The sequence below is a fragment of the Perna viridis genome, chromosome 3 (genome assembly GCF_037379345.1).
Source record: "Perna viridis isolate PV_CMFRI_1.1 ecotype Kerala chromosome 3, ASM3737934v1, whole genome shotgun sequence".
Lineage (NCBI taxonomy): Eukaryota > Metazoa > Mollusca > Bivalvia > Mytilida > Mytilidae > Perna > Perna viridis.
Genome location: NC_142447.1, coordinates 11,000,224 through 11,070,781, shown reverse-complemented (window position 1 = coordinate 11,070,781; position 70,558 = coordinate 11,000,224). Strand labels below are relative to the sequence as shown.

At 33.4% G+C, this 70,558-nt stretch overlaps 2 protein-coding genes and 1 long non-coding RNA gene across 7 annotated transcripts in view; 2 read left to right on the top strand and 1 right to left on the bottom strand.

The window, feature by feature from the left end:
- Nucleotides 1–11,523: 11,523 nt before the first annotated feature.
- On the bottom strand, nucleotides 11,524–27,645 carry LOC148620989 (uncharacterized protein C2orf42 homolog). Of its 3 annotated transcripts, none has more exons than XM_088574946.1 (9): nucleotides 27,555–27,645; nucleotides 25,069–25,780; nucleotides 23,688–23,817; nucleotides 22,238–22,399; nucleotides 17,321–17,449; nucleotides 15,197–15,295; nucleotides 13,391–13,599; nucleotides 12,666–12,822; nucleotides 11,524–11,805 (listed from the first exon to the last, which is right to left on the bottom strand). In XM_088574946.1, exons 2-9 carry the CDS (start codon nucleotides 25,777–25,779, stop codon nucleotides 11,612–11,614), a joined length of 1,791 nt encoding a protein of 596 aa, XP_088431072.1. In that variant the 5' UTR covers nucleotide 25,780; nucleotides 27,555–27,645; the 3' UTR covers nucleotides 11,524–11,611. The 3 variants fall into 3 exon arrangements, with proteins under 3 accessions (XP_088431072.1, XP_088431073.1, XP_088431071.1); XM_088574947.1 differs by having other exon boundaries at nucleotides 22,238–22,396; XM_088574945.1 differs by lacking the exon at nucleotides 27,555–27,645 and having other exon boundaries at nucleotides 25,069–25,803.
- A 3,597-nt stretch (nucleotides 27,646–31,242) lies between these two features.
- Nucleotides 31,243–40,979, top strand: LOC148620988 (uncharacterized). The gene is made up of 3 exons (XR_015920833.1): nucleotides 31,243–31,337; nucleotides 39,682–39,852; nucleotides 40,761–40,979. It is a non-coding gene; the product is annotated as an uncharacterized LOC148620988 (long non-coding RNA).
- A 10,553-nt stretch (nucleotides 40,980–51,532) lies between these two features.
- The window catches only part of LOC148620987 (chymotrypsinogen B-like), a 22,783-nt gene continuing 3,757 nt past the window's right edge, over nucleotides 51,533–70,558 (top strand). Inside the window, exons 1-6 of one of the 3 annotated variants that reach the window (XM_088574944.1) lie at nucleotides 51,533–51,612; nucleotides 56,096–56,155; nucleotides 60,112–60,313; nucleotides 65,646–65,703; nucleotides 69,405–69,522; nucleotides 69,975–70,127. In XM_088574944.1, coding sequence (XP_088431070.1) covers nucleotides 56,101–56,155; nucleotides 60,112–60,313; nucleotides 65,646–65,703; nucleotides 69,405–69,522; nucleotides 69,975–70,127 — 586 coding nt within the window. In that variant the 5' untranslated portion in view covers nucleotides 51,533–51,612; nucleotides 56,096–56,100. Of the gene's footprint in view, nucleotides 51,617–52,939; nucleotides 53,010–56,095; nucleotides 56,156–60,111; nucleotides 60,314–65,645; nucleotides 65,704–69,404; nucleotides 69,523–69,974; nucleotides 70,128–70,558 lie in introns of those variants that run through there. The other 2 variants (XM_088574942.1, XM_088574943.1) reach the window with 2 other exon arrangements.

Sequence of the window (70,558 nt, the reverse complement as noted above, 5' to 3'; positions counted from 1 at the left end):
TGTCCCTGGATTACATTCTTTTGATTACCGCTATAACCTTGGTTCCCTTGATTAATCTCTCATGCAGAAACGGTACAACAGTTTCAGATAAGCTGATATAAGTTTACTTAAGTCTCGTGGAAAGTATAAATTCAAATGATATTCTGCATATGATATAAAAACAATTTATAGACCACTTCTTTCAACATAACAAATCCAACCACTGGAAAGAGAGTAAGTTTTTAAAACATATGTAAATGGAATATGTAAAAGAGATTTTATGATGAAAACTTCATTCATGGCATTTACTATAATAAAATAGATGATTAAAGTGACCAATGCTACTTATAAAAAAATTCTTACCACCAATAAAATTAAAGGTACTTGTAAGAAAATCTGGCAAATTACCAGATCATTATAATCCTTTGCTTATGTATCTTTCAAAAAAGACAGGCTATATTATATATGGATTTTGTGATTATAAAGCCGGTGAAGCAAGGTTTCGTGCAAATTATTTGTACCCTTTTTGTATTCCTTTGAGAAAACAAAAGTGCATGTACCAGTGATACTTGTTAAAGGGGCCGTCCCAGACCTTTTGGGAGGGACCCCAGTCCAAAATCGGTCCAGGACATTACGTTTAAAAAAACGAGAGAGATTATTGTAAAGAAAAAACTAAACCTTATCCAGAAGCGTCTAGTGCTTGTGGAAATAATATAGGGATCAGCTGTTGTCTGAACTTTTGGATGTTAAAATATGTACTGGTACCCAAAATGAGCTGTGTATAAATTGTTAAGGAAACGTAGACTGGTCAGTAGAGAGTTTTAGCAACATATGATCCTCTTTTCTTATATCACGAGTGTTGACTTAAAATGAAACGTGTAAAAATGTGTTTACTGAATTCTTTGATGATATGTTGATTACAATTGAAACCTAAAAACATTTAGAATTGACAACAAGAGGACAACACTTTAACATTAACTTGAGAAATTCCAGGTCAAAATTGATAACAGCTTCACTATTCTAAGAGATTCTACCTGAATTGTTCCCATGTAGGATCAAACGAGAATAAGTTTCGTTCTCTTGTAATTAAAAATTGAAGTTCTGACAAATTTAAATGTTATGTTTTCTCTAAGTCTCAGTGGAAGTAGAAATAAGCAATAATATGATGTAGTATGCTTCTGTCAATCAATGAAAAACCTCCCTTTTGTTGTTGATTTTCACTTTTGTAGTTTAAAAGTTGTGGAACGTATATAAAAATTGAACAAATCATCACATTCCTTATAATAATAAAACCTTATCCAACTTAAACTTGTAACTTGCACACTCGTTAATGCAAATGACAGAGGCTCACTTTGTCACCCTGTGGTAATAGAACATTATCTTTATTCATAAAAAATGAAACTTAGTCATGTATTTTCTGTTGACTTTTTTACACTACGAGAATTTAACGGTTATATTAAAATGGACTGATACTGTTGATGTTAATTGCAATATTCGCATTTGATTTTGAGCAAATAAAAATTTACAATGTATATGGTGGATCTTTATAAAATTTTACAAGATACTAATTTGGTATTGATTTTGTGTTGTGATGGTTAATGTATGGTGGATCTTTATAAAACTTTACAAAATACTAATTTGGTATTGAGTTTGTATTGTGATGGTCATGGTCCCATCAACATCTCGAAGAAACAACTGACTAATAGATTCTTATCCTACAGTAAAAATATCTACTTAGTCAATTTTTTCATTAAACAAATTAATTTTGGGAGACGTAACAAAAATAAAAAAAAGGTATGATAATTTACATACTAACTTGACAGACCTACATGTATAAATAATGGAGATAAATTATTTGAGTATTAACATAAATATTTACTACAACAGCGGAGGCATCAAGTTTGTAAATGAAACACAAATTATAGCAAATTATAGCCATTTAAACGGAAAGACGAGCTTCTGATAGTTGAAAGACATAATTCAAAGTCTGAAAGTTCTTGACTTTTTCATTTCATTCCTTATTCGAGCTGATGCTATAGGAGTACATTTAATTATAATATGTTTAAATGAAACGCACGCAGAGATACTCAGTACTAGATATGAAGGCACATTTTGGCATTATTAAATGAATGAATTCAAGAGAGTAATGGATGACGTAAAAAAAACATCGGTTTTGTGTGAGATATTAACGGTAATTTACTTATGTAGCAACTGAAAGACACGACAAAATAGCATGTTCTAAATTTGAAAGTCTTCATCACACACATTTTCGCTGTAATAATTAAAAATTTATTTACATTCAATACAGTGAAGGATAATGTGAAAAAATAAAAACATCGATTTTCGAAAAAAAAAAAAAAAAGACGTCAATAAGCTTATATAGCAACTGAATCACATATAGAACTGTTTTGACCTGTGTTTGAAAGTATGTCCCACGAAAAATACAGCTAAACGACGCAAAGTATGGTGTACTTATTAAAGTCTATATTCCATTAAATAGTGAAAAAATAAAAACATCAGTTTCGTTCGGGAAACAGAGGGTAAATATCATATGAAGCAACTGAAATACACCAAGTGCTATTTTGTACATTAACTGAGTCTGCACCGGGAAAAATGCAGTTGCGCCACTCACTGTTTTGTGGTACTAAATGAAATCTATTCTACATACAACATCAAAAAAATAAACAAATAAAACTAGGTTTCATTTCAGAGTAAGACGTTAAGTAACATATGTCACAAAAGTAAAGCATTCAGATTTTGTACTATAGATGACAGTATGTTCCAGGATGACAGCTGCACCACACATATTTGTGCTGTATCAACTAATGACTATATTGCATTTAATAGAGAAAAGGATATTGTGAATAAATAAGTACATAGAGATAGACGTGAAATATCCTATGTAGTAACTTAAATACATAATGACCTACGCTGTATTAGAAACACTGCACCAAATGCACACATACATTTTGGCTGTACTAAGGTAGCATACATATGTAGCAACTGAAACATTCTTGTATTTTATTTGAAATTCCAGGTCTTGAATTTACCAGTCATATTTTGGATGTACTCAATGAAGTCTCTATTACATTTGTAATGAAATTGATTTATGGTCAGCTGTCAATTATACTGTTGTCAATTGTGTTCAGATTGACAAATTATATGACGCTATTATCATCAAAATACATCAGTTGAATCCCTTTCATCTGTTAAGTAGACAATTATGCTGACCATCGCGAGAGATTTAAATATAGTTCATTCTCTATACAGTCATTGAAAGGATTACTGCACAATTTTGAGAGAGTAATCAAGGGAACCAAGGTTATAACGGTAAACATAAGAATGTAATCCAAGGACAAAGACCAGACATGGAAAACAAACACACACAACAAAGAACACAAAGCGACCAAAATCACACATACAAAGTAACAAAATCAAATGAGCAACTCGGACTCCACTAAAAACTGGGAGCATGGACCAGGTGCACCGGTAGGGTAAGCGTCCTCTGCTTTTCTAGAAACACCCGCCGAGTTGCCCATAAAAAAGTCCGGGGTGGACAAACGAGGGAAGGAAAACTATGACCCGTTGAATAAATCAGTTTTCATGGTGCTGATGGATACACCAAAACGATCCACGAGTTCAAGATAACGACCATAAAACTTATGTAGTGACGACTTCAATCTTGTAGCAACATAACCCTGTTCCAGAAGCCTGTGATATGAACACTCCATACGCAGGAACCGAAGGGATGTTGCCACAGGTGAAAGGAAAGTTGACAATTCTGAATGAAAAGTCATCACGTTTGTCTTGAAGTTTGGTCAATAAGTTGAGATAAGTCCACTGATACATTATGATGAACATGGTTGATTCGATGTCATTGTTAAAGTGTGTACGTTTATATTTGGCAATTTCAAATTGGTATTAAGCTGTATTGTTTGCATACGATAATTTGGACTAGTTTATTTGACATGGGGTTAACATACCATTTTCAATACAGTTGACTCTCGTTATCTCGAAATTGGAGGGACCAGGAGAAAAGTTCGACTCAACCGAAGTTCGACTTAACGAAATCAATGAAGTTCGAGCAGCAGAAAGGGGAGATAACCATGGAGATAACCATGGACGAGAATGACAAAATAAGTACAACTGGATCCGGTTACATATTCTGTGTATACTGGGTTGTCGTAAATTATTTTTGTTATTGTTTGTACTTTGATGAATTCTTGTTTTTCTATGTTTCTATGTTGTTTGAATAATGTTGAATAAAATAGGTTTTTTTATTGTCATAGGTATTTTTTTCTAATGACGACTGAAAATTACGCTTTTTAAGTTCAAATTCAAAGCGTAATTTTAAGTTGTCAGAAGAATATAAACTTGTTTCAAATGTGTTAAAGACTAAGATACTGCATAAAATAAAGATAATAAACGATTACAAAATTTATTACAATTTTAAATGATCAAGCACTATATGAACAATAACATTTGTGGATGAGAAAACAATTTCACAATTTAAACAATCTTATTTTAAAGACCCATTGAGTTCGGATAACGGTAATTATTTTATACACACCCAAGCGTAGACATCTTGTCAAAAACACAAATGCCGACAATGGTCTTTGATCATTAAATAAAAGAAATCTAATTGCATTAATAAAATATTTCACAGTTTTATTAATTATAGAAATACAGGTAACAAGTCATCAAATCAAAATCATCATCGAAAGGTGTAATAAACTAATTAATGGTGACACAGGGCCTCGACAGGTAAAATGATTTGACACTTTGACATGTAATTTACCCTAATTAGTTCGAGATAACCATTGACTTTTACAAGGAAATTCATTGAAGGGACTTAATTTTTACTTCGAGAAAACCGAAATTTCGACTCATCCAGTTTCGACTAAAAAGAAGTAAAATAACATAGACAAATAGGCATTTTTTTTCCGGACTTCGACAAAATTTCGACTTAACCGAAATTTCGAGTCATCCGAGTTCGAGACAACGAGAGTCGACTGTATATTGGAATGGTAGATCATTTGTGAATACCCCTTTGGCGTTAATAGACTCATCCAGTCATATGGTTAAGTCATATGACCTGGGCATATAAAAGGCGTTGCAATCAATAGTTGTTCTTTTCTTTGTTAAAAATACAATTTAAATAAACAGCAAATTATTTAAAGCCCACCAAATTGGGCCGTCCGTGCGAGACCGACAGGGTAGTCAAGGACGTTTAAAACCCCCTTAGTTATTTCGTTCTTCTCACTGTTCATGTTGATGTACTCCCAAACAGTTAGTGGGGAAACGCTCTCGGACCCATGTGGGGTCTAGGAGTAGGCAAGAGCGTCAACAGAACAGCCCAGCCGCTAGTAGGACGTACTCTGACTGAGTTCTTCGGTCGGGTATCCCGAAGGATGGGCTCCGCTACCTCCAACTACTAACAGACATTTACTAACACAATCCCCGTAATGGGCGGTCGTACGAGATCCGTAAGGATAGTCAATACCGTAAAAAACCCCAATCATCGTATTTCGTTCTTACTCTACGCGTCGACGTACTCCCAAACAGAGTGGGGGAAACCTTCTCGGACCCACGTGGGGTCTTGGAGTAGGCCAGAGCGTCAACACAGCAGCCGCTAGTAGGACATAGTCTGATTGAGTTCTTCGGTCAGGTATCCCGAAGGCTGGGCTCCGCTAAAGTAAAATTAGAATTACATATGATAGTTTTCTCATTTTATTTCAATACATGTCCTTTTGAGTAACTCGTTGAGCATACCCAGTGAGAAGTTTCTATTAAGGGTTTAGATAAAAGCTATTGAGATGATTTTGATTTAGTTAGATTAAATTTGAATATAGAGAATAGATATATCATTGTGTTTATATAAATCAGTTTTACTGTTCTGACGTCGAGGACAGTTTAACTTAAGAGTAAATGAAGATCCCTAAAAGAACCCATTGAGAAATTTAGAAATGAGAAACAATATGTTTCAGTTTACACGGTCGGTACACGTGACACATTCAACACAGTAAAGGATAACTTGGAAAGAAATATATGTTACGTTTGAGAGATAGACGATCATTATTTATATATTAGAATCAACCGACGCATACGAAGAGTTTCTTTGAACCATATACATGTTTAAGTCTGCACCACGAACAATACAGCTGCAGCAAGGATATTTTGGCAGCACTAAATGAAGTCTACATTTCCTTCAATAGTGTACTGGATAACGTAAAAAAAAACAAGAACAATTGCTTTGTATATAATATATGCGATATTAACGTAAATTCACATGTAGCAACTGAAGCACAGGTAGAACTAAATGTAGCTTTTACTAAATTTGCAGTTCTGGACAACACAATTTTTGTCTATACTAATGAAGGTCTATGTTACATTCAATATATTAAGGGATAATGTAAAAAAAGAGCATCGGTTTCCTTTCAGTGAAAGACTGACAATAAACATTTGTAGAATCTTAATCATATATTATATTTAAAGATATTTTAACCTATATTTGAAAATCTGCACCACGAACAATACAGCTGCACAACTCATAATTCGGCTGTATTAAATAAAGTCTATATTTAATTCAATACAGTCAAGGAAAGAGAGAAAAAAACACATGTTAATTATCATATGTAGCAACTGAAACACATGAAGAGCAAGCGTGTACTATGAAAAAAAAAGCCTTCACCACGATAAATGCAGCTGCACCACTTTTGACATTACTGAATGAAGTATGCATTGCAATCAATAGAGTAAAGAATACGCGAATTAACACATTAAAACATCGGTTTTGTTTGTGAGATAGACGTTAAATAACATATGTAGACATTGAAACAATTATAGAACTAGTTTGTACAATATTTGAGAGTCTGCATCACAAATAATGTAATTGGAACACGTACAATTTGGCCGAACTAAATGGAGTATGTATTATAGTCAACACAGAAATGGATAATGTGATTTTCATTTGAGACTTATACGCTAATTTGTAGCAACTGAAACACATTTTATGATTTAGAACTATTTTGTACTATATTTGAATGTCTGCAGCTGCACCACACAAATTTTGCTGGGCTAAAATATTTTTGACAGAGCAAAAGGATAACATTATTGTGTCAGTCTCTGTAAGAATCGGGCAGTGGGTGAAACACAGTATGAAAAAAAAACACCATATTGAAAGTTTAATTTGACTATTTGCTTCATCAGAATCAAGGAAAAAAGACAAGATTTGTCATATCATTTTGGTTAGTTGAGTTATAATTATATTGAAATGCACTGAAAATGAATATTTCAAGGACAGATAACTCTGTCAAGGAACTAGTTTCATTTTTTCTAACATTCTATTGTAAATTGTCTGAGCAAATCCAGTGGTGCAGAGATGAAACAATGGTCCTTTCAAATAGAGAAAGCATCCTTGAGTAAAATCATACTGTCAGATCAATTGGGTTTTAACATGCATGTTTCTGATTTTTCCCATTTTGCCTGATTCTTGCAAGAACTTGCACTTAAAAATTATAGCAGTAATTTTTCACCAACTGTCGGCAAAAATGGTACCCACAATTGGCAAAAATAGGCGTTTCATATCTATGCGTGGCGATTTATAACATTAATTTCTCGTCATTTTTACCATGTCTCGTCATTTTTCGACAGAGAAATGGCTCCAAGAAGGAACAAAAATAGGCGCGTGATTTTTTATATTTTTGTTGTTTTTGACCGTTTTTCGTCATTTTGTAGCATGCAAAAATGATGGTCACAATGGGCAAAAAAAGCGTTTCACGTACATCTATGATAGATGATTTTTTTTTCATTTTGCAGCAGAAATGGCACTGACAGGTGGCAAACATTGGTGTGTCTCACCTGATAGACCTGATTTTAGACCATATTTCTTATTTTTCACCAATGTTTGTCAGTTTTCGGCAAATTTGGTGGTCATAAAAGACAAAAATGGGCGTTTCGCGCCTACAAGTGGTGATTTTTGACAACATTGTTTCAGTTTTTGGAAGATATGGAACTCACAATTTGCAAAAATGAGCGTCTCATCACTTTAAGTGGTCATTCTAGACCATATATCGTCATTTTCTACTGCTTTTCGTCATTTAGATTTGATGCTGATAAGGTGCAAAATGGGCGTGTCACGCAGATATAAGAGATTGTTGAGAATTTTCCGTAGGTTTTCGATAGAACTGGTACTCAGAAGGGCGTGTCATACCTACCTAGATTTCATATTTAATAGTCCGTAACTTGTATTTTATTAAACAAGTATTATGTGCACAATTTCAAAAGACATACGACAGAATAAAAGTGATGTGTGCCCTTACCAAAAATAAGGCTCTGGTGAACCTTTGCCGCAAATATACATCTACTTTACCGAAAACTTACTGGAAATATTTGCCGCGAGTTCGTTACAAAACAATTTACCATGCAAATAGCCTTAAGTGGAAAGCTACGATGTTTCGGCGAACATTATTACTACAAAATGCAGTGTTATGCGAATGAGGTTCGCTGCAAGTTCGCGGCAAACACTGATAGTCTTATTTGGATTGCAGGGAGGCTTATGCTTTAAGGTATGTGTACATATACAAACTAGATTTCCAGTAATCAATATCAAAACAATTCAAAATGTACCACTGCAATTGTGCCAAACTTTGGTTTTCATTGTGTTAAGAATGTTCTCCAAATTTCGAGACACAGATTAATCAAATGCCAATTTATCTCTAGATAATACTCAGCTACTTGATAAATGTAGCCTTAATTGATAAAATTTCTTCAGTCATTTGTTGCTGTAACACTTAATGAATATTTAATTGTTTAATATTCATTCTCGCAGATTTTAGATAAAAATGTGTTTCTAATAACAGTAACATACAATTACACTACCAGTATAATGCATGCAGACAAAATCTATAGCTCTGTAGCCAACAAATAAGACATAAATTTAATAAAAATAGTTAACTGCTTGTATTAATGAATCTGAATCTTACCAGAATTACTTCTAGAACAATGCAGACTACTTCAAACTAGTACTCGTACATGTAACAACAGTTTGATGGCATATTACATCGAAATTAAGGTATTGAATACTAGTACACAGAACGGTACATGCAATGCTCAGTTACTTTCCGCCCGTGATTCAAATTTATAATACACATGTAGCACCGAGTGTGCACAAAAGAACTTGAAAGTTCCGGCGATCTTTCGGCAAATATTCACCGAAACATTGCCAGAAGGTTAAGCAATTTAGCTAACAGATCATCAACGAAGTTTCTGGTGAAGTTAATGAATATGAAAATATGTAAATATGAATTCTAGCATACTCGTGGTTTATACACCGCTAAAATCTGCGATGTTTGCAGAATGCACACACTGCGAACGAACAGCAAACATTATGACAAACCAAATAATTTGCCGTATATTTGTGGCGTGTGTGCCGCAAGCTTACAGCGAACATTTTAGTTTGGTCAGGGTGAGTATAGGAGTGTATGCAAGCACTTATTTTAATAATTAATTAGCTCTGTCAGGAGTGATAACCGCTGTACATCCAGGTCATATGATGACGCAGTGGTCATGAATGTACGCGCAACACATCATCTCAATATGATACACCCATGAGCAAAATATGTGGTTATACAAATCCATGTTAAATAAAATGCTTCTCAAGGTGCAGGTTGATACGACAACAGCTTGAACCATGAATATATAGTTGGGGAAAGTTTAGACACACTATTCAAACTGGATACATCTTTGAATTTTGATTACTATTTGACACAGTATAAATATTTTACAAGAAACAAAGAGATCACTTTTTAGCCCTTATTCCTCAATAGTTCCGGTTAAAACCTTAATTCAATCCCAACCTTACTTTGGGGGTATGGCATCTTAGTTTCTGCATGGTCCCTTATTCTTACTTTGCTATACTCACAACCTAAAATATTATTGTTTACCTAAATTTATAGATTCTGAAATCTATTCACTTTTACTCAAGTTATTGACAGGACATAAGGAAAATGCTTGTTTTACATGTATGTCCCTTTTTGGCCACTAATTCCTTTAAGGTTTATATTCATAACCCAAAATCAATCCCAGTCCTCCTTTAGTGGTATGGCACCTTGTAATATAGTTTCAAAGAAACCAATTCACTAATAGTCAAATCATGGTCTGGATAATATAATGTGTTCATAAGATCAAATCAAAATTTCATAACAACTGATTAACCAGAATTAAATTCATCATAAAAATGAATTGTCCATCAACAACAACGACAGTGCCATGGGTTTCAGAGGAAAAGATTTTTGAAAGAAATAATAAAAATAGAGGAAAACACATAAAAATTGCAGTAGCTCCAACTTGGCCTAACAGATTAAAACAAAATTTTACCTGAAACAGATTTATCATGCTGAACACTTTTACCCATGTCAGAATTTGGCTAAATCTAATGGTTTTGGAGATATATGCAAAAAAATTTGGTATGACCCCTACGTTCTTTTTTTAGTAATGGCAGCCATGTTTTTCGACAGATCAAAATCCCCATATCAATTCTATACAGAACACCCTAATGATCATTCTTACCTAGTTTGGTTCTAACTAGTCAAGAAGTTTCAGAGGAGAAGATGTTTGAATAAATTATGAACAATGACTACAAAATGATGGCAATACTCACATTCCCCTTTTGGCCAGGTGATTTAAAAAGTCAAATTTTAGGAACACCAAAACTTTGAAAACGGTCATAAACACATCAATTCTGCTGATACATTTATTAAGCAGTATTAAATAAGGAGCACATTGAAAATGAGGTAGAAAAACAAACATTCTACATGGGTTTTAATATAAACACCTATTTTTACCCTTTTTGGTCCCTTATTCTAAAACAGAAGGGGCCACAAACTCCAAATTAAATAGGAACATTAATCAGATCAAATCAAAATTTCATAACAACTGATTAACCAGAATTAAATTTATCGCACAGAAATGAAGTGCCCATCAAAGACAATAATGACAGCGCCAAAACATTATACAAATTATTGCGGTTGTATAAAAACCTGTAATTTTGACCTTGAAGTCAAGGGTCAAGGTCATATAGAGGTCAGGAATGTATTCAACACATTGTCTTTGTTCCAAGGGGGTATAATGTGCTGATATGCCAGTATATCTCCCACAAATCAGAAAGCTGATATTGGACAGAAACCGAAGTCCCTTATATGGCATGTACACATTCCTCATTTAAAATTGATGCCTCCCACAAAGTTGATATTGGACAGTCATCAAAATTGCTAAATTGCTTACAATGATTTACCCACCTATATAAAGCAACACATCAGAAATCAATCTGTCCAGTGTTCACAAAGTATATCCAAACTACAGGTTTATGAAGACATACCAAATTTGAAAAAAGTTCATCCATAAGGGGTCTATAGAACAATGATAAAATTCTTACAGTCAGATGGAATGATGGACAAGGTGATTCTAACAAACCACCACCATCCTCTCATTGAGAAAATGAATCCCCCGTAACAAAAATGGACGACAGTAAATGACTAAAAACTATTGTTTCTGTAATATTTCTGCCTTATTTATTTAAGTTTTTTTGTCTAAAATATCTACATAATGTACATTTAAAACAATGTATAATAACTTAATTAAACTCTTGAACATGTATAGTTTGTAAAGGTATCTCCTGTGGTACCATCCTATGTTCTACCAGACCATTTCTCTGATGACCATATTCAAACTTTATACGCAACTCTCCTATTCTTGATCTTGGTAAAATGTCAGGAATCCATTCTATAATAAATGGGGTAGGTTCCTTTTGATCTGCAGTCTCTGAACCTATGAAAAAAGGAAATCAATATAATTGAAATTTTGTACACTGATAAAAAAAATCAAATTACCTTAAGTAGGCATTATATAGGAATTACTGTGAGCATCATCACAAAAAATGCCATGTTACCCTATGCAAAATTGAAGTTTATATATATTCTAAACTTTTAAATAATTCCATGAAATGAATTCATGTCCTGCATACTTTCGTTATGTGTTAAAACATCCTGCAAAATTTCACAGTTGTATCTCCTAAACCATGGAAGTAGAAAGCTGAACAAACCATATACCCTTATTGCAGTTATGAAATATTGAAATTGCCTACATCATCTTTCTCTAATTTCTGCTATATTTTATGTACATGTAATTAGTTGAAATTAGGGGAAAGTTTATCCAGAATTACTAATGGAGAACCAATCTATGTATAAATTCATTCATAACAATCTGTTAAGAATATAAAAGAACTAAATAATTTTGGGAAAACATTTGATGTTAGCTGAGAAATTACACCAATGATATAATACTTTCCATATTAATTTAATAAAAAGCTTCGTCATCACAACTAGTTGATTTCTGTTCACTTGGGGCAAAAGTAGAGTCCATTTAGTTTTTGACACTCTCAACATAGGGATTTTCTGTTCATTATGGACACAAGAACTAATTTCGATACAATACTGCAAAATATTTTGATATTCAATTCAAGTACTAAGTTCTGCTTCAAGGTGCAATCATGGATCACTTTGTACTTTATTATCTCAAAAACAGTAGACAATAGAGTGGGATTGGGGGGGAGGGGGGTTAATCTATTTACATCTATTTGCTATGCCCTTCTAACATGTACATGTAAATAATGAGTTACTTATACATACCAACTTTCAAGTATGTTTTCAACTCAAATGGACGAATAGGCATTTGTTTGTTAGCTTTCCCATCCTCAACATTCTCTACATCAACTTTTGGCACTTCATACAAATCATAGGTTCCATCTCTATTTTCAACAAAGTTTCTAGTGATATCCAAGGTCATCTAAAATAAAGAAACAACTTTACTAAACTAAAATTCTGACATTAGTTTTCTTGGAAAAAAAAAACTAGAAATAATGATGCTCCCTCATTCTGTGTTGATGCATGAGATTCACATAAAGAAGACTCACATCAAGACTAAAATAAGATGATTAAAAGTTTAGAATGTATATAAGATGACCCCTCACTTTATGTTGAACCATGTAATTAACATAAAGACTCATATTAAAACTGATATAAGAACTTGTTAGTGTCTTGGAGGCACAAAATATGCCCCCACAAATTGTATCTTGTAATTACTACATTTTATGTACTTAAAAAAATATATGACACCCGTCGCCTTTCAATAGTTTTTTTATTTTTTAAGAAGCAGCTGGCATCTAAAAATGTATATGCAATGGTGCAAAACACAATGGTTAGAAAGTGTGCATTTTAATGACAAACCAACAATAACAAAGAATGTACCTACCATTCTACATTTATTTTTTCGTTCTTATCAACCATCTTATTGATCTCAAACCAAAATAACCCTCTCTCAAACTCCCATGCTATTGGACTCAAAAATATCTTACCTCTGGAGTATCAAATATCATTTTGACTTGAAATAAGTTGGTAATATGCCAAGTGTACTTCGTGAACATTCCAAGAGGCAGGGCATCTTTTCTGACAAATCCTGTTGTAAAATTTGGAAGTCTTTTCTTTTTGCTCCCTGATGATATTCTTTGCTGAAGACAGTCAAAGAAAACCTGTGGTGCATGAAAGACAAGTGGATCTGGATTACCTGGAATAAAAATCAAAACTGAACAAGTCAAAATTTACTTTTTGAAAGAATAAGGAATGTTTTTGGAATTAGCCTGATTTTTCTTCTTGGAATTAAGTCATCAGAAGTGGTCAAAATTAAAATTTTGCCCCTGGTTAAACAGTTCAAAGGGTATAACTTCCACAAAATTCAGTGGATTATAAATTTCTGGTAATATGCATAACTACATAACATATCCTACTTACTTACCAAGTTTCATGAAATTTGGTCAAGCAGGTACATGTATCTGAGTAGTTGCCCCTTGTGAAGTAACATAAATAAACAACTTACAAAAGTGTGACAGACAGACTGATGGACATGGCAAAAAACAATATGTCTCCCCACCAAAGTAGGGGAAGAGACACAACTATGTGGTAAAGGAAGTTTTAAGATTATCTTTCAAATTCATGAACTTCGGATACAATTTTATATGTTCATCTAAAAGAGAAAAAATAAAACAGTTTTCAAGGTGCAGCTTGAAACGACCAAAGAAGTTGAACCCTGAACTGCTGGGGCAAGTATTGACACAGCATTCAAACTTGATACAGCTTTGAATTTCAATTACAATTTGATATTTGAAACAGGATACGAATTTGACCAGACTAAAAGACTAATTCCAAAAGGTTCATGCTTTAACCCCCAAAATCAATCCTAGCTTTCTTTTGGTGGTATGGCACCAATTGTCAAAGTCAATACACCACATCTTTTTTGTGGTATGGAACCTTGTTATAATATTTTACTAAGATCAACCAACTTATACTCAAATTATCACATGAATACCAAATGTCTATGGACAAAGTTGACAGCGCACTGACTGGCAAAAAAGAAACAAAAAGCTCCCTTTCAAAAGCAATAACTCTAACAAAGAGTTTTTTGACAATTTTGACTCAAAGAAGACTATGGTAGGACTTATCAAAACAATTGTTTCATCAATTGAAAGTTTCATTCTATTATAATTTTCAGATATTGGCTGAAAACTGCTATAAACATAGTTTTTTTGTCATTCAAGGACAATAATTCTAACAAGGAAAACTTTGATCCTCACGAACTTTTGTAGGTCTTATCATACGGATCATTTTGGCAACTGAAAGTTTCAATTTATCTATACATGTAATAGTTTTCAAGATATTGGCAGAAAACTAAAAATCAAAGATTGAAGTCTTCAAAGTCGCTAATTATCAAATATTCTATTCCACTGATTTTGGATTTTCAACATACAAAATTGCAAGAATACGATATAGGCTAAAATTGGATTTCTTCCACTTGAATATTGGTTCCTTTGATATGATAACTCTTTCATAACCATGATGACCCGAATGTTTTCAATCAAAACAACTGGTTACCACCAGATTAAACAACTGGCAATGACCATACATGTATATAGATAACTCTTACAAGGAGTCTTTGGACAATTTTGATCCCTTGGACGAAAAAAAAAACAGTGCCATACAATTATTCAACTGTAAAATGTATGTGGCCGTATAAAAAGCTTCATCATTTGAGCATTATAAGAAAAAAATTAAATACTAAATTTGGTTCATATCCAGATTTAAGGACACAGTAACTAAGCTGAACTTACCATCAAATTGATAATGCATAGTTTGATTAATCCTCTCTGTTACACTTGCTAACCACTGGTGGAAGGATATGGCAATCTGACTTTCATCTATCTGTTGAACTGAAAAGCAAATTTCGCAAAAAATACTCTTAGTCCATTACATGTGCATGTATATCTTACTATGATCAATTGTACATCAAGGCTGTAAAGTGTGTTTCTCAAAGTAACTCCAAACATTTTAAATCTTATAGATGTGTTAAATAATCAACAAATCACAGTTAGATATAACTAGAATTACTGTGAGCTTGTACCACTCTTCAAATGGATTCAATGTAAAACCTTTAATTTGGATTTATATCTCTATAGAGTCATACAACATATTCCTCCATGCACATCTACTTTATACCCAAACGTCTTATAACAAGAGGCTCCAAGGAGCTTGAATCACTCACCTGGTTGAATTTGCCTTTCAAGGGCAATAAATTAAACAAGAAGTTGTCCAACAAGTTTGACTCAAGAAAACTTTGATAGGACTTATCATAAGGATCATTTCAGTAAATGAAAGTCTAAATCTATCATAGTCTTCAAGACATTGGCTGAAAACTGTAAAAAAAACCAAAAAAACTGTCATTTTCCCCTATCAAGGGCAAAAACTCTTATAAGAAGGCATCTGACAAATTTTAAGCCTGAAGACTTTTGTAGTCCTAAAAATAAGGATCATTTCAGCTACTGAAGAATTTGGCTAAACCTAATGGTTTTGGAGATATATGCAAAAAACTACTGTCTGACCCCTATGTTCTATTTTTAGTAACAGTGGCTTTTTTCAGAAGATCAAAAAACCCCACTTCAATTATATACTTGATATGCCAAGGAACACTTATACCGAGTTTTATTTCAATTGGTAAAAAAGTGTCAGAGGAGAAGATTTTTGAAAGAATAACATTAAAAATAGCAAAAAACGTTGAAAAAGGGCAATAACTCCAACATGGCTTAACAGATTAAAATGAAAATTTGAATGCAGATAGATCTCATCATGTTGAACACTTTTACCCCTTTCAGAATGGGCTAAACCTAACAGTTATGAGATATATGCGAAAAAACTATTGTCTGACCCCTATGTTCTATTTTTAGTAACGGTGGCCATGTTTCTGACGTATCAAAATTCACCACAACAGTTCTATGCTGGATACCCCAAGGAACATTCATACCAAGTTTCGTTCCCATTGGTCAAGTAGTGTCAGAGGAGAAGAGTTTTGAAAAGTTGTTAATGGTGACGACGGACGCCAAAATAACATAAAAATTCCTTGAGCGGTTTAGGAGTTGTGCTTACAATGTTTAAACAAGTAACTAAGGCAATTAAAGTGGATTATCTCCCTTTGGAGTCCTCTGGCAGTAATTGCTTATTCATATCACAAAAAACAAAACCGCTTCTCCTTAAAGAGTAAATTGTTCAAATCCCATGACATTTAAATCCAGCACCACAATTTTTACATTGCAAATCAGTCATGATTTGTTACCAAGACGGCTTTCAGTTGTTGGTAATTTGACCAAAACAATGATTCACCGCCCAATTTTGTGTCAAAAATTCTTTTGAAGGTTATCATTCCAACAAAATAATTACTATTTTCAAATTCATGAGAAATTTCATTTGAGTCAACACAGAAATTGAAAAATAAAATTACTAGCATTTTGTCAGCAGTTGGCACTCAGCAACAAAAATGGCAGAATTAAAATGGAATTTCTTCAATAAAGTAATCATGAAAATTTTTTTGATTGGGCATGTCAATTATAAGCACTGATGTTTGGTTTTCATTAATTGAGAAATGCATAACAAATAAAAAGAAAGACAACTCTGTCAGAGGAAAATTATGATTTAATGAACTCGTGTTCAGTATAGTGGTTTAGGGCAAATTTACAAACAAGGTTCTAACATGAGCATTCCTAAATCAAATCATCTCTCTTTGCAGGCATTGTATAATTTTAATATGCGGAAAGACCAAGGGACAAATAGACAGGATGATTCATACAGAATCCCCAATAATTTCTTTGATGCTGTCAAAATATACCATGACCAAACCTTGTCTACAAGATCTCTCTTGATTCATAATGAAAAAACAAAACTTAGCAGTTTTTTTTTTACTTTACCTGCTGCTTTTTTAATGTTAGGTGTTACAGCTTTGGTTTGTGTCTTTTGTGGACTTATCTTCTTTGGACTAGATGGGTTCTGTATGGGATTTCCTTCTTGCAAAGTTAACAATGCATTGCTGGCTTGAACTGAAACGAGTTTGAAATGAATATTGCTGCTCTGCACAAACATAAATGTTAAAACCTCTGTGAAGATAACGAATTGAAAAACATGAATCACTTGTGATACTCCCACTTTTTTGGCAAACAGGAAGTACATCGCATAGGAGTAAGAAAACACATTTAACTATTTAGTATATTCAGATGAAGCTTTGTATAAAGTTTTTCCCTTACTCTGATTACAGTGCAAACCTCAAAATACCAAATGTTCAATAATGAAAACAAGTTTGATATTAAAATATTTTGGGAAATATTCCTAAGATCCACTGTTTTCCTACATTGCAATGTTTGCAAACAGGCATAAAAAAAGTTTGTCAAAAAAATTCCAGAGAGCTTTTTCATCAACTGATTTCTTAAACATAAACATTATTATAAGATCCTGAACAGCAGGGGCAAGTAGTCATTGAGCAGATCAGAGTTAAGATTGTGTTTAAAAAATTAACACTGCACAGACCTGTTCAATAACTCTATAAAGTTCCCTAGTTTGACCCAATATCCAAAATTACAATAAAGTGAGAAATAGAACATGCAAAAGAATATCCAGAATTTAATGAATGTTATACCACATGGCAAATAACATGGATGTTAATGTACACCTAATAGTGCTATCATTTTTCTGGCTTTGACATAAACAAGAAATCTGTTAGTGACAACTCACTAAAGATACACCCATGTTTTTTGGCTTACAGGAAGTAGAGCTGTGAATAGATCTTCTCCTGAAAAGGGGAGACATTGTACAACATGGAAAATGCAAATGCAATACCAAATATCTAAGCATTCCCTCTAACTGAAGATGCGAAATTTGTTCCAAAGATAACCTCATGCAACACCTACAGAAATTATTTTTTCCATGGTAATAAAACAGGAAGTAGATGAGCAAGAAACTTGAAAAGGGAAAACACTGCACAAGTTATCATGCAATAGCATTTATTCCAAATATCTCAGCATTCCCTCCAACAAAAGCTGAGAAATCAGTTATGAAAAAAGTATTACAAAATGACTGAATAATGGACATTAGTAAAACAGTATAACCCATCTACAACAGAGTGTGGAAATAAAATTATACTTCTTAAAAATTTCCAAACAAACCTCCATTGGATCTACCAAAATAAGAGAAAATATATGCTTTGCAGGGCACAGCATGGTATGACCTTTGAGGTCAAACCTTGAACAGTTAGGTTAAATATGGCCTCACCATTCAAAACTTGAAGTTGATTGTGCTAAAATATTTGACACAGGATAAGAATTTTACCAGAATCAAAATTTTGGGCCCTTATTCATAAATGGTTCTAGTGACAGGCCCCAAAAAAGTGTGGCAAGTGTGGACAGAAAATACACACTTACGCATAGGGACTTACAGTTCATTATGGACACAATATAGTACAAAATTTTAAATTAATTAAAAGGGGGGTATTTTGCTTATAGACTACCATTTAAAGATCTTTCATGGTTGCTAATAATTTTAAAGATTAAATGAAATATATTTCATCTGCTAAAGACGGCAATAATGAATCTGAATGAATTTGATGATTAAGCTAATATTGTGATCAAATATATGTTGATTGTTTATTACACAGGGGATTACTCATACTATCAAATACATGTATGAAGCCAGACAAGTACTGTATACCAAAAAGAAAAGGGATATCCTTGACCTGCGAAAAAGTTGGGACAGCCTTGCTGCACCTATTTTATTGCAAATAAGTCTTACACTATTTATTATTATTGAACAAAACAAAGGATAAATCCAATAAATTAACACAAGTTTCACATCAAATACTTGCAATTAAATCAAAGCAAGGAGTAAGTACATTCAAATTCCACATGTCTATAGATGCTTGGAACAAGTGAAACTACAAATGTACTTTGACCATGACTTGGCTAGACAGACCAGGTTTTTTTGTTTTTGGTTTTGTTTTGTTTTTTGTTTTTTTTGGGGGGGGGCTTATATCAAGACCATGGCCTGATAACAAGGGCAATATTAACAAGAGGCTCCAAGGAGCCTGAATTGCTCACCTGGTTAAAGTTTGTCTTTCAAGGGTTATAAATTTAACAAGGAGCTGTCCAACAATTTTGACTCAAAAAGACTTTGGTAGGACTTATCATAAGGATCATTTCAGCAAATGAAGGTTTCTTTCTATCTATTATAGGTTTCAAGATATTGGCTGAAAACTAAAAAAAAAAAAATCATCTTTCAAGGGCAATAACTCTTATGAGGAATCACCAGACAACTTTGATCCCTGAAGACTTTTGAAGGCGTTATAATAAGGATCATTTCAGCAATTGAAAGAGTTTGGCTAAACCTAACAGTTTTGCTTACGGTTTTGGAGATATATTCAAAAATCTACTGTTTGACCCCTATGTTCTATTTTTAGTAATGGGAGCCACGTTTTTTGATGGATCAAAAATCCCCACATCAGTTCTATGCAGGATATCTCAAGTAATATTCATACCAAATTTGGGTTCAATTGGTCAAATAGTGTCAGAGGAGAAGATTTTTTAAATAACATTAAAAATAGCAAAAATCATTGAAAAAGGGCAATAACTCCAACATGGCTTAACAGATTATAACCGAAATTTGGCCAGAGATAGATCTCATCATGCTGAACACTTTTATTCCATGTCAGAATTTAGCTAAACCTAACGGTTTTGGAGATATATTAAAAAATCTACTGTCTGACCCCTATGTTCTATTTTTAGTAACAGCGGCCATGTTTTTCGACGAATCAAAATCCCCACACCAGTTCTATGCAGGATACCACAAGAAACATTCATACCAAATTTGATTTCAATTGGTCAAGTAGTGCCAGAGGAGAAGATTTTTGAAAGAAATAACATTAAAAATATCAAAAATCATAGAAAAAGGGCAATAACTCCAACATGCTGAAATTTGACCACAGATAGATCTCATCATGCTGAACACTTTACCCCATGTCAGAATTTAGTTTAACCTACTGGCTTTGGAGATCAGTGTGGGAAACCACCACTTGCCAGCTCACCAAATACGAGCATATGTGTAATTTGGCGAGTTCTCAATAGCTTACACTCATCAATTTGGCCACAGTCATTTGATTGGCGAGTTCCAAGGAAAGTTAACCAGCCAACAGGTTATTTAGTTAAACATCCCTTAACAACATACATTCAAAACATGTTCTCTACATTTTAAGAAGTTAAGCTTTAGATCTAATATGTCAAGTGAATTTTGGCATAATATGCACAATTTTATTGATGTAAAGCATTGTTTATGATCTGCCATTTTAATTTCTGGTAAATGGGATGTGCCAAAACCTATGCGATGGTCCCAATCTCGAATTAGTTTTCAAACAAAATTATCTTGGTAATTTATGATATGTTACCTTAAATTATTTATTTATTGTCAAAATAAAAATGAACAAGAAGAATGATAAACATTTTCTTGTTTCATAATGATGAATCTGTTGAAATATAATTTTATTTTTTAAATATGAGTTCAGAAATAGAGTACTTATTGTACATGAAAAACTTCAATGGGAGGGAATATTCGAATATGGAAAAGTTTTTGATAAATTTAAAAATAAATGAAAACATAGTTGAAGAAAGAAAAAGAAAGGCAGAAGACAGTCAAAACCAAGAGAAAACAGATGATAGTACAAACAAAAAACAAAAAAAACCAAAAAATTCAGCTAGTTGAATTTCTATTTGGCTAGCAAGATCAATATTCCACTAGCCAGAGTGGCAAGTTGGGGAAAAAATGGTTTTCCACACTGGGAGATATATACAAAAATCTACTGTCTGACCCCTATGTTCTATTTTTAGTAATGGTGGCCATGTTTTTTGATGAATCAAAAATCCCCACATCAGTTCTATGCAGGATATCCCAAGAAATATTCATACCAAATTTGGTTTCAATTGGCCAAGTAGTGTCAGAGGAGAAGATTTTTGAAAAAACACATTAAAAATAGCAAAAATCGCTGAAAGAGAGCAACAACTCCAACATGGTTAACAGATTAAAACAAAACTTAATCAGAGATAGATCTCATCATGCTGAACAGTTTTACCCAATGTCAGAATTTAGCTATACCTAAAGGTTTTGGAGATATATGTGAAAAACTACTGTCTGACCCCTCTGTTCTTTTTTTAGTAATGGCAGTCATGTTTTTCGACGAATCAAAAATCCCCATATCAGTTCTATGCAGGATACCCCAAGAAACATTTATACCAAGTTTGGTTCTAATCAGTCAAGTAATTTCAGAGGAGAAGTTTGTACAATTGTTAACGACGACGACAGACTCCAAGTGATGGCAATAGCTCACATGGCCTTTGGCCAGGTCAGCTAAAAAGGCTATATATTAATCTGTTTATAACATATTTTCATACCAGTAATAAATTATTTACCAAATTTTTCTTTTAAAGAAAGAAAAATCATAAAAGACTAGCAGATAAAGTTTCAACTGACAATGTTACATCAAATCGACTGCGACATCCCCGATGAGCAGGATATTGTTTTGCATAGTTGTTTGGAAGTGATGTCAGTAAAGCAAATGAGAAGACAGATATTGCTTTGGGGGCAGATAACATACAGAAAAGAATGCCTTTAGTACATATGCAAAAACAATGTTATTCGATGAAATATGAGATAAATATTGTACAAAACACTAGAAAACATGCAAAATTTTGAGTTTCTGGTGTTATCATATACTTCATATATGTAAAGCCATAGGAAACCCTAGTTTGTCTAGCACAGTCAAGGTCACAGTAGTTTCGAATTCAAAAGTATACCTAGTTGGTCATCTTTTTTTTGTCTCTTAATTGGTGGCTCTAGAAGTTCATCTTCAGTAACAACAACTTCTAAAGTTGTAGGATCTCCAGTCTCAGATCCTGTATCTTGGGCTTGATAAATTGTTACTATTTGCCTTTCTTGAGACTCTTGGTGCACTTCTTCTGAAATACAAATGAAAATACATATACATTCATATTAATTATTATTATTGAGATCAGGTTAAAACTACATGTAGAACTAGAAAAACTGTGATACCCCTGCTCTCCTCCCTAGAAACTACATGTACATTTTGCATATACATAGAGGAAAACCCTACCAGTCATTCAAATTGAAAACAAATATGGCCACACAATGGCTGCATGCAGTCATTATGAAACACTGTCTAACAAACAGACATGTTAGACAAAATATCAGTTGGTCGGACAGAAATTTTTTAAGTTTTTGACTTTTTATATAAATGTACATGTACATGTAGGAGAAAAGGCACAAATTTGAGTTTCTATCAAAAAAGTCAGAAAATTGAAGGTGGGATAAAGAATGTTTTAACATTTCATCAAATTCGATTAAGTAGTTTTAGACACTAGTAGATGCAGATTAGAAGATGAGCACTCTGGGCGGACCAATGACTTACAGCCTGATGTGATAAAGAAGGTGTGAAAGTTTCATCAAATTCTAAACAATGATTTTAGAGAAGATTGTGGACCAGAACTGGTAACAGACAAAATGATCACTATATACATGTACTTAATGACTGATATTAAATATCTGACACAGGAAAAGAACTCGATCAGAATCAGAGGCCTCTTTTTGGTCCTATTCCTCAATAAGCACTACCCCAAAATTAATCAAAGCCACTTTTTGGGGATATGACATCATTGGAACAATGTCAAAGAGATCCCTGATTCACTTTCACTAAAGTGATTATTTGTACATCAGGAAAATGCTGCTTTCACACCCCTTTTGTCCCTAATTCCTTATTAATTCAAATCACAAAATAAATCTTTGTAATCCTTTTGTTGTGAGGCATCTTGTACTACAATTTCAAAGAGATCCATTTACTTATTCAAGCTATTGTCATAACATCATGAAAATGCATGTTTCTGACCCTTTTTCAACAGGGGCGGATCCAAGACTTGAGTTTAGGGGGGGCATTAATTGAATTAAATGCAGTGCAAAGCAAGGCAAAAAATATTATGGAGTGAAACTTGTGGTAAAAAAATTTCTTACCAATTTAGGAGGGGGGGGCGTACGCCTGGTATGCCAGTCCTTTGATCTGCCCGTTTATCCCTAATTTATAAAACATTCATGTTATACCCCCAACATACATGTACATGTATTAGTCCTGCTTTTTCAGGAGACAATGTCTCATATTAAACTCAGTACTCTTATACTTATTTGCACCCCTAATGTTAGTCTCCTGTAGCAAAAGTTCTTTTATTCACTACATACCTTGATTGTCTAAACTGATATAGTAAGCAAACTCCTCACTGAGTTTTTCATCACTAGCAAATGCACAAATACAGGCATAAAAGTGTACACATCTTTTCTGTGAATCATGAATAGTACCAGGTTTTGAATACTGTGAAATAAAGAAATAGCATGAAATTCCACAACAAATGATAATAAATATACCTGTACATCAATTTAGTCAAATGTACATATGTGTACATGAAAGGAAATTGAATGTTTACTAAGGGTTAATTACGACAAGTTAATACTTGTATGAATTCCTTGCACCTGAAAGGGCAATAAAGAGCTTTGTGGAGTGTAGCATGATACAACTTTAGCATATCCAACTCTATACTCCTGCAGCAAGTGTGGACACAATGGAAATGTAGTTTTTGACACAGTTACAATGTACATGTATAACAAGAATGACACACTTGTATGTCTTGTTTCACTTTCACTTTACCGGTACATTTATGTACATTTTTGACACTATTTTTACCTGTGTATTATGATGTTCTGGGGCTAGCTGCTGCCTACCCTGTTGTGAGAGGATTTCTTTGATGTTCATTGAAGACCTAAAGCTGGCCTTGAGTGGACATTTATCATTCTGGTAGGATTGTCATCTCTTTGGCATATTAACCATATCCATTCTCATTATATTAACCATAGGGACGTTTTGTTCATCATTGATACACCAAAAGGTTTGGACACAATATATTACAAAATTTGATACATTTAAAGGTGCTAATTAAAGACATTTGCCTTTGATTCCTCTACCTAATCAAAGAGCTGTTAGCACTTGAGAGTTTTGATCCTTATGAACTGAATTTAAAAGACTACAAGATTTAAAATAAAACAAACACAGACGATGTCACAAAGCCATACTATTATACAAATGTAAATTATTTGCCACTGTATAAAAAAAGATGGAAATGGAATATATAAAAAATCTGTAACTTCATAAATTTTTTGAAAATTCGCTAAATTGAAGGAAATTGACATTTAAAAGGGCATATGATAGCCTTAAAATCGTAATCCTTACCATAAAAATGTATTGGTAGGCAACCCTGAATAACATTATACTTTTACGCAAATGAATAAAGTGGTTTTTTTTCTGTTCTGTTTTTTTTTCTTTTGGACGATTACATTTTATTAATCAAGGTAGTTGTCTCAATACGAAAATATAAAACATTTTCCATCCAACCATTTTGTTGATTCCTCATGTGTATAAATGGTTTTATTAGGGGGTCACAACCTTAACTGTATACAATGTCCAAAGTTGCTCTTGCTACTTTCCTTTAGAGCACCACAATAACCTATTTTTCAAAATTGTGCTTTGAGGTTTCACAGGCCAACTTTTCTATTTGAACACTATTCTTACCTTGAACGCTTTACAACTACAATGAAATTTATGTTCTGGGGCAGATCTGTTCCTACTAGTCTCAAATAAAGAGAAATGTAGAAATCCAAGAGGTTGTTTAGAATTAGGTTTACATTTTACAACCATAATGTTCTTAGTAACTCTTTGAACAAGTGGTCCTGTTGTCTCTGTAGCAAGAAGCCAAATTGCTTGTTTTATTTCATTTGGCACCTGAAGAGTGTTCAAGACAGAATTTTTTAAAGTCAGCGGAGTAGCTTCACTTTGACATTCAACTGCAGCTTTAATATGCTGGCATGGCTGTTCCTGTAAACCCTGCTGAGAATTTCTAGTACAACTGTCAACAAAACATCGTGCAGCTTGATACAATATAGCAGGGTCAACACCTGAAGAAAGTATTGTTGGAGCTGGATTACCATCTAAAACTTGTACAAGAGGTAACTGCACAAAGCCTCTGTAGTCAGGGCCACGATCACGTAATCGCACAGAGAACACTTGACCAGTTGAGCCTGTTATTATTTTGACAGCATCTGCACTATGACCTCTTTTTTTCTCCTTTTCCTTAAAAACAACATTACATGCTTTGTTTTTGCAGCTGATTCCTCTTGTGCCATTGTATGTTCCACATTTTGGACATTTTCTCACACCTCGCAGTGTAGGTTTTCCAAGATCTTCAAACAAAGCTTTTATTTTTTCTGATGAAGTGCTTGCCATCCTAGAAAATATTGAATCAAACATGTAAATAATATTAATACTACAAGCACTATGGAATTCCAAGGGTCTGTCTACATCTTTTAGGAGCTAAAGGTTCTAAAGAGCCGAATTGCTCACCTTGCTTTTTCAAAAAGTGGTCATTTTTTTTGTGGATACAAAATTCTTAAATTTATTTTGTTAGGTATAGCCTATGAAACAATTATATCAAATTTCATTGATTCTGTTAAGCAGTTTCACAAAAAAAGATTTTTAAAAGTAATACATTGTAACATCAAAAAGAGCCACAAAAATAAACATCCCAAAAAAGGCATCAACTCAAGTATGCCCTTTTATGCTACATGTCCTTTAAAACCATAATATATACAATTTAGGCTAAGATGTGTTTGCCAATTGGGTTTCAACAGGGGTTTCACTATTTTTTAGCAACTGAGGTACAATGTACCTTTGGTTTTGTAAGACTGGTGGTACTTTTATCATTATTTTGTTTAATAAAAATGTATGAAATTTTAAAATTCTGGAGGTACCTTTCAGTAGTTTAGAAGGGTAAAAGTACCTGGTACCGCCTCTTAATAAAAGGCCTGTTTCAATGTGGCCACTGCCACCCACTGAGCCAAACAACAAAATGATTAAAAAAAAAAAAAAACCACATGGATTGTTAAATTTGTTCTGAGGAACATTCATGCTAAGTATTGTTTCAATCCATCTGGTAATTTTCCAGGAATTGAAAACAAGGATTTAACAGAATATTTCATAATTCCTGTAGAATATTACGTGTCTGCTACCCTACTGTTCAAAAAGTAACAAGCTCCACCTTCTCTCATCTTGCATAACTTAACACCTTCATGTATCACGATTTAAAATGTCAATAAAGCAGGGTCTCTTGTGCGATCATGTAAAATAATAATAATATTAATAACAATGTCATTTTGGTAACAACTATGGCATACAGGTAAATAATTCTGAAATCGAAACCAATGAAGGGTGGTAGTCCGGTACAGCTAATCTCCAATTTCTTGTATGGCACTTCTTCCTGACCAGGGATCGCACTGGGCTTAGCCAATGTCACAATTTAAGATTTTTTATTTGATATGATGTTAAATTGTTGTAAATTGGTTGTGGTCAATTACCTCTGACCAGGTGTCCCCACATTGTTTAATTGGAGAGAATATCTGTTACAAACCAACTTCCTGTCAATTTTAATATACAAAGCCTAGGGGTAAAACAATTGCCAACTGGTTGCTTTTATCACCAGATCAAATAAAAAAATCGCAAATTTCAACATTGTTGAAGCCTAGCGTGATCCCTGGTACTGTACATCTTGCCATTTTCAGAAGCAATCTGTAGTCCTATAACATGTCTTTGTAGTTGTGTGATGTTCTTTATACTGATATTTGTATGCACAATTCGTGTTGCACATATAAACATCCCAATAAAAAAACATCGCTCTACTACGAAGTCTTGTGTTTTACAAGACTAAAGCAATCTGCTAGCCAAAAATTTTATTAATGAAAATCGATATATGATAGCTCATTTTTAAGGCAAACCATCAGCAATCTGTTTGATGTTTTTTTCTAAAATTTTGGAAATGAACTTGTTTCACAGGAGAAAAACCAAAAAATCGGTTGACCAGTATGTATGATCAAGTATGAGTAAAGATCGACTTTCGTGTTCTTAAAGAAAAATCAAACAGATCGTTTAATTTTTATTATCATTCTTTTGTTCCATACAGCCCTAATGTTCACTTGAAAGTTCATTTAACGAACTTTTTCTTTTACCTGAATCTTCTCAACGAATTTTATCGCCTTTACTTTTAACACAAGCGGCCATGATGTCTTCTTTAGCAAACTTAAGCAAAGACGATAATTGTGATTGGCGTATACGGACACATGATCTTTAGTAGCATTTGATTGGATAATCAATATACATAAATAAATACAAAACCCTTCTCGCGCAGACACGAGTTTATTTTCGACAAACATTGAAACATGAATAGGGCAAAAAGTCACAGGACAAAAAGTCACAATACTTTAAACAGCACCATAGACATTTTATACAAAACAATAAACAAACAACAATATAAGCATAGAAAGTCAATAAATAAAAAGTTTTGCAAGGTTTTCTTTAAACACACAATATCACTTTGAGCATTTCGTTTAAACACACGAGTTCATTTTCACTATTGTCACTGTTTTAGCAAACACTGTTGAAAGTCTATTTAGTTAGAAACGTCTAACTCTGCACCTGCAGCTGTAGTACGTCTACCCAGGCAAATGTTGAAGGCGACACCATTCAGGAATTCTGGAACTGTCTTTCTGCCTGATACACGGTCTTGGCACAGATTCTGGAGTCGTTTCTGGAGATGAACTATCTTCTGCGAAACTCTCTTTGCTGGCTGTGTACCGATTGCGTCTTGGAGAACGATCGTTGTTACAGTAGACTGCTCACGCTGAAACCACTTTAGGACGGTCCAAATACTAGGATGAGACGTATCAACCAGTGTGTAGAACTTGTTATTCCAACATTCGCAGATGTTGTTGGTTCTTGGGTTGCATTCCATAGTGGCTTTGTAGACACTCCAAACATAATTGAAAAAAAAACTATTTGAAAAAAAAATACAAAACTAAAAATTAATCCCCCCAAAAATAAAAAAAAAATATTTCTATTTCATATTTACCTTAAAAATTATCAACATTTTATGATTTGTGACTTTTTGTCCTCAATTTCCACTGTGACTTTTTATCCTGTGACTTTTCGTCCGTGACTTTTTGTCCGTGACTTTTTGTCCTGTGACTTTCCGTCCTACATTTGTCATATATATAGGTCATACATGTAGGACCACAAAAAAGCCTCTTTTAAATGAAGACTAAGAGAGTTTACTCCTTTTAGATTATCAGGATTCAAGAAACTTTTGATATATTGATGGAAAAGGGATATGAAAAGAATAATTTATTTTATGTTTTTTCTCAGGTGATTATATCATGGACATTGAAGTAAAAAAGTGAGGCTTGTCTTCCACTTTATTTGAGCAGATATATGTTATATAAAGTCCCTGATATGAGGCAGGTGTTATAAAGTTACCTGTAAGAGGAAGGGGTTATTGAATACATAGATGCATGTATTTTAAAAACGAGATTTTAACTTCAGAGAAATGGAAAGATCTTTACAAAAAAGATTGTGGCCATATTTTCCCTTGGATTCTGACGACTAGTAGGTCATTATTAAAGCTTAAACAACATTTAGAAGAAAAAAAACACTTAGAGTTACATATACTAACATGAATGGTATTGATTACTTTCAAATTTAATCGATAACATCATGTATACATGGGGTAAAAACTGTAATCAATTACATCATGATTACTCATAATTTAAAATGTAATCGAGTACATGTGATTATTTTGTCAAAGTAATCGTAATTACTTTATGATTATATATACATGACTTGTGATTACTTCAGATATTTCCACACGTAGATAAAAGAAAATAAAACTTCCTTGGCATAGGTAATGTAACACCATATTTAGCAAAATTATTTATATCATTTTAAAGAAGAAATAATTCATGTATTTATATAATTTCAAAGCTGTGGTAAAAACAATTTTGAAAATTGTCGATTAATTGACAGGGTAACATTTTTTTTTTATTTTAATATGTAAAAAAGTCAAGTGTATAATTTCACTCTAATTAGTAGGCTAAGTGTTTGTTTAAGTGAGGAATTTTAAAAGGTCTGTTGCTAAACATAAGACATTTCGAGAAAACAAAACCTTGGTAAATCTCCCTCTTAGAAGAAAATTTGAAAGCAAAATCTCAGGTTTTTATTATACGACCGCAAAAAAATTGCGGTCGTATAATGTTATGGCGCAGTCGTCGTAGTCGGCGTCGTCGTCGTCTGGGAACACACACTTCGTTCCCGTGCGACAACTTTAATTTAGTTGTGGTAGACGAGTTGTTCCCTTCCGAATTAAACGTTGATATTATTTTATTAACAAATAAGAATATTCCTATTTATTTTGGACTTTGTGACCCCTGCCGTTTTAGAAGAGGGGGCCAAAAAGGATAAAAATAGGTGTTTTATTGAAACCCATGTAGATTGTTTGTTTTTTGTTTATTTTAATTATTCTATTTTTTAATATGGCCCTTATTTAATACGGGTAAACAAATGTACAGCAGATTTTTTTTCCGTTTTCAAGGTAATGGGGGTCAAAATTGGGCAACGACTAAAAAATTTGATTTCAACAAGACAACATTGCATATGAACAGACAGGAGAGAGCGCAGGGTGGGGTGCTTTCCTTTTTCTGTTTTCTTCTCATTTTTTGTTAGACACGGTTAATTATATGAAGAAATCGATTCAACACCATTTGCCTTTTTGAACAACTCGTTCGAATTTCGCATGGTGTATGCGTGAATAAATAAAATATACACATTTAAGATGTTGTGACAATTTGGTTAGACACAGACAAAATGATGCCCTTAGATACGTGTTCAGATACATACCATTTTTTTTCTGCAGCATATATACATGTAAATTTCAAAATTTCATACTTATTGAAACTCAAATATAACGACAAAAAAGCTTTTGATAAAGACCGGGTAGCAAGCAACGTGTAAAAAACGTCGGGAAAAAAGACAATGTGATATCACAACATACGCGCGTATTTATCAACTATTAGACAATAAAACTCAATATTGTTTAGAATAAACGTGATGTTCTGAATATTTATACTGTCCTTTAAGCGAGAATTTACTTAGGTAAATAATACTTACTATTCGTTGTTATATTTTTCAACCGTTAGCAAGAAAGTAACCAAAGGCCAACGTCGAAAAAATAAACAGATTTGTGTCATAATTGAAATGCGGACAGAAAGACTTTTAACAAAACCACATCAAAGGGAAGACATTTGTGATACTGTAATACGCTTTGGTCTTATCATTACGTCATAACTGCAGCACAAACAGCTCTTTCCAAAAAAGTTTGTATTATCAAAATACGTCAAGAAACACTTAGATATATTGGTGAAATGGGAATCAAGCATAATGATTTCCTGATGTTAACCGTCCACATATGAAAATGGACGTTCTTGTGATCGAATAGTGCTTTCCTTCCACAACTAATGTCATCTATGAAATATTTATGATTGTAATCCTAAAACAACAACCATTCTCGAACATTTTAATATCCATATTGCCTTTGATAACCCCAAATTCTAATAGTAATATTTCAGTATTCATAACCATCTCCGGTTCAGTCGAATGTGACGCCCAAAACGTACGTAACGTCACACAAAATGTTAACAACAGACGCCAGGCTAAAGACAACGGAAGATAACTGACGACACTCACATTAACCTTCGATCCAGTTAAGCTTACAAGCTGTATTTTCTACATTTTTATCATAATTTGCAATAACCTATCAACTTTCGTGTCTTTAACTGTCAGTCGATATTATTAATGATTTACCCCCAAGTTAGGTTGAAGAAACAATTTGGTAACTCTGTGGAAAATGACCATCAAATATACAGCGTGACAAGTCTGGTGGTTCGAGAGTTCGTCCATTTCTGGTAAGCTCTTTTTTAGTGTGTGTTTTTGGTTATTGCTTTCTACAAATAATTCTATATGTTTGATATTTTAGGTACCCTTTTCCTTTTTTATGCAACAAATCACAACTCATAATTCATGTCTAATATAAATGTACATTCCGTATCTTAAAAGGGGATTAATAACAACATTGAAGATTTATATCTCGTGTATGGATAACATACATGTCGACTAGAGAGAAAATCACAAAAATATAGAACGTGTTACATTGACACCGATCACGGTAGCAGCCATTCGATTTTCTATGAGGGCTAGGATAAAATTTTCTATCCTGCCTTTTAATTTTGAGAAAATATAACCCCTACATTTTTTTTTCGGTCAATTTTTGGAAAAAATAAATCCAAAAATTTATTTGGACAATGATAGACCGCGCTTTTTATTTTTTTCTCATGGCCTGTCCTCTCATTTATTTCTTGAATATTTTTAATCCTTCATATTTGATCCTAGCCACCTCGTAAATAAATTCGGTGATGTAAAATGTGAAGAGGTAAAATTAATAAGTCTAATATAGTACAATGTATAATATTTCCTGCTAAACTATTCAATACTCCGTACTCGTATAGATAAATTGGAATTATAATAAACATATAAGTCGTGTAATCGAAGTTTATACTTCCCTCGATGTCCCAAAGTAAGTACACAGTGAAACAATCACGCACAGTGGATTTACGCACCGTACTACTTTCTCCTGACATCAGAGTCAGCGGAGGGAAATTTATCGATAAACCTTTTCAAATGTATTATTCGTTAGCTCAAGCTACAGATTTAGGTATTCAGTTTTATTGCTAAATTGTACATTTGTGAACTCTAAAATCCTTTTAAAATTTTTTGGCAAAAGGTAATGTAAGAAACCCATTATTAAGGTATAAAAATCTTTCAATAATATAGAGAACACGCAATTAATATAATATAATTACACCCTTTAGGTCAAGCAACAGACCATAAAATGCAGAAGTACATATATAAATGAAATTCAACAGAAAATAGAAATTATGAACTTGTCTGACTTGGGTCCCCTGTCCGAAGTTTAAATGACTTTTTTTTTAAGAAGACTACAACTATACTACACATCAGGCAACTGAAGTACATTACGTACACAGCTATATGGCACTTATACGATATTAACTAAACGGACTTCCGACAGTAAAAAAAAAACAGCTCTTCACACTATCCCCATTCCCCAACTCACCAGCCCCCTTATCAAACGTATTGAAAAATAATTATGTTTCCCACAATGCATTTATGCTTACAAAATAATATTTTTTCATTGTATGCACATACTTTTTTTATATAAACACATGAATTAAGGAGTTTGTAAGGTTTAAACTGTCTTCATTGACATGACAATGCCTTTCATTATCAAAATAGTGTGGAATCTAGTATGCCACCCTCAGCTACAGGAACTAAGTGTTCTTTATGTGTTATGTCGGTCTGATATATTTGAAAGTAAATTAAATCAGAGATTAAGGAGATCTCAAATTCGAAAGCCGTCTCTCAGCATATGCTGTGACTCATTATGGTAATATATTGACCTTATTTGAGGAAGACCTAGGGTAAGGGACACAACACTTTCAAATCCTTGCAATTGGAACGTTGTCGTAATGAATGTATTCAGCATTTTACATCAATCTCATGAAAAATCAAAGAAACTTGGATTGATTTCATTCTATTTCAAATGAAAACTTGATATGCTTTAGTGAAATTGAATATACATGTACATGTACATGTAGTACAAACATATCACTGATTTCAAGAGTTATGACCCTTATCCTAGGTCTACCCCCTTAAAAGAACATTAATGTCTTATCCTCTCCGGCTATTTAAATTGAATACACACGTGTTACACTTGTTTGACAAACATGTTCTATTACCTTAACAACGTAATGTACATCATGTAGTTGTAAATCGATTTACAGTTTATCGGAATTGGATCTTTTCAAATCAGATGTTTATATATGCGAAAAAGGAGACACCGTGATTGAATGTAGCTCAAAGGATACATAGAGAGTCATTTAATTTCACAATTTCAGAATTCGGAAACCTTTCAAGGGGCTGCGAGACATTATTAGAAACTTTTAATCGGACTTGATGGGATTGTCAATGTTATCGTGTTGTATACTCCTGAATCGGACTTGATGGGATTGTCAATGTTGTCGTGTTGTATACTCCTGAATCGGACTTGATGGGATTGTCAATGTTGTCGTGTTGTATACTCCTGAATCGGACTTGATGGGATTGTCAATGTTGTCGTGTTGTATACTCCTGAATCGGACTTCTAAGACCTGGTGTATTAATGTTGTCAACACATGTAGTGCAATATGGAATAGGATAAAAAAAAATGGGTTGCCGATAGTTCAAAGGGGTATAATCAGAAAATATCAAAATCATCTCAAAACCGAAATTTTATAATTCACATTTTGTATACTTGCACAATTCATATTTTATATACATGCACAGTCTTCACTGAAAATATGCCAATAGGTAATTTAAGTAAGTAAGTTGGAGTTTTCACCAAATAATATGTCTAGAACAAGTGAACTTACATATTGGCGATTTAAGAATTTAGAACACAATTGCTTAATTTGTTTCATTGGTAAAGATTCCATTTAATGCCCTTCATTCCGACATGGAACATAATGAAACCAGATATTATAACTCAACTAGATTCCCGCAATAGTAATTTCCTTAAACACATACATAAAATTTTGACTTTTGGATGAGTTCAACATTAACAGCAGGATGTAAACGTTAAAAAGTTTTCGAGTTAAAAGTTAATTACCAGCGGTCCTTTAGTTATGGTTATGCGTATATCTACGAAAAATCCGGTAATCTAAAGCCGTCCATACTTATTCATTTTTCAAAATTAAAGAACTCCTTGATTCAGTGATTTGAATGTTGACAAAGAGCATTAGAAGTAGCATTACACACCCGTAAATGGAAAATTTGCGATTTTGTGTAGTTCCTGGTGAAGCTAGGAAACTTTTTAAAAACTTGCACGAGTTACATTTGTACTAGTTGATTTACATGAAAACGAATAGTAAAATTTACACACTCCTGTTTTTCGACAAATAAATTGAGAAATCTGAGCGGATAAGATAAACTAAGGATACCACATGGCATTTTTATAGTCTTATAAACTTGCAACTGTTACAGATGATTTATTTAAACTGTCACTGGGAAGACATCCTCCGAAGTCAGAGTTTTGAGTCCACCTTGAAGATGGACTATAAACCCTGACTTGGGAGAATGCTGGAAAGAAAATCTGGGTGAAAAAGAGGATTTGTTTAATAAATGTGATAGAACCAACTTTTTACTTCTGAAGTTTTTATGATGCTACTACTTTTCCAGATGTGCTCATGGTAACCCGTTTTTAAAAATATCTTTAGATATTCTTTGTCATGTGAGATATTTTAGGTAGTATGGTAATTTACCAGAGTGGTAGTTTACCGAGCTACATGTACCGCGAGGCGGAGACTGCCACAGCCGTGTTGGTTCTACTGCAAGAGTGCGTATAATTTGATAGTTCCGCCGCAAAATTTTTTATAAAACATTTTGGGTGATTTCTGGGTATCCATATGAACTATTTACAATCTGGTATAGTATGATTTTAAGTACCAGTATGTGTAAGAATCAGGCAATTGCCCGCCCAATCGTCTGTCGTTTCCAGAACTTCAAAGATCTTGAAGCTGTATGAATATGTGCAAAAGAGTTATAATTCACAAATTATGGGCTTCAAGAACAGTTTCCAAAAGAAATAAACGACAAACGAAAACTGCTATTGCCTTACTATAAAGAGGCAACAGAGAATGATAAGAACAAATGAGACAGACTGTTTATAGATGGTAGAGTAATGTTCATGCCAGATGATGCCAATGAAAACAAAAATGACAGAGAAGATTTTAAGCGTTACGAGAGTAAAGGTGCGCGACCTAAAACAAACCGTTGACCTAAACAAATTTAACCGTCAAGCAGGTCGCCGTGGTACGTGGTAGACGGAGATAGGATTTTCGTGGAGGATTAGAAGATCAGACGAGTATTGATTGTAATTACTACAGCAGAACAGACTTTCACGAAAATGAAACGAGTGACAACAATTCATTTTCTTTTGGAAATAAAACTTTCAATGTTGTGGCAATTAATGCATGTGGGTTTAAGTCAAAACTTTTGTATCCAGAATTCAGAAGTATTATTACTAAGTATGATTTAATTTAGTTTTTCTGAAACAAAGCTTGATGATTTAGATGAAATTCTGTAGATGACTTTGTTTTTTTTTTCTTATTTTAAAAATAGAAGTGGAATAATATTTGGTTTGAAAAAAGAGTACTTATAGTGTTTAAAGCTATTGAAATTGATTGCCCTTAATTATATTGGTTTAGCATTGAGGGTAAAATTTTAAATTTTGACATCCCCATTCTGTTTGGTCCTATGTATACGTTTCACCAGAATACACACGCTATGTTTCGAGTAACCCTATAAGAAATTGAATCAGAATTATATGAACTGAGTAAAAAATTGATTTATTTTGTTTATTAGGAAACTTCAATTGCCGCTCAGCCACTTTGACAGGTTATAATGAGGTAGAAAATGATGATATCGAACTAGGAATTTTTATTGATGAAAATGACCTATGTGATGTATATGTCACAGATGATTTAAATGCTACAAGACAAAGGCAAAGTGTAGATGCACATACAAATTCATTTGATAGAAAATTGATAGATTTCTGTAAGAATAATTTAACATGTTTATAATGAATGGCAGATACGCAGGAGATAGAGTAGGTACTGCCACTAGTGAAAATGAGATCGTAGTTGATCATACCATATGCAGTGCATAGTTTTTATGTTTTTGCTGTGGCGCAAACTTTTGACGTTTTACATTTTTTTTGTAAATTATACCCTGATATCCATTGTCTAATTTCTTTATCACTTAATGTAAATGATATTAGAAACACTAACCCTGATCATTTTCATAGTTTCGACGATGTCAAAACTAGCAAATGGAATCGTGAGAAGATGAACAATTATAGACAAAACATTGTTTCATGTATGGTTGATGAACTGTTGTCTTTTGCTAGAATATGCAATGATTCGTAAGCTACTCGAACATAACATTGATGAAAATTTGTTAGAGTCATCCAAAAATTATTAGGACAATGTGAAATCAAGAATTATTCACAACAAGAAGAAATCTGACTTTTCCATGCCAAATAGGTGTCAGACAAGGGGAAAATATTTCTCCTGCCTTTATTTTCAATATTTTAAAATAAATTTGTATACCCTTTTTTTTTTTTGGAATCACAAAATATAGTTGGCTTGAATTCATTATCCTCAGAATTGGAAATTGAATTAGATGTATATTTGAAATTAACTGTTTTTATTATTATATGCTGATAACACTGTGTAACTAGCTGAAAATGACTTATAACACGTGTTGAATGAATTTGTTATATATTGTAAAAACAATTGAGCTAAAGGTTAATATCAAAAAGACTAAGATTCTTATTTTTTCAAGTTATAGATAGAAACTTTTTATGGATGGAAAGGAAATAGAAGTTGTTAAAGAATATAAATATTTAGGTGTATTTTTAGTAGACGTGGATCCTTTTCATATACTAGAAAATATTTGAGAGAAAAAGCTACTTAAAAGCCATGTTTGGTACTAAATAAAGAAAAATCAGCTGCCTATAGAGTGCCAAATTGATCTGTTTGATAAGATAGTTATGCCAGTTTTATTATATGGATAAGACGTGTGGGGTTATGAAACTTAGATATTTTAGAACAAATGATTTTAAAGTACTGCTGGATGATTTCAATCGAAAACAGTAAACTCCCAGTCACATTGTGTATGCGGATTTTGGGAGACATCTAATATCAATTAATGTGAAGATGAGAATGGTCAATTACTGGGCTCGCATCAGAAATGGTAAAGACAAAAAACTTTGTTATCAGTCTTTCTATATTCAATCTATTTATCTCAGTAACTATGGATATGGTACAATATAGATTAACTTCCTTAAGGAAATTTTTCACCGCTGTGGGTTTTCAAATGTTTGAATATCACAAATAGCCGTCTAATGGATATGTAAAAGCATTAAAAGTCGTCTTATTGACCAGTACAAACAAACATGTTTCTCAATTGTTTAGAATTTCTCCGAAACTCTCTGCTACCGAATATTTAAATCAGATTTATATTTTTGAAAAGTATTTATCAGTGCTGTCATTTAATATGTTAGATTCGATAGTCATCAACTACCTGTTGAAACAGGAAGATGGCAGAGTATATTAAGAAATGATGGAAACTACAATCTTTGTAATTCTGGTGACATTGGTGATGAATATCATTATTTTTTTACATGTGAAACTTTACTAAATGAGAGAAAGAATTATTTACCTGTATTTTACTATTATAGACCTAGCACCTACAAATCTGAAATATTATTTCAATTTACAAATCTAGTAGTTTTAGAAAAAAACTATGTAAATTTATGTGAAAGTCAGTCCTCCAGGTTAATACTTTTTCGCACATTATAGTAAAGTAAATGTTTGTATCATGTTATATATAGTCTCTGTAACTATATTATAGTTTTAGAGAAATAAAATATTCGTATTCGTTGGCACATCATTTTTCTCAATTTAGTCTTTTTTGTCTCAACTCTATTCAATACATTAAGAAAACAACCAAAAAGCTATTTAAATTTGTCCTGAAGTTCCTGTGACAGCTGTTTTTTTTTACTGCATGTTTATATAGGAAAAAGTGTGGGAAATTTTTCCTGCATTTTTCCAGTGCATTTCAACTAAATTTGACCCTATCGATATCTTAAAAAGCAACCTTTACAAACACTTTGTTGGATATTTCTGTAGGTTATGAGGTATAAATACTTGAATAATGTATAACAAAATTTCTGCGTCCTTTTCTTCATGTGCCAGATACATGTATTCATAACAATTCCGAAGAGGCTTATTTCCATGCCCATTCTGTGCTGTTTTATCGTCTAATCATAAATCAAAATGCCCATTTAATTAATCTTAATTATGGTAATGATGTCCGTGCTACTTCTCTAGGCAGACAGAGAGTGCATAAAGACTAAAGATTTCCAATTGCAGAAACCCAGGTGTGGACCCAGAAAAGGGGTCCGATCTAGAAATTTTGTAAAGGCTATCATTTGCTTATTTCCCCCAAGATAAAAATTCTGCACAATTTTAAAGAAATTTTCCCACTTAAAGAGGGTTGAAAGATAGTAGCTACGAAAATGAATATTAGTTATTGACTGTTAACTACACTAACAGACCCTATGAAAAACACTATTATCTCGACCACGAAAACTGCACTGCTGTGTATTGTTATTTTTATTCATCATAGTTCTGCAAAGGTCGGAAAATACTGCGTTTTACAGCTTATACGTTATGCCAGAGCTTGCCGAAACTACGCAGACTTTTTTGTATCGCGCTAGAACTCTAACAAATAGGCTTCTGGAACAGGGTTATGTTGCTACAAGATTGAAGTCATCACTACAGAAGTTTTATGGTCGTCATCATGAACTCGTGGATCGTTATGGTGTATCCATCTGCACCATGAAAACTGATTTATTCAACGGGTCATAATTTTCCTTTCCTCGTTTGTCTACCCCGGACTTGACTTTTTATGAGCAACTCGGCGGGTGTTTCTAGAAAAGCAGAAGACGCTTACCCTACCGGTGCACCTGGTCCAAGCTCCCAGTTTTTAGTGGAATCCGAGTTGTTCATTTGCCTTTGTTACTTTTTATTTATGATTTTAGTTCCTTTATGTTCTTTGTTGTGTATGTCTGTTTTCCATTCCATGTCTGGTCTTTGTCACTGGATTACATTCTTTTGATTACCGCTGTAACCTTGGTTCCCTTGATTACTCTTATACAACGTACTGTGCAAGTGTAGCTGCCACGTTTACAGTTATTACAACAGTAACAAACATACTGAATAGTTACCTAATTAAAGATGATATTAGAGTAATATATTATACTTTATATAAAATTCTACGTTTTTCATTGGTTTACAAAGGTAAGTTAATAACCTGGTATACCACCTTTCCTTTCCTCAGCAAGTTCAGGAGGGAGAATCATGTGTATACTTGAGTATACATGTATGTCTCATTCTTGTTGCCACAGCTACAATGTATTCACGCCCTGATAAGTGGATAAGATATTCTCGCTCAAACCATATACGTGTACCTGCATGGAATATCAATACAAAGCGGAAAAGTAATAGAGTGAACAGGTATCAGGGCTAATTCCTTTAATTTAGTATTTGATGTTTGTTTAATTTATTTTAGAGTCTGATTCCACTCATTGGCAGAGCTTGAAAATTAAAGTAATTCCAGCCATGAAGATCCTATTATTGCTTTGCCTGTCTGTTCTTGTGACCACAGTGACTTCCCAGTCGTACACATACTTCATGGGGCGAAAAAGATTTAAATACATACCGCACGATGATATTCCTTATGGTAAACTATTATGTTATTTCTTTATGAATTGATCAGGTATGTTGGGTACGTCATTATCTCAGTTGTGAATACCAAGCTCACGCTAGCGAACAAAAAGCCAGCGAATAATACGCCCGATCAAGCTAGCGAACAATAAGGCAGGGAACATTAAGAAAGCGGGGGGAAACTCCAATACCTAAAAACCATAAAACATAAAAAACCACTTGAATGCCTAAATGTTTTTGGCACGAGTGATCATGTTTTGGTTATTCACGAAACCTATTGATTATCCTATTTATTATAAAGATTTTCTTCATAATTTACCGATATTTTCAACATGAATTTTAAATTCGGTGATTGGCGGTTGATATCAAAATTGTTACGTTTTGGCGGAAGAAAGTCCGGAAGTGAAATTACCGAATTTATTTCACAGTGTGAATTATCGAAATTTATTACACTGGGATCATTCGATGAAACACTGCTTTTTGTATAATAATACCTAATAAGTCATAAATACTCTAGGGGTTCTGTCAACAATTAGTGGTTTTCCGTGGGGTAGGGGTTCATTTTTTCACTTTACTCCAAAACCGCAACTGTTAGGCTATGTTGATACTTATATATGTCAATTTACTTCGGTTTGTAGAAAGTAGTAGTTCGGCGAATAAAAAAAATCATAAAAAATGGATTTTTGCTTCAACAAGGCATAAAAAGTAGCCAAAAAATACAAAAATGCTTTGGTTTATTTTTGACGAAAAAAGGATTCATAAATGGGAAGTATAAGGGTAGATAAAAATCATATTTTGTATGATGAGTGGGGGTGCACGGGGTTATTCACATACTATAAACCCTAAACACAAAATTTGAAGAACATTCTTCACGTTCTTGTGGCCCAAAGGATATTAAAGATGAGTATACCTTGTCTTTTGCAGAATTGGTTTTTTTATTACTATTGCTGTTATATCCGAGAAAATTCGGTGATATGATTTTGGCTAATGGAGTTCCGTCACCACCACCTGTTGCATGAGTTCGACTCAATACCCGAGGGAGACAGAAAAACCTAATGGACTAAAATAAATGTATTTAGCATTGAAATAGTCGTGAAAATTATGAAGAACTTTTTCAACAAGCTGAGCGCTCTTCAGTCGTAAAACCATTCATTAGCTGTACACATCGTTATTTTTGTACTCCTACATTTCACCTACAAACGTATCCAGTTATCATATGTAGCAATCCATAAACATGTGCTGCTTGTTCGGGGGGTGGGGGGTGAGTTTGAGTTACATTTCGAGTTCGAGTTGAATTTATGTACAACCCGTTAAGTTATTTTTGGGGTCATTTATCGAGTTACACATCGAACTCGAGTTAAATTTCGAGTAACAGTTCGATTAAAAGGCGAATTTGGTATAGTTTCTCTTTTGGGGAGGTGGATCCGTTATTCATCAGTTCGTTTTTTTTTCTATAAGAGTAATCAAGGGAACCAGAATTCTAGCGGAAATCAAAATAATGTAATCCAGGCACAAAGACCAGACATAGAAAACAGACGCATACACAAAAAAAAAAACAAAAAAAAACAAAAAAAAAACAAACAAACAAGCAAACAAAACCAAAAAAAAAAATAAAAAAAAAAAAATAACCAAATTAATACATATAAAGTAACACAAGTAAATGAGCAACTCGGGCTGTACTAAAAACAGGGAGCATGGACCAGATGCATCGTGAGGGTAAGCGTCCTCTGCTTTTCTACAAACACCCACCGAGTTGGTCATAAACAGTCAAGTCCAGGGTAGACGAATGAGGAAAACTACGACACGTTGAACAAATCAGTTTTCATGGTGCAGATGGATAGTTACGACATGCTCTGGCATAACGTATGAGTCGTGATAAGAAAACTCCATATGCAGGTCATGGAGGGTTGTTGCCACGATTAAAAGGAAAGTTGAAAATACGGAATAAAAAGGCATCGCGTTTGTCGTATAGTTTGGTCAATAATTTTCCTTTACCGTCAATCTCTAAATGTAGGTCAAGATATGAGGCTGGACTTCAAAGTGTCTGTAGTATAATTTATCTCAAGTTCTTTGGGGGTAGATGCGATGTATCAAATCCCCGAAACTAGGATTGTTTAACGATAAAACGTCATCTGTATAGCGGAAACTGAGACTAAATGATCAAGCTGAACGATGTTCTTTCTTTTGGATGGATCAAATCAGCTAAAAAGTCAGCCTCACAAGAGTGAAGGAATAGGTCAGCAAGTAGAGGAGCACAAATTGTTACCATTGGAATAAAGACTGTTTATTGAAAAACGCGTCAACCACACTGGACAAATATGTTGTCGATAAAAAATTCCATTATTTTGAAAACATCTTCTTCTGCATATTTGGAAGATGATTTGGAATTATTTTTAACAAAATATGAGAAATATTTACAAATTCCTACATATTTGTAACTACATGGAAGTGTTTATCTCAAGTCCAAAATATTGTGACGTCATAACTAACAAATAATTTTACACTAACGATCTGTTTGAGAAAATATTGCTGAAGCTCAACACATTAGGGGACGACCATTAGATTCTTATTTGGGCGGGCGAATTTTTTCAGGTCAGAAATTTTATTTCCAACCTGGTGAAAGTCAGATTATTTATTTTCATCATGACCTTGGCTAGATTAGTTATTTTCCATACTGATAAAAGAGTCTATTTTTTAATGTGCATATCGGAGTTATCAAAATATGTGGTTTTGGTTCTATCGCAAAGCATGTGTTACTTTTTATGTTCATCATTAAAGACAATATCAAATGAAGTTCATTCTCTATAATACAAGGCATATTCTCAACTATATTCGACATGTGGCATTCCTTGACCTGAAATGTGTCCCAAATTTAGCGGGAAATGTTGCGAGGGATTTTTTAGGGGACAGATTCGCATCTCTGCGTATATGAATGAAATCTACAATTACACATTACCCCAGTAAAGTCATTTATGTACTTTGTATTCAATGTTGACAATGGAGACTATCAAGGTGTTGTATAAAACTTGTGGAGTATTTAAACATGTATACTTTCCTAATTTTTGAAATTATGGCGAGGTTAGCGAGCCAATTTTTTAAAGGTTTTACCCATGTCAGAATATTTATTTTCAATTTACTAGCCAAGATCAGAATATTTATTTAGAATTCACTGGCCAAGGTTAGAATATTTATTTTCTAGCAGTTTGCAAATTCAGATTATTCAGGTATGGTGAGGTCAGATTATTTATTTTCTACACAATCAGAGAAAGATTATTTATTTTCAAAATCTGCCAGACCCCCATCCCCTAAGAATCTAATGTTCGTCCCTTTAAGAAAACTTTGGCGACTCAATACAGGATGTCAAGATGTCTTCTCTAAAGCATTAGATGGCATAAGACGCACAGGATAAATACTGAAAATGCAGAACCCATTGGACAGAGGCCAAGACGACTGCCAATCGGAAGGAGAAAAATAGAGAAGAAGGAAATAGGAAGAATGCTACACCAGGGATTTGTTGAACCGTCAAAAAGTCCAAGGGTCTCCACGATCGTTTTAGTGTGATCGGGTGGAAGAGGTTGTTTCTGTTATATGAACAAGACGAATAAGAGTTCCGATCTAAGGTTCATTTTCCAAAGTCCGGAGGTTATGAACTAAATTGATGCAAACATGAACTAAAACTCAAAACTGAATATAACACAAATCGACAAGACATATAAATAATAGTTAAAGCATTAACTCTGACCAAACATATGGCAAATGAATTAAGTAATTATAATGTTTGTGGGTGTTCTTTAAGGAATGCCAATATTTCAATGTTGCATTTCATTTCCAGCAGATGAATATGTACTTCATTTCCGACAATTATTTTTTTCATTTCTGGAAACTATTTTTTTTTTCATTTTCGGCAATTACTTCAGAGAAGTAGTCTTAAACATCTTCTGGTGGGAGAAAGGAAAGTTCGTAATATTTTGATAATCATATGCCGTCTTGTGATGAACCCACATACTAAATTTTCCTCCACAAATTCTGTCCGAGATGAAACCTACAACAATCGATCTGAGTATCTAGAAAGTACATGTACGACGTGATGGGAGTTCAAGGCTGCTGTCGATCAGAAGTGACCATATCTTGTTGTAACACTGTTCCGACTTTGATGGCAGGAAATAAAAAAACTAATGGTAAATAATGACAACTTTTATTTCCATGGATGGAGTAAACTTTAAAAAAGGGTTTCGGGCAGGATTTAAATGTTCCCTCGATGAATAATGCCGTCACACTATTACATAATGTTTGAAGATTGGTTTGCCGAGGGAAAAAATCTAAATTTTGACATTTTTCGTTTACAAGTACAAAATTCTCAGATTTGTTAGTTTGCAACTTAAACTTTGTATCGCATCCTGAGCATCATGTTTTAAGAACACAATTTCCTCAACAATTATAATTTTATTTCCTCTGTAACTTTCTGATTGTAGTATCTCCATTTTGTCTGAACACAAAATTAAATGCTCCGTTTATTTATATGTTTAGAAACTTAACGAATACTCCCAAGTTTACCTAATATACAAATTTTAAACGCCATGTCTAAATAATATATAACTACTTGGTCAAGAGTGTACAAGATCCCTTGAAGCATGACGAGAAGTAAAATTGTTGGCATTACAAAAAATACTATATACACGTATTGTGATAAACAACACCTTTCTTGGGCTAAATTTATTATTGGAAAAACATGAATGCAATGAGATAATGAATAATGAAAGTCATTGACATACACGAAACATGCAAACTATGAAATAGAAAATGAACCCCAATAACATATACATTGTATAGCATAATATACATGTAAGACTTAGTTCTAGAACTGTTATTATTTAATTGCTCAATAGTGATCATAGTATTATGTGAAAAACTAGTTTTTTTGTCGAAAATGAAGTGCAGCCATTTTGAAATTGCAAAGTCAAGGCATGGCAACATACAAAATACAATAGATGTTTTGATAGTAATCATTTCATCGATTACTGGTAAATATCAAAGATATACAGTAAAATCTTACATTGGAATTTGCAAAATTATTGCAATAACAGTAACTGCTTGTGTTTTTTATGTAAAACAAATAAATATATACATGCAAATAACTGCTTTGCCGCGAAATACAGCTTGTAGTGTAAAATAAAATATACTGAAAGCAAACATTTTTACTTGTTACTGGAATAAAAGGCAAGTTAATAAAGAATGCACTTATATCTGTTTTGGTTATAAAAAAAAAACTACAATATCTGAAAGAGTAATCAAGGGAACCAAAATTCTAGCGGAAATCAAAAGAATGTAATATAGCCCTAAGGGACAATGAGCAAAAGGACATAAAGTAAACAAAATAATACATTCAAAGTAACAAAAGTAAATAAGCAACTCTGATTCAAATAAAAACAGAGATCATGGACCTGGTGCATCGGTAGGGTAAGCGTCCTCTGCTTTTCTAGAAACACCCGCCGAATTCCTCATAAAAAGTTAAGTCCGAGGTAGACGAAGGAAGAAAGGAAAACTATGACACGTTGAACAAATCAGTTTTCATGGTGCAGATGGATACACCATAACGATCCAAGATTCCATGATGACGACCATAAAACTTCTGTAGTAATGGCTTCAATCTTCTAGCAACATACCCCTGTTCCAGAAGCCTAATTGCAAGAAGTTTAGCGCGATACAACACGTCTGCGTAGTTACTACAAGCTATGGCATAACTTCATTCCCAAGTACTGAAGGGATGTTGCCACAGATGAAAGGAAAGTTGACAATTCTGAATGAAAAGTCATCACGATTATCGTAAAGTTTGGTCAAAAGTTTTCCTTTACCATCGATCTCCAAGTGTAAGTCAAGATATGAGGCTGACTTCACAGTGTCTGTAGTAGCCTTTATCTCAAGTTCTTTAGGTAGATGTGATGTATTAAATCCTCGAAACTAGGATTGTTTAACGATAAAACGTCATCTATATAACTGAAACTGAGATTAAAGGATCTATCTAAACGATGCTCTTTCTTTCGGATCAGATCAGCTATTAAGTCAGCCTCATAAGAGTGAAGGAATAGGTCAGTAAGTAGAGGAGCACAATTTGTTCCCATTGTATATTTGGAAGATGATTTGGAAGTATTTTTTACAAAGTACGAGGAATCTCTATTAAGAACTATATATTTGTATCTAGGTGCACTATCGTTTCTGGAGAAACAACGATGTATAATGTTTTTAAGTCGAGCTTTTAACTGAGTATGGGGAATAGAAGTATACAGTGTTGAAAAATCAGTTTTAATGCTATTATATTCTGATAATAATCTTGAATTTAGGGTCTCCAAAAGATCTTTTGAATTTTTCAGGATCCACATTGAATTAATACCACTACGGGAGTAACAGGTGTTGTGGTAAGACTGGAGATCCTCTTTGACAGCTGTGAGTATAGAAGTTAAAAGTTTTGAAAGAGGTTTGGTGGTACATTTTGCAGATCCAGCTATGCAACGTCGTTTGTATGGATTCTTGTGGAGTTCCGGAATTGAGTACAAAGACGGTAAATCACAATCATCTTCTTCGGTAGAGAGACAAAATGAGTATAGCACAGATTTATGGTTATTCACTATTTCTTCTTTGGAGAATGTAGTGGCAGTATAGGTCTTATCACTGTTATTATTTTATAAGTCTACCTCTGGTAATGAACATTGGATGTAATACGTTTTGCAGACCAAAACAATGTTGTTTTGGGGTTTGTCTGCTGGTACAACAACATATTTGTCATGTATACATGTAGTAGACAATGTCTTTGGTAAATCGGGAACTTTGAAAATTGATATAGCATTGACACTCATTGATCTACTTAAATTTTCATTCGATTTAAAATTAAAGACCTCACGGTCTTAACCCACTCTGACAGAGAATCAATGTCTTCTTGTCCTCGTTTTATCAATATTCTTGCGTAGTTCTCCACGGCACTCATAAGGACTTTAAAGTTATAATTCCAATTTATGGAGCGTGGATTCACGATATCTATGACCTTTAGAAAGGACCCTACACAGAGATTCGATGATGCTTAAATCTCCCTCAGTGACGTGATCGTAAGGACCATATTTGAATGGAGAGTTTTTACAAGAACAGTTAGGTGGTTTAGCCTTGAAGTCCTAAATCGCGAGGTTCTGCAATAACCTTTTATAATTGAAAATTTTGGATGCAATAGGTGAAGTATAGGGATATGAAATAATCGGTATTGATTTGTCCTTGAAATAGAAATATCATAGCAAACTCTCCAATGCTTCTAGATGTCTCAAATTTATAATAGACTATTGAGAACGACAGCCTTCCCTTGCACTGGTACTTCCTTCATGAACATGTGCGTGAACCTACATATGTAATGTACAGTGCGCGAACAGTTGCACATACAAGGTTTTAATAATATTTCAATCCCTTAATTCGGACTTATCTCTTTTTAGAAGGACATGTAATGCACATCTACAACCTCATATAAAATTTATTTAAATCCATTGAGCTATGCATAGACGTTTTTAAGTAAAATAGTCGTTATGCGTAGATTCTTCTTTCAATTTAAGACGATTCATTACACAATGATGGCATCTAGACATTATTGTACTTCCATGATAATACACTTAATGTATATTCTAATTTATTAGAGATGACAGTTCTTGAAACAATCAATCCCAATCGTTAGATTTTTCAGTGCCGGATATAGTTTTTTTTTCAAATTTACTTTATTATGATTACTTTTTTGCTGCATTGTTCCGTATTTCATACTGTAATCTGGCCATTATTAATCGTTGGTTAAAATTAACCATATTCGTGAAATGAGAAACAATTCTTCTTTTACTAGATAGTTAATTAAATTTAAATAAATACATGTAACTACGAAATTATAGATAATGATGCCATTTAATTCAACATTTTTTATGCCTAATTTTCAAACTGTTGACATAGGTTGAATGAACCGTGCGGTTGTAGCATGTTATAACGAGTAATTATAATTTTTCAATAAAGTGAAATTAAACAGTCAAAATGTAAATGCAAAAAGAGATATTACCATATGGTGATATTAATACAAAAGGGGAATGGAAAAAAGAGATTTTGTTTGGATTATAGAACTCAGGATTTAAGCAAATCGTTGTCGCACTAAATACCACTGTCCTAAGAGCAGTCTATATCACGATATTGACCAGTGTATCATGATCTATATTCCATTTTGGAACAATATAATTAATTGTTTTGGTCTACTTTCAACTTAGGATAAGTATTTTAAATATTTATAATGAGCAAAAATAATGGAAAATCAAAGTTTGTCAATATTAATAAAGCTACGGGCCCTGATGTTATTAGTCCAAGATGATTAAAAATTGTGCTCTTTTACTTGCTGACCTATTCCTTCAATCTTATGAGGCTGACTTTATAGCTGATCTGATCCGAAAGAAAGAATATCGTTTGGCTAAATCTTTAATCTCAGTTTCCGCTATATAGATGACGTATTACCGTTAAACAATCCTAATTTCGGGGATTTGATACATCGCATCTACCCCAAAGAACTTGAGATAAAGGATACTACAGAGTCAGCCTCATATCTTGACCTACACTTAGAAATCGATGGTAAAGGAAAACTATTGACCAAACTTTTCATTCAGAATTGTCAACTTTCCTTTCGTCTGTGGCAACATCCCTTCGGCTCCTGCGTATGGAGTGTTCACATCACAACTCATACGTTATGCCAGAGCTTGCCGAAACTACGCAGACTTTTTGTATCGCGCTAGAACTCTAACAAATAGGCTTCTTGAACAGGGTTATGTTGCTAGAAGATTGAAGTCATCATGATTTTAGTCACTTTATATTCATTGTTGTATATGTCTATTTTCCATGTCTGGAAAAGCAAATGAGCAACTCGGACTCCACTAAAAACTGGGAGCATGGACCAGATTCACCAGTAGGGTAAGCGTCCTCTGCTTTTATAGAAACGCCCCATGCGGGTCCGGGTGTCAAAAGAAAAGGCCCACAGCAGCACTAAGCTTGTCGTAAAAGGCGACTAAATAGTGCTTAGAACCCTGGCCGGGGGCTAGGTCGCTCCTCCCACAGAACAACTGGGTTGTATGCCCCAGGTGGTTGAATGGGATAACCCTGGCATGTTTCATGTTGGGGTCGTCATGCCATAATACGTAAAACCTGACCGCAAATCATAGTGGTGCAACGTGTTTGGAAAGATGCCACGTTCCTCGCACGTTAAAGAACCCTTCTGTGGTGTTTTCCCGGAGTAGGAACCATAGGGCTCCGCCACAGGAAGCTAAATTGCCCGACCCTACCCACCTCTCCCAATTTCCAGTGGCAATCAAAATTTTTATTTCATCATCATTTCATGTTCATTTATTATCCATTTCATGTTCATCGCCTGAATACAGCTGAAATATTGCTGCTCGGGCATTCAACACCAACAATCAATCAATCAATCTTTCTAGAACCACCCGCCGAGTAAATAAGTTGGTAAATCCACCTACTCGAATTAGAAATTATCAGTTTTCTTCCCTGTTTGACCTTGGAATCAGATTTCAACTAATTTTAGAAATCTGGCCTGTATTGCTTTAAGAAATATCTAAGAAAGACAAATCCAATGCCAAAATATTTCAATGCCGGTACATGTAAAAGAATGGGTTAGATCCTGCATGCTAGAATTACATGTAGGACCCAAAGTATTGATTTAAATGATCATTTTTACAAGAAAAAGATAGTGGACGATCCAATATATGTCGGTAATTTTATGTAAGTTGAGAGTTCTGAACATTTCTTTTTTAATTTGCTCTAGGTTCGAGGTTCACAGACAAAACATGAAAGACCGTTTAACATATAAACATATTGTCATTGATAAAATCTTGCATGGGAACGCTTCATTATCCGACAATGAGAATTCCGAAAATGTACTTATCATTCAGGAGCTTATCTTGAAACTATCTTCCAAGCGGTTTAATCAAAATTAATATGTACTCTGATATATTTTAACTGGGGTATGCATTTTTTAAAATGAAAGCAGTCCCCATAGCTATATGAGCTTAAGTGTGGATTAATACACCCAAATCTTTGTCTGAAAACAATCAATACCCAAATCTGTGTTCGAGGTCATAGTTTGTCCTGGCTGGATTTTGTTAATTGTCTTTATTTTTATTTCTTTAGTTTGCTGCATCCAGTCAGTTAGACTTGTCTTCCTTTATAGGTTATAATTATTAATATATATTATATTTGTTTCAGAATATATTCTAGTAGTAAACCTTAATACCAATAATTTATTCATTGATATCAATTGATAGGGAATCAATTCCACAATGGCTTGTCATACAGTACGTCCCTACGAATCTAGATTTTAATGTCCCGAAGAGCGTAGCGTTGAGTGCGTAAAAAATTATAGTATTTCTGCTATGATTAACTTCGGGAACTTCGGAATAAAAAAAAAAGAATTTTTGGAACAGGTATTGAAGGACAATGGTGAAATTCAATAAATATATGATACATGTTCTGGAGATTTATTTCAACTCCCTCTGTAGTATAATTATCTTGTAACTATTGGTAATAAACCAGCCTTTTTAAGGCTTGGCTTGACAGAGAAATAATATCTATTGGCGATCTTTCAAGGGAACGATTAACATCTTACGATGAAGTTTGTGCTAATTATCATTTTCGACCTCCTATTACTACTTTTTATGGCCTCAGAAATGTCATTTATACCAAATTACCAGCATTGTTGCAGCTGGTATATTCTGAAAGCCCTTTATTTCCACTATTTGTCCAAGAGTTGTTAGAGATAAAATTTATATGATGTATTCATAAAAAAAATATCCCATGTCATAAACAGTACAAAAATAAATGGTGTGATATTTTGAATTCAAATGACGCTATGAAATATTCAAAATCAGAGTCATTGATTTATAAATGTACTTCAGATTTTAGGTTAAATTGGTTTCAATTCAGGTTCACACATCATATCAAAGCCACAATTATATTTTTTTTAAGAAAATTGGCACTGACGATATTTTAATATGTACATTATGTAATATACATATGAAGAGGAAGAAACACTTATTCATTTAAATTGTTTCAAAAATTTGGCTGCTAGTGGAAAAGTGAATTTATGAAAAAGCTGATATTCTGTTAAAAATATAATATTTTGGAAATTTTGGTAGACAATTTATTACCCAAAATCTTATTATTTACTTGGTGAAATATTATATTTATAAACAGCTATTATCAGAAAATAAACTACTCTTTAGAAATATAAAATTAGCAATTAATGAATATTTCCCGATTGAAATACATATGTTGCTTAAAGGGAAATTCTGAAAAAAATTAAAAAGATGGCTTAGTGTAGCAGGATTATTTGACTAGTAAGGGTATGAATGTGAGTATGAGTGATTTTTTTTTCATTTTAGCTCTTAACTAGTTGTTTCTTTCCATCCATGTTTGGTAAATGAAAAATATGTAAATAAAAAATAATGAGTGAGGCGTTGCTTTATATGATCTGTAAAAGAACAGAACAGATCAAAAATTTTTTGTTTAAAATCTAATTACAAGTATTGTTACCAACACGTGAAAAATACAGAACAATGGAATTAGAAGCAAAAAATACAAACAACATTTTATTTCTAGCAAGTTTCAGAGACACAAGTTTTAGAGGTATATGTGTAATACCTACATCTACTCTACACTATTTGTATAAATGTAGTGAAACACGTGTGAATAGGATTGAAGTGGTGAGCTGTCTGTAAGTATGTGGTTTTCTATGTCAATACATGTAAAATGTCAGTTTGTATTATTCTCTGTAAATTGTACTTTACTTTGCTTTATCCAAGAAACTAATTTGAACTTGAATAATTAAACCAGCACCATTTTTAAAAAATAAATAACACGTAAATAATTATGTAATTCATGGTAAAATCGGCTAATAGAGGGAACTGTAAGTTATTTTTAACCTGAATTAATGTTCGTTTTCTTGATAAAACCTTACGATATTTAATAAACGCCTCTAAATGCTGTGAATGAGCTTACTTCAAGATGTGTTTACACTTGATGAAGACTCTTTGGTGATCTATGAAAGAATGAACTATTTTGGATTTAGATTACACGCTGGTGTATTTATTGCGTTTCACCATTTCCGTTCTTTTATTTAGTAATGCATATCGTGTTGTGAACAGTAATTTGAAGTAAAGTTTTCAAAAGTATGGTATGAAAGATGCCACTTCACAAATCGATGAACCAACTTCATGTATACTGCATGTACATTACAATAAAGTTTTAAATCTCGTTGGAGCTACAGCAACCATATGTTATTTCTATGATATGACTTGAATCTGCATATGTATGCACAAGTTTTACTTATTTTTATATTTAAATTTTGAGAAGCATCTATGGAGCAATACTTTCGACGCTGAGTAGGTATTTCAGGTTTCAATTTTGAAACAATATAGAATAATAAAAACAATACACACATTCTACTTGTAGTTTAATTTCTATTATGAAGTACAGTACACAAATTGAAATGAAAACCTGTAGGAAATCCTTTCTTCTTGTGGACTGTTTGAGTACTTCTCTGTCTAAAAATCTGCAAAATGTAGGAAATCCTTTCTTCTTGTGGACTGTTTGGGTACTTCTCTGTCTAAGAATCAGCAAAATGTGTATAAGGTGTGGCAAAAGAAAGAAAAAAACGCAGAGATTTTATTGCATTAACTGTATGCAAGTATTTATATCTGAAATCCTCCAGAAATAACCATTAAAGTGTTTGTAAAATTTGCCTTTTTGAGATATTTATAGGTCAAATACTTGAAAAGCACTATGGAAAAATGGCGACAATTTTTCCTTATATAAGCAGTCAAACAAATCTACATCACAAATGCTTCAGGATAAATTTAAATAGCTTTTCAGTTGTTTTTTACCCGTTTTGAATATATTTGAGGCAAAAAGACCAAATTAAGAATTATGACCCATTGCCTGATTCTCACACATAATGGTACTTAATAAATGATTTTCTGCATGGGACTAAATTTGTGTAAACTCACTTAATATTACAATTGCGTATATCCGAAAAAGTTTAAGCTAAACATCCACTCTAACTTGACTGTCGTAATTGCCACTTGAAACGTCTCCTCGATTGTAACAAGACATGTAAGTTTTTCGTTATCATCTTAGATATTTGGCAATATTTATTCAAATGTCATGTTTGTAAATAGATAAACAAACATTGAATATTAACTGTAATATTTTATATATTTTACATAATGTATTCGAACATTTGGGTCTTTATAACTGATATGAATTTCGATTAATTTATAACTTTAAACATTTTTTTCGAACATTGACTTAGTTGAAACGTTTATTGGAAGCTTTATACAAAATACTTTACATTTGAATTATTTGGCTATATAGAATTTAAAAAGTATTTTACATGAATCCCCATTAAAATGAGAAATACGGAAATAATTAATGTAATGTTACATTTTTTCGGTGTGATTAGCATTTCAAATGCCTCCTAAGTTATACGATTTAGTCCGTCAGATTCATTGCTCTTGAAACACAAAACATTAATATCTTCTCTTCTTAGCTTTCTGTTGAAAACAACACACAAATCTTTCATTTAGTGGAGTGTTCTAATTAACCAGGTCTTTCAAATTCGCTTTGGGGTCAAAATGGCCTAATTTCCTATTATTGTTACAGGTAAAACAGGATACAGAGATTTATAAAAGGGGTTTGGGCTGGGCTCAACGATATTGTTTTTACTCATTTTTGCCAAATTTATACTCAACAGTAACAAATTCCTCAAAAAAGGAGAATCTTTGAAAAAAATAATACAGTTTTGCCCAAGTTAATAACAGATAGAAAAAAAAGTTTCATTTCATAAATATTTGTGACTAGGCTTACCTCCCTGCTGAAAGCATATTAGTTAATGTCCTTAAAGAGAAAATATGGACAAGGTATTTTTTTTAGTTTTTTTTCATTAAAAAAACATTGTAAATCTCTCTATAAGACTGAGAAATTCCAAAGTCTCTTGCGAAAAAGTAATGTCATTGACCATTCCAAACCCGCTATAGGTCGCTCATTTGTTTGGTTCTTCTTGCATTGTTATAAAGAGTGTAGTCTAATAACAGACTCTTTCTTCACTAGTACCCTCACGAACAAAAACCTTTTACACAAGAAATCACGATGACTTAAGTTGCAAATCGACAAACTTAATGAATTAGAATGCAACTTATGCGGTCTAGTAAGTAAACACAAGAACGACTAAACAAACGAATGTGCAGTCATCGTTCGGGAATCAATACCACAGCATTTCCGACAGTTTATCAACATTTTAATCAACAAGATCATCCAATCCTCTCTATGAAAGTTTGTATTCTTGTAAAAATTACCATCCAACGAACAGTCCTGTCCTAAGTAAAAATTATCGTAGGGAACGAGAGGAATACTAGATACGCAGACTAGGTACTGCAATATCAGGTGCAATGACAACTTCAGAAGTATAGGAAACCTTTCAACTTTTGGACTTCATCAAATTCGAACTAACCGCTATTCTATACCTCTCACTCAACCACACTCCCTTTATAAAACAAGTCTTGACACTCCTGTTTCTGAACCTACCTCATCATTATACAGACTTGTTCCATCATTTTGGATATTTTGATTTCCACAGACTCTTTAAATCAGTTTATGTAAAATATCAAGATGAAGAAAAACAATCATTTCTTCCACAAGCGTAAACTCCACTAGAATCCACACTAATAACGTTACATAGCCGGATCTGCAAAATGCACCACTAAACCTCTTTCAGAACTTTTAACTTCTATACTCACAGCTGTCAAAGATGGTATCCAGTCCTACCACAACACTTGTTGCTCCCGTAGTGGTACAAGTTCAATTTGGATCCTAAAAAATTCGAAGGATTTTCTAGAGACCCTCAATTCAAGATTACTATTAGAATATAATATCATTAAAACCTATGATTTTTCAACACTATACTCCTATTTCCCATACTCAGTAAAAAACCCGACTTAAAAGCATTATACCTCGTTTTTTCTCCAAAAAGAGATGGTACACCTAGATACAAATATGTACATGTACTTCTTGGTAGAGATTCCGCATACTTTGTAAAAAATAATCCAAAATCATATTTCAAATATACAGAAGAAGATGTTTTAAAATATCGGATTATTTTTATCGACAACATATTTGTCCGGTTTGGTGTACGCTTTTTTCAACACACGGCAGCATTCCAACGGGAGCAAATTGTGCTCCTCTATTTGCTGACCTATTCCTTCTATCTTATGAGGCTGACTTTATAGCTGATCTGATCCGAAAGAAAGAATATCGTTTAGCTAGATCCTTTAATCTCAATCTTTTTATGATCAACTTGGCGGGTGTTTCTAGAAAAACAGAGGACGCTTACCCTACTGGTGCACCTGGTCCATGCTCCCAGTTTTTAGTGGAGTCCGAGTGGCTCATTTACTATTGTTACTTTGTATGTATTATTTTAGTTACTTTATGTTCTTTGTTGTGTTTGTCTGTTTTCCATGTCTGGTCTTTGAAATTGTAGCGATTGTAGTTCTAAACATGGTGTTTGAATGTTTAAATTATTTTGTTTATTTAATTCGATAATGATACATGTGTTCATTCATAGATTTATCATAGATTTATTAGATTTGTCAAGTGATTGCTGAGCCCCCACCTGGACCCGCCCCTGAAGTTAGTCCACACACAATTCAAATACGTACATAGCCATTCAAATAAAATTGTTCAAGTCCAATGAACAGTTCTTCAGGAATCTATCACTTACATTAAAGCTCATGCACATGCATTGGTCAAACTTCTATGTAATAATGTACTCCACTTCTCCTTACAAAAACAACAAATTATTGAGAACTTCAATGAGTTATACTTCTTTCAGAATCTGCCCATTATTTAATTCCTTATCAGTTAATTTTCCAAAATTAAAGGATTGAACTAAAATGACAGATTTCGAACAAATATAAAAAAAAAACTGTACGTATTAGTTTTGAATTAAATTGATCTTCTTTGATATTTTTCACCGCTTGTTTCTTTTGCTATTTAAGTAAAAAACAGATAACAGTAAAAAATGCGTCAGCTTTCTTTTTTTTTTAAACAGTACAGTTAATCAGAGTAGATTTATATGTATTTAATATAAAGAACCCTTACCCTTACGATTTAGGGAAAGTTTGTATGTGGTGCTCTTCTTTCAGTGAACATGTGGACTGGTGCTGTTTACGTAGTGTTTCTTCTCAGCGTATGTCATTGTGAAAGTACGTATGTAATTACAATGCCTGCATGATGTTGCCTGAAACAGCATGTTTTTTTTTTATTTCTTTGTTTTTCTCGGACCAAACTATCTTGCATATAATGTGTATATCAATTTGTTTGTTTAACCTAACACTTGGGTTTCACAAAGTTAAGCTTACAACCAACACAACGGGTTATTTAGAGTAATAAATTGGAATATAACGATATCTTACACGTTTGTTTATTACAGTGGGAGATGTAATTCATCTCCTACCCCTTCCTTATAAAATAGATTTAAATAGTTCATTCAAGTAAGGTTGGACTACATTTTATCATTGTATCATACATGTGAGTCTTAGCATTAGATTTCACAGTTTTTGTTGTTTTTTTTTGCATATTTGTCCAAATTTGTCCAAAAAGCATACCATTGTTACTATAATAAATATTTCAAATGGAATTTCCCTAATTGTCCATTAACCATAAAATTCGAAGTGCTGCTTCTCAGTTTAAGAATATTTTTACATAATTTGAGTAGCATCTTTTCAATGTCTTGCATGTTTTTAAAACCCCAGACCACAGAAGAATATAACCTTGACTGTTAATCCTTTAGTTGTGGAATGTTTCATCAGAGAGCAAAAAGAGTTTTTGGCGTCATCTATAAAACATTTTACTACAAGACATGTGTAACTTCCATTCGTTACAGTACGGAGCAAACACACCCAATGCTTTTCTTTGCATATAAATGTACCTTTCTTTGTTTCTTTCATTATAATTGTATCATTTGCATAAAGCATAAACATTATTTATACACATATTTAAAACATTTCAGAAAACGAATTTTCTATAAATTCTATATTTTGAATTCCATTGTCTTGCAAAAAGATTTATAGTACATTCAGAAAAATTGAGATGAAAAAAGCGACAAGCTTTCACCTGGTCTCACACCCAATCAACGATTTAAATAGGCAGACGCTTAAACTTGAACAAAACTTTATGTTCTGATACGTATACAAAATATTGCGAACAGTAGAATGACCTTTTCGAAGTCCAGTCTGTGATTCAGACAAAGGTTCTATTTCATAAGAGAACTTATAGTAAGTCTTTAATTCAAAATGGATAAGAGGGTTTTCCCTAAAAGTGAATTTAGAGTAATTCCTCTATAACTAATTGGATTCGATACCGACCCTTTGTACTTATATATAGGTACAATAATTCCTAGTGACCCTAGTTATGGAACGATACCTGCATAATTGGAACGCCGAAACTGCATTATGTTAAAAACTTTCGTTATTCAATGAATATATAGATACTTTTACATTATACGATGACACTTTGACATAATACAATAGTACTTTGACATTATACGATAAATATATAGATACTTTGAACCAATGATACAATGCTTTTTTGACATTACACGCTGATACTTTGACATTATATTATCAATACCGGCAAACACAAATACTTTGACATAATACAATGGCACTTTGATATTATACGATGATACTTTGACATTACATGATGAATACCGTTATACAGATTCTATGATATAATCGATGGTACCACGACCATTGACATTACACGATGATGTATTGACATTGTACGATTGTATGTTGACATTTTTCTTTGACGTAAAACCATTGTGCTTTGTCATTATACGATGATACTTTGACATTATATGGTGGTACTTAAACATAATACCATGGTACTTTGACATACGATGATGCCTTTACAGTATACGCTGATACGCTGATATTGTCACATTATATGATGATGCTTTAACATATTACACAGATACTTTGATACAAAAATACCAGTTTTATATAATGTAAATTTTGATATGCTGTACACGTGTTTCAAGGAGTAACCTCTCATCAGCAGCATTAAAATCAAATATGTAGGAATATTAGTTGTATACAAGAAGTACTCATAACCAAATCTATTGAAAGAGGAAGCCAAATCAATCACCGATAGGTTCTTCATTCTTGATATTATACGATAAAACTTTGATATAATACAATAGTGCTTTCATACTATTCGATAATACTATGACATTATCCGATGATACTTTGACATTAAACGATTATATGTTTATTGATTTAGTAACAATGGAGCTTAATAAACATTGTGGTCATTTGACTCATATAGTTAAACAGCAGTAAGAGAATGTTTCTTTCCCATGGAAAAATTTACCCGTTAGGAATTATTCCAATTAATGACCACTGGAGTGTGATGGAATGAAAAAAAAAACCACTCCTGTACTGGTAAACTCAGTGTCCAAAGGACAATATTCTGTTTTCCATGTGTTATAGTTCTCTAGAAGTTTATGTTACATGAAATCAAATGTTTAGAGGAAAATAAGCCATGGCATACCCTGGAAAATGTAACCATGTTGCAAATTTTGTAGTTTTCATTTTTATGTTATAAACGAAGTGTTAAGTGTTTTTTTTTTTATCACATTAGCTAAAACACACTTCCAAAATCTTATTTATTTTATCATTGCAATTTCAGTAAATCTGAGGAGAAATTTGAACAGTGTCAGTAAGAATATATGTATAAGTAATAATAAAACACTGAAGTCTTTAAAGTCGCTAATCGACAAATATTCTCTGTCTGATTTTGGATTTTCAACATCCGAAAAAGCGATATGGTCTTCATCATGAACTCGTGGATTGTTACGGTGTATCCATCTGCGCCATGAAAACTGATTTGTTCAACGTGTCATAGTTTTCCTTTCCTCTTTCGACTATCACGGACTTTTTATGAGCAACTCGGCGGGTGTTTCTAGAATAGCAGAGGACGCTTACCCTACCAGTGCACCTGGTCAATGCTCCCAGTTTTTAGTGGAGTCCGAGTTGCTCATTTACTCTTGTTACTTTGTATGTATTATTTTAGTTACTTTGTTGTGTATGTCTGTTTTCCATGTCTGGTCTTTGTCCCTGGATTACATTCTTTTGATTACCGCTGGAACCTTGGTTCCCTCTTTACTCTTAAACTAAGTGGTATACTTCAAGAGAAGTATAACAAGATTGGAATCAAAAAATGTTATTTGAACACTGATTTCACAAAAACATCAGTTTTGTTTATTCTACCACACTCCAGTGGTCACTCTACTCACTTAAACTCTAATGGTCACAGCGTTTAACTGCATGATTGAATGTGTTTATTTAAATGACCACAGAGCATGCAGCTCAATTAGAGGATTTCATTTAACAAAACTGATATTTATATTGGGCTATTCCAGTTCAACAAGTTCAGAGGCCATGGTCAACTGTCTATTATTCAGCATATTAGCGGCAACAAGGGCTCTATTTGAATTATACCAACCTGTCACATGTCATACTAAAAGTTTGTTTGTTTGTTGGGGTTTAACGTCCGAGCAGCAATATTTCAGCTATATTCAGACAATGAACATGAAATTGATGATAAATGAACATGAAATAATGATGAAATGAAAAAGGGATGGGACACAAGGACAATGGGATCGACAAATCTTGATTGCCACCTGAAATAGGGAGAGGTGGGTAGGGTCGGGCAATTTAGCCTCCTGTGGCGAAGCCCTATGGTTCCTACTCCGGGAGAATACCACAGTATGATTCTTTAACGTGCGAGGAACGTGGCATTTTTCCCAACATGGTGCACCATTATGGTTTGCGGTCAGGTTTTCCGTATTATAGCCTGACAACCCCAGCATGTAACACGCCAGGGGTACCCCATTCAACCACCTGGGGCACACATCCCAGTTGCTATGTGGGCAGAGCGCCCTAGACCCCGGCTAGGGTTCTGAGCACTCTTTAGTCGCCTTTTACGACAAGCTTAGCGCTGCTGCAGGCTTATTCTTTTGGCACCCGGACCTGCACGGGGCCATACTAAAAGAGAATTAGAGATATTAATCACATTTTTCATACTGAGTTAATGCTTGCCCATTATATCTCAATGGACATTAATCATTGATGTTCATAATTATATATCATTTCAGGGTTACACACTCGTCACAAACGTGTTATAGGAGGGGAAGATACTAAAGAGGATGATTGGCCCTGGCTTGTTAGTCTGAGAGGCAAAATAGTTACTGAGAAACTATTTGGTTTTATCCCAATTAAGCACAGACGGATGTATTGTGGAGGTTCTTTGATAAGTAACCGATGGATATTGACGTCTGCTCATTGCTTTGATGAAGGGCAAGTTTTTTCTCCGAGTGGATAAATGTAAAAAGAAATTTCCAAGTTATGATTACTAGATTTTTTCAACCTAATTTTCATTATTAGGTGAATATTTTATTACATTCGTTATTTTATTATTATCATATTTTTTATGGAAATGTTGTTTTAATCACTAACGTATTAATTGAAAATTTCAAAAGATTTCTCGATATCAAAAATATTGCTTTCTTCATGCATTATGTTTATATTAAGACTAAAAATACATATAGTCTAAAAAGCGTGTAAGACATATGGTTATAATGTTTATGAATTAAATCGTCAGAATTTGAATCACTGTTGTGTCAATTCAACAACCATCATATCTCCTAAGTTAAATTTTATAAAATTTACTTAAAACACCATCAGTAGGTATACATGAACTATGTATCTCTTAGTGAGATTATCTACGGTTGCATAAGTGAATTGTTGATATAAGGATACAAACTATAACAAAAAGTACTTTGACACACAGTGATTGGGAAAAGCACGGGCCATGGCCATAGACAAATCGAAAATAAAACCGGTCGATTAAAGCAAAAGAAAATTTAAAATGTCACAAAATAGCCCTGGGCCATTAAAGTTTTGAATTTTTAAAATGAGATGATATGGTGAACATGTCAAAGGGAAACAACCCCAAAGTACAGAATGTACGTTCTACCCGGATTACCAATTTAGATGAACTCCATAAATTTAAAAACATGTATTTAGTTTCTACGTAGCTCACCTTGCCTAAAATGTCATGTGAGTTTTTATCATCCCTTGTCGTCCGTCGTTTACTTTTCAGCAAAAATCGTCTCTGATAACGTACAGTGAATTATTTATTACCAAATTAGTTGGCAGTATCCGTAGGGTACAAATGTATCTTCAAAAATAGTATCGATTATCAAATTATCTTGATCAAGCATAAAACAAGCTGGCGGTCGTTCATATTTTTAAGTTTTTCAATTTCTACAAATATCTCAAAAACTAAAAATTGCAGTCTTCAGCCAATATCTTGAAAATTATGAAAGATAGAGAAAAAAATTCAATTCATGAAATAATCGTAATGATAAGGTTTACAAAAGTCTCTATTGTGTCAAATTTGTCGGCTGACTCCTTATTAGACTTGTTGCGCTTGAAATGCAAAAATGAGGGTTTTTTGTAGTTTTCAGCCAATATTTTGAAAACTTTGATAAACAGATAAAAACTTTCGATTAATGAAATTTAATGATCTTTATGAAGAGGCCTAATAAAGGCATCATTGGTCAAAGTTGTCAGATAACTCCTTGTTAGACGCTTTGCCCTTGAAAGGCGACAAATGAATCAGGTGAGCGATTCAGCGCCCTGGGGGCTCTTGTTTGTTGTTGAGAAATTCCCTCGTTTACGACGATTTTGAATGACAGCAAAACAACCGACTTGCTTTTGTATGACCTTGGTCGTATCTTTGGCATAGCCTTCTGTTTATGATACGTAAGTATATACACCATTGTTAACAACCTACGTACGCGGATACGTACGAAAGAACGAGGTTTTTGTTATCATGTTTTCCCTTCTTTTACGTGGTGTTCCTGTTGAACGACTGCAAAATGTTCTCTCATTCTTGGAACATAAAAACAAATAAGGACTTAAGATTTGTTTACTATTCTAATTGTTTTTAAAGAACTTTTATTGAATTTATAAGATAAATTTTGTTCGAAGGGTCTCTGATAATAACAAAAAGTAAAGGCGTCTTCAGACAAAATCCATGACGCGCACATACGTACATAAGAATGTCAATATCGTCATTTTTTTCAATATATTTTAAACCAAAACATTCTGGAGAGTTTGAGTAGCAGTCTTTCTGAAATTGACAGTTCTCGATTTGGTTCCATTATTTGGTTGATATATTGGGAGATGAATGTATGACTTTGTAGAAAAGCAGATCTGAATACGGAAATGTTTATATTTATGTTGAAATATATTAATGTGTGAAAATGTGATTTTATTATGCACGTACATTAATTGTTCTTATATAAATTAAAATACACTTGTAATATTTGCTGCATTCTTACATGGAGAGCTTGGTATCATCTGCTGTCGTGCTGAAGAACAAATCTTCCTCTTTCGAATTATACAGCTGATTTAATGTCTTGTTAATAAGTTACTATAAAGTACTAGTCCTCACAACGGTATATAATGCGAAATAGTCACAGCTTGGAGGCGCTGAGCGCTTGATTACAGTCACATGAAGTTACGTCTTTCGCTTTCCAGCTGTCCTCCTACAGGTAAGACCTGGCTTACATGTATATTGAAATAAAACATAACATATCGATGGTAACCAGATACATGTAACTGACAATATTTAACATTCTTTAAGTTTTTAATTTTTTTAAGACAAATCCATACCAATTATTTCATATTCCTATACTTCACCCATTGCATCCAAAATTTTCATTTATAAAAGGCTATTGCAGAACCTCGAGATTGAGGACTTCAAGGCTAAACCACCTGACTGTTCTTGCAAAACTTCTCCATTCAAATATGGTCCTTGTGGTCACGTCGTTACGGGAGATTTAACCATTATCGAAAACGAATCTCTGCTTAATATCCTTTCTAAAGGTCCCAAGTGCCGCGAACCACGCTCCATAAATTGGAATTATAATTTTAAAGTTCTTATGGATGACGTCGAGGACTATTTAAGAAAATGGATAAAACGAGAACAAGAAGACATTGATTCTCTGTCAGAATGGTTAAAGGCCGTGAGGTCTTTAATTTTGAAACGAACGAAAGTTTTAAGTAGGTCAATGAGTGCCAAGGCTACATTAGTTTTCAAAGACCCGATGTAGCGAAAACATTGTCTACTATACATGACCAATATGTTGTCGTACCAGCAGACAAAGCCCAAAACAACATTGTTTTTGTCTGCAAAACGTTTTACATCCAACGTAATTATTAGCAGTGATAAGACCTATACTGCTACCACTCTCTCCAAAGAAGAGATTGTGGAAAACCATAAATATGTGCTATCCTCTTTTGGTCTCTCTATCAAGGACGATGATTGTGATTTACCGTCTATGTACTGGATCCCTAAACTCCACAAGAATCCATACAAACAACGTTTCATAGCTGGATCTGCAAAATGTACCACCAAACCTCTTTCAAAATTTTAAATTCTATACTCACAACTGTCAAAGAGTGTCTACAGTCCTACCACAACACTTGTTACTCCCGTAGTGGTATTAGTTCAATGTGGATCCTGAAAAATTCGAAAGATCTTTTGGAGACATTCAGTTCAAGACTTTTATCTGAATATAATAACATTAAAACCTATGATTTTTCAACACTGTATACTTCTATTCCCCATACTCAGTTAAAATCCCGACTTAAAAACATTATACATCATTGTTTTTCAAAAAAAAAGATGGTACACCTAGACACAAACATATAGTTCTTGGTAGAGATTCCTCATACTTCGTAAGAAATCATTCCAAATCATCTTCCAAATATTCAGAGGAAGATGTTTACAAAATGCTGGCATTTTTAATAGACAACATATTTGTCCAGTGTGGTGGACGTGTTTTTCAACAAACGGTCGGCATCCCAATGGGAACAAATTGCGCTCCTTTACTTGTTGACCTATTCCTTCACTCTTATGAGGCTGACTTTATAGCTGACCTGATCCGAAGGAAAGAATATCGTTTGGCTAGATCCTTCAATCTCAGTTTCCGCTATATAGATGACGTATTATCTTTAAACAATCCTAATTTTAGGGATTTGATACATCGCATCTACCCAAAAAAACTTGAGATAAAGGATACTACAGACACTGTGAAGTCAGCCTCATATCTTGATCTACACTTGGATATCGATGGTTAAGGAAAACTATTGACCAAACTTTACGACAAACGTGATGACTTTTCATTCAGAATTGTCAACTTTCCTTTCATCTGTGGCAACATCCCTTCGGCACCTGCGTATGGAGTGTTCATATGACAACTCATCCGTTATGCCAGAGCTTGCCGAAACTACGCAGACTTTTTGTATCGCGCTAGAACTCTAACAAATAGTCTTCTGGAACAGGGTTATGTTGCTACAAGATTGGAGTCATCACTACAGAAGTTTTATGGTCGTCATCATGAACTCGTGGATCGTTATGGTGTATCCATCTGCACCATGAAAACTAATTTATTCAACGGGTCATAGTTTTCCTTTCCTCGTTTGTCTACCCCGGACTTGACTTTTTATAAGCAACTCGGCGGGTGTTTCTAGAAAAGCAGAGGACGCTTTCCCTACCGGTGCACCTGGTTCATGCTCCCAGTTTTTAGTGGAGTCCGAGTTGCTCATTTGCTTTTGTTACTTTGTATGCATGATTTTAGTTACTTTATGTTCTTTGTTGTGTATGTCTGTTTTCCATGTCTAATCTTTGTCCCTGGATTACATTCTTTTGATTACTGCTATAACTTTGTTCCCTTGATTACTCTTTTAAGCAAGTGTGATATTGTTTCTTACATTTTCACTACACAAGAGAGTGACTTTATCTTCAAGAGAACTGGCAAAATCAAAACAAAGAAAACGATACGAAAATACAGAACTTTGTATGGTAAATTCCGAACGATTTGACTTCCAGTTAGATTGAAATCAGGCTCTCTGTGCTACTAAGCTTTTACTTTACTTCGCATTAAATACCGGTGTAGAAATTTGTCCTCTGATATAGCACGAAAGATGTCAACAAATTAATATATGATATGCCTACCACACTATTGTCCTGTCATCAACTGACGCACGTGCTAAATTTTAACTGGGAGGTATCACAAATCATCATGATCAGTAGTCATCTGATAAAATAGTCCGATTTTGGTGTTATTCCGGACAAATTGCAATAATTTTTATACTTGCAAATTATATGTACTGATAAAAGGAATGAGTGACATTTTGTTTTAGGAAGTGATTACATCCGGGTTCACCTAATATGAACCGTGATAGTCATTATCACATCTTCCTAAAAGAAAAAAAGAAAAAATATGCATAAATATTTCTTGAGGAAAGAACCTTCCGAAAATTCGATTGATTTACCCAATCAATTCCGTCAGGAAGAAAAGTGTTACATCCCTAGTGCTGTCTGGTTGTCCTTTGAAAAATATTGCTTTGTAGTTATTTAGTTAAAAACCCGCTTCATAATTCGTAAACGTATATTTTGATTTTAAATGGTACAAAAAATAAAAAACAAGCAAAAACAAACAAAAACAAAAACAAAACAAAACAAACATTTAAACAAAAGAAAAAGAAATTATTTTAATTCTCTAAAGTACATTTATTTACTCCAGTTGAGGACAAATTGTCTTATTTATGACAGATACGAAGGTAAAGATCCGACAAATTGGAAGGTCAGATTGTCTACAAAAGATTTAGCAGTAAGTACAATGCATCACAGTAAAATTAAATTGAATTTGTGAGAAAATGAGAGAGGATGTTGATAAATTGAAATGATTTTTGTTCAATCCTTTTGCTCTTTATGCAATAAAATATGTTCAATTAAAAAAAATGAGACTAGAAAGAAACTTGAATATATTATACTTAATTAGCAGGTTATCAACTTGTCATGTATCTAATTTTGTTTGTTCAGCACCTTATTTCTTCATCAGAACCAGTCGAATCGGCACTTGTTTAAATTGGCACCTGTATTTATGGAAAAACAATTTTAATAAGGACCCTAGCATATCGACAACTTGTGAGGGAAACTTAAGATCGTGTATCTGAATACTATCTTATTTTGTATGTGACATTTATGTCAATTACTTTTTTCATATAATCAATTATCAAATACTCTAATTAATAAATTTAATTAAATGACAGAGCACAAACACACAATGATGCATTCACACAATATATACAATACGACTAAAAGATATCAATGTCAGTAAATTACATACATAAGTTAACGTACATTTTCAATATACAATTTTTAAAGGAATTGTAATATTTTTCTAATAGAGATGGCTGAGATTCTACACATTTGCACATTACAGAATGACAACATCCCCATTATTTTATATTTTATCTCTGGGTTCGAATGTAGTATTGAGGTATATAACGCACACGAATTTTTAATAGCATAATTATCACATATGAAGAGGTAGTGAAATGCATTTCTTAAACCATCGATGCAAAGATAGTAGACCCTTTTTGTCTCTGTATTCTGGAACAGCGTCCAGTTTCAATCGGAAATTTAATATTTGGGCATCTTACTTTCGCTTTACATATTCGGTCAGTCATGTTGAGCATACGTAAATAAGGTTCCAGTTTAATTTTTTTAAAAACTGAAGTGTTTAGTGTACATAATATTATGTTGTAATGTAATGCATGTCATGTAGTAGAGGAGGAGTTTAAGTCTTACTTCTTGTGCTTGAATTGCCACTGTTGAAATGACAATAAAATATATTTAAACTAAATTAAACAGAAGCCAATGTGTCTTTTGTAGTTGCACACTAAATGAAGTAAATTATGGTTAACGATTAAAGGAAATTCTTAATCGCCTCCTTCACGATAATTGTAGGTATAAATCGGTCATCTTTATACAGTTTATCAAAATAAAAACAAAAACTGATATTAGATACAACATCTTGAATGTTATTCCTCAATGAAAAATCTAGATTACTAATCTTTAATTGTCTGCAAAATTGAGGAACATTGTTAAATTCTTAATAAGATATGTTCACTTCCATGATAAATTTCATAGGACAAAGTGTTGTCTGTATTTTCTGACAAGCTGATTATCAAAATCAATGAGACATTATTTCTTATCCTTTGTAAATGGTGACCATTTTAACAGACATCCTTACTTTGTTTGTAAAAGTTGCAGTTTTGCTGCATTTTTTACAAAGTAACAAAATAAGAACTATAAAGCTACTAATTGGTGGTTCACGATCCTTCACGTCCCCCATTCACGATCAAGTTGTAGTACTTGACTTATATCATCGATTTTTTCACGTTCATTTCTAGCGCTTGACAGTTTTGAATGAATTGGTCATTCAGACTTTTTGGCATGACTTGGGTTACGTCCTTATTTCATGACTTATGATATATGGTCACCGTAGTTCTTAATCCCCCATGGGATTGATTTTGCATACGACGATGACATCTTTTTTGTGTAGCTTATAATCACTTTCTTTATTTATGTTTTAACAAGGGACTCAGGCCCGTTTGATCTGATTTTTTAGGTTTGTTTAATATTTCTCACAATGGTCAGGCTAAAATATGGGGAGGGTTGTGATCACTCCAAAATACTCCGCGGCAATTGTTATGCGCCTGTCCAGTTCTGTTCGAATATTATCTGTAGGAACACATTTAATCTGATACAGTTGACGTTTGAATTGTGCTGTTGCCTTCAGTGCATGCGTTCAAAATCAAGTTTTTTGTGTTTCTTCAGCGAATTGAAACTGCATGAGATTTTTCATCTGGTTTCCAATGTCCAGTGTTCAATCTTGTAACGTCCTCCTTCTGTTGGAGAAAATTAAACTAGTCTGATTGGATAGAAGAGAAAGTCGACCCTACTTTCTATGCACACCAGAACATTCTTTTCATATGAGGAATATTTAATTATAAATAGGTCATGAAAATTCTTTTGAAATTGAACATACTTTATTCCTGTAGATCGGTTCTGTTATAAATGTGAATTTCATGTCGTTATCGTTTGACAAAAAGTGGTGTTCCTAAAAAATCAGGAAAAGCATTTAATCAACCTACATCTGTACATGTAATTAGCTCTGTTTGGTGGTAGACAAATGCAATATAAAAAATAAATGTAAGATGCTCAATTTTAAACGTACAGCTACCATCTGGCTTCCTTTGCATTTCTGTCAGATAAACGTGGCGTCTTTCGGTCTTTCAAGAATTAGTTTTTCAAAACAAAATTAACTTTTATTACTGCTACTACTTGTCTACAGCTTTTTTGCCCATTGCAAACTGACTTTCCTCATGCATGTACTGAACAACATTGAATTACAGTTATGTTGCACCGTGTAAGTATATTATCTTAATATCATACTTCCGTTGTTGCACACATTCCTTATAATACACCCCACTTGCAAAGTGTGTGGGTATATAGTCAGTGATAGAGATGTCCGCCCGTCCTTTTGTTATACAAGGGGATCCATGTCTTATCTTGTACACCTCTTATATCACTGAATAGAATTGAATGAAACTTATTCAGAGTATCAAATGTTCCTATTATGAACCTCCTATTTTACAATTTGATTCGAATCAATTTAGGGGTTTCATATTGCAAACAATGATCATTTTTTAAATGGCAAAGGGGGGATCTCGTATCCAATTTTCCCTTCTAACACTGAATAGAATTTAATGAAACTTTCACATAATTTCTATTTATATGTCACATTGTGCACCTAATATTTTAGATTCTGGGGGTTCAACAAAAGCAAAACGTGGACTTTGTTTTTGTTAATATGGGGACAAGAGGAGACCAATCTTTTATCCGTTACTTCTCTTATACCTCTGAATTGAATTTAACGAAACTTTTACAGAATTCGTATTTACATGTTCCCACCTACTATTTATTTACATTTGATTTTGATCCAAATCAAAATGGAGGTTAAAAGTACATGTTATCCGATGTGTGGGGTATCAAGTTAGTGAGCATTGCGCACAGTTTTTAGATCTGTTGTAACTTTTTTCTCTTCCTTGAGAGCAAAATGAGCAAAACTTTGAGTGATGTCAAATTTGTTTCAATTGAATAAAACAAATTAAAAAATATATATATGTCGCCTTACATATTAAAGTCGTCATTTCTTAAGCTCTACAGTTAATGTCTTGAATGTCCGATATGGAGTGTCTGCTTCTAAAATGATGAACCACCTCCAACTGGTATAAATGTCAATGCTATATATAATCAATTGGAATAATTGATCCACTGGTATAAGTATAAAAATGTAGATGTCAGTTCAGGATGTAAATATGCACGATTTACATGCAACGCCACTGAGACAACCATTATACAATGCAGGTTTCGTGGATTTGATAAGACAATTATTCTTAGTAGGGCATCACACTATCAAATTATATTGCACAACTTAGACAAATGCATTATTTTCTTAAGATGGATGTGGTAGACGGTATGAAACATATTCTTGGAAAGATATTTGATAAACAGGAATGGAAACAGTGGATAGTTAAATTAGACAAAATAATAATGCATCCTAAATACAACAGACACGGTGAGATCTTATTAATTGATTCGTTTTAGTATTACATCTATCATTTTCCATTAAGATAAAAGTGAGAACCGGGTTACAAATCAGCCTATTTATTGTGTAACATTTGTAACCACAACAAGTCAAAAGAAAACGGATAATATCATAGCCCAAATATTGCAAAATCATTCCTGTATACATGCTGCCATAGATAATAAAAGCATTTTAAATACAATTTTCATCTTTGCTAAATAGTAACAGAATACTGTGTGAATACTGAGAAATGTCAACCGTAGTAGTACAAACACACACATATTACATTTTCAAACGCTTACACTATTCCCCAATATTCACTCAGTTTCCCTTTATCTAAGACTTGCTACAAGTCTCTATGTATTTATATTTTACAAAATGTATATATCTGTACTGTTAACTATTCATTATTCATATGTTCAACGGGTCCAATTAAATTTCAGGAGACTGGGCCAACGATATTGCTTTGGTCCGTCTTGAAAAATCTGTGCCTCTGGGTACACAAATGAATAGCATAACCTTGCCAAGTTCAGATCATAACTATCCAAGTACAGGGGCCACTTGTGCAGTTCACGGTTGGGGATGCACAGCAAAAGGTAAAAGAAAATATAAGTTTTGAGTTGTGTTGTATAGATTCCGCCCAACTAGCTTTATTCTACGCACTTTTAAGTAGACGACTAGATAAAGAAATCAAATGACATTGCATTTACCATCTGCCTTAGTTATGTATTATGTGTTTCATGTAATTGACAAAACACAACACAAGAAAACAATTATAGTAATTTTGTTTTATTTCGCAGGACACAACTGCCTAGAAAGAACTGTAAAGTTATTTTTACACTATTTTTTAGTAATGCACCAGTGTACTATTTTATAATGGTTTTGCTTATTAAAGTGGATTTTTATTCATTGTATGCTGCTGCAAGGGTCATAAGAAAATCAGGCTGTAAAATGTCTTTTAAAGAGTCGGTTTATGCACCATTGAAGTTATTTCAAATAGACCGAAAAATTATATATATAAACGTCA

Coding starts and splice junctions, on each gene's coding strand:
- LOC148620989 (XM_088574945.1), bottom strand. CDS start 25,803: ATGTTTGATTCAATATTTTCTAGGATGGCAAGCACTTCATCAGAAAAA. Junction 15,296..17,320: donor TAACATTAAAAAAGCAGCAG/GTAAAGTAAAAA, acceptor TTTGCTTTTCAG/TTCAACAGATAGATGAAAGT. Junction 11,806..12,665: donor GAAAACATACTTGAAAGTTG/GTATGTATAAGT, acceptor CTTTTTTCATAG/GTTCAGAGACTGCAGATCAA.